Raw genomic sequence first — 72089 nt, forward strand, 5'->3', positions numbered from 1 at the left:
AAGTTGACAGACAAAGGCGAAAGAGTTTGCCTAGGCAGGGTGTAAGCACAGAAGCACAGTTCTTGAGAACAATAGGAGGGACCCCATCAGGCCCATATGCCTTGTTAGTACTGAGGCCAGTGATGGCAGAAAATACATCAGCTGAAGAAATTCTAATGTCAGCCATGAGGAAGTCAGAGGGGGGAAGTGATGGAGGAACAGCACTGGAATCGTCTAAGGTGGAATTGGAGGAGAAAGTCTGTACGAAGAGATATGCATTATCAGTAGAAGAAATAGCTACAGAATCATCACAGTAGAAAACAGGAGGGAAGGATGATGAGGTAAAGATGTTAGAAAGGTTTTTGGCAAGGTGCCAGAAGGAGTGGGAAGAATTCTAGTTGGAGAGTTGAGAGCATTTAGTACGGATGAAATTATTTTTAGCAGAGCGAAGAACAGACTTAGCACGATTCCGGGCAGAAACGTAAAGATGATGTGATTCAGGGGTGGGTTGGCTCCGGTACCTTTTGTAGGCCCTCTCCTTGTTGCGGACAGCATTAGAACAAGCATGATTAAACCAAGGCTTTCTTGCGTTAGTCAAAGGATATGAGAAAGGAATGTATGATTCCACGCCCGAGAGAATAACCTCCGTAATGTGCAAGGCACACTCATATGGCTCACGGCCATGGAAGCAATAATCATTCCAGGGAAAATCAAAGAAGTACTGCCTGAGGGCCTCCCAGTCCGTGGCTCCAAAATGCCACAGACAACGTTTCCATGGAGGGTCCGCAGGCCATACCTGAGTGATAGGACAGGTTAAGGTGATAAGGTTGTGACCGGAGGAGCCCAATGGAGAGAAAAGATTAACAGAGTAAGCAGAAGGATTAGTTGTGAGGAAGAGGTCAAGTATGTTGGAGCTCTCTCCAAGGCAGTCAGGGATACGGGTAGGGTGCTGTACAAGCTACTCTAGGTCATTAAGGATAGAAAAGATGTAGGCTTGTTCACCAGGTGGATCCGTGAAAGGAGAGGTGAGCCAAAGGTGGTGGTGAACATTGAAATCTCCAAGAATGGAGATTTCAGAGAAAGGAGAAATGGACAGAATGTGTTCCATCGTAGAAGTAAGATAGTCGAAGAATTTTTGATAGTCAGTAGAATTAGGGGATAAGTAAACAGCACAGATATATTTAGTCAGAGAATGACAGGAAAGCCGAAGCCAGAGTGTAGAGAATTCAGAAGAATCGAGTTCAGGAACACGAGAGCAAGATAAATCGTTGCGTATATATACACAACAGCCACCTTTGGCTTTGAAATGAGTATAGAGAAAGTAGAAGGTTACAGAAAAGGGTTTGCTTTCAGTTGCCTCAGACAGCTGAGTCTCAGTTAGAAAAAGAATGTGAGGTTTAGAGGAGGAGAGATGGTGCTCAACAGAGCGAAAGTTAGAGGAAAGGCAGCGAATGTTGCAGAAATGAAGAAGTGAGTCAGACAGTGGTTCCAGGCATCTTTACTCGTGACCGGGAGAGGGGCGGATGGTGGGGGCATTTATGGTGATATGATAAACTGCAAATTAACTTGGTGCAACCACAGAAATATCACCTCATACCATTATAGTTTTCTCTGTCTGTCTGTTGCCCGATTTTGCATCCTGAGAGGTTGCCTTGACTGAAGGACATTATAACATAGGTTCCCACTCAGTGTCGACACATACCACAACACAACACTATCTTTGTTACTTCTTCCTCTTCTTCTCTTTCTTAGTTCCTCGTACTCCCTATTTTTTTTTCTTTTTCTTCTATAGGTCGTCCACTTTAACGTTGTGTATGGTGCGGGTGCTAGTCACTAGGAAGTTTCTGGTGAGTAAGTAGAGACTATGTATTGACTTACTCTGCCATTAAGATGTAACAAGCAATAAAATAAGAGTATAAAGATAGTAACAGAAAATATATAGAAAGGATGTAAAGCTGTTGTATTATCTTATTTTATCAAAACGATATAGTAAACAAACATCAAAACAGTAGTATATGTGGAGGTGGTGAGTTGGCTGCATGGAAACTGATACCCTCGGAGTGAAGGCTTTACTGCCCCGCAAGTTTTGTATCCCGTTGTCAGGAAATGTAGAAGCTGACACAATCAGTTAGTCACAGGTGATTATTGCAGTACCGGTGGCCAACATTGCAATTTACAGTGGTACCTTTTAAACTCGTGTTACATCGTCATCATCACCTTCCTTTCAACTAACTTGGAGAAAGAAACACCGATGTGTGACTTAGTGTGTATTGATGTTTTGTCTCATGGCTTCCTCAGCATACAGCTGTATTCTGAGGAAGCCGTGTGGCAAAACGTCAATACACACTAAGTCCCACATCAGTGTTTCTTTCTCCAATTTGTCAACGAACAGTGAATCAACTAACTCTATAGGTACGATTCAGAAAGAGGAAGGAGAAAATATAAAAGCTGGAGATGTCCCAGACTGACTGACCAGTAAGATAACCAACACATTCATTCAATCAATATTCGAAGCCACGATATCCTCCGCTCTGTCCCACAGATCAAACGATCCGCTCAAAAGTTTGCATCATAAGGCAGCGTGGAAAGAGACGATTCCGTCGACCGCCAAGTTGAAGAGGGGATGTAATCAGTGCCATGTGTATCGGAATACATACATCAGCCATCCCTGCCTATCATTCGTTTTTTATCGTGCTTTCTTTTCAATCTTCAGTGAATAACGCCTACCACGATAGCACTACTGCTAAAACAGTCTAGCCCTTTCTGGGCCTAAAGGAAACCCACGTCTATTTTATGCAAGTTAGGAAGAACCTTTAGTAGTGGAAGAGGAGATTGAAGCCTGTATCTAACCCCTCCCGTCCAAAAAATCACTCGTAATCTGAATAAAACTCAGGCGGTAGCATGAAAACAGTAAGGAGTTATAATAAAGGAGATAATAACGATGGTTGTTCATAACACCTCCTTGGATGAATAAATCTCCTGGAGGTTGCAAGGAAATAAATTTAAAATCCGTCATCCTACACACACATGTTCAGCTACCTACCAGGCATGAGGTGGGAGTAATGAAATCCTGACCGCTATAAACTTAAAAAGAACAAAAGCCCGCCCTTCCGTCATTTTCCCCTATTGTTGGTTGAAGAAGGCTGTGATGAAGCTCCATCCAGATTATTTACCTTGCCCTCACTGGCCTCAGCCACTCACCCGAAGAAGAAGTCTCACTTTTTTTTTTTTCTGAAAGGGTTACCATCATCTTTTTTAGTAATAATTCTTAGTACATAAGACACTATTCAGTAGTATGCATTATCGGTGGTTTTTGACACTTTTTATAATATGACTATACATTACAAAACCCCCTAATTCCCCACCACTGAAATCGTCCCTAGGAAAAAAAAAAAACTGGGATACATGATGATGATATCCAAAACAATATTCATCATTCTGATCACCTCACCCACCAGTCACTAGTTCCTTCCCCATCCAGTGACTGGCCCTTTAATTAACCCAATTAGTCCTCTTTTTGACCACCATTACTTTGAATATGCTTCACCCCGACCAGCCCTCTCTCACCTACCAGCTCTTCTGCCCACTATCCCTTCAACTGACTAGTCAATTCCCTGACCAGCCTTTCCACCAAACCAGCCTTTCCACCAAACCAGCCCTTCCACCAACCAGCCCTTCCATCAATCAGCCCTTCCACCAATCAGCCCTTCCACCAACCAGCCCTTCCACCAGTCAGCCCTTCCACCAACCAGCCCTTCCACCAATTAGCCCTTCCACCAACCAGCCCTTTCATCAAACAGCGGTTCCACCAATTAGCCCTTCCACCAATCAGCCCTTCCACCAACCTGTCACAGGGATTTTTGAGAGTATGCAATATTAAAGATTAATATTCAATAATACTTGATACTTTAAAATGTTACTTGAGAACAGGACAATGAACTGACTTGAGAAAATCAAGCAATGATTGGTACTTTATGTCTGCTTACGTAGCCGATTCTCTAAGGATGGAATTTATAAGCTTTCTCAACAGTACACAGCTGAGATTAATTACTCACACGTGCTGTTTATTGGTACTGTTAGCCTCTGGAGAAGGTGACTCCACCCCTGACAATCAATATCTAATGTTATTAATGAAAAGCAGGTTCTTGCCAGTGCATTAACTCGTGGTTGCACAACGGATTTTAAGCTTAATACAAAAGGACTGGCCTAAGTACCAGTTATGAATAATGCAAAGCATTTATGCAAACTAGGAGCTGCAACTAGAATAAGCTTAATGTGGAGAAATAAAACACAAGTTTACATTACATCAAGCTCAAAGAAAAGAACTGAAAATTTATTAATTACAATGAGATAAATTTACGTTACATGAGCCTCAAATGAATTAAAATTAAGGAGAACACACTCACCCGCTCACTCAAAAGCTAAACTCTTAAACCTAGGAAAATACGAAAGAAAAATACTGGTCAGAAAGTGGGCTAAGTGAAATGGACTGGGCATCATTACTGAGGAAGGACGCTGCCACACACTCTAAACCTCTCGCCGGTTCACACTAGGTGGGAATTCAGGAGCTCGCTGGACAACGGCGGCACTGCTCCACACTGGGCCTAATTGAACCTGCTTCCATGACGCTCAAATCCTGACTGCTTTCAAATTGTGAGAGAAAGGTGAGAGCGGGCCGTACTTGCTAACGGCTAAGGAAAAAATTGTGAGCAAAACACGCCCATAATAAATCACTCAGCGGAGGTGCTAATGTCACACACAAGGACGATCACTTATGAAACAGTGAAAAATGTTATGAAAACACTCCCGATCGGGTGAATACATGGCGGTTGACTGAGTGATACTGGGATTCCACTAGAATTCGCGGTTTCCCACCAAAGTTCAATGTTATGAGTCTGTTTAGATATATGATCGCGCCAACTCATGACATTATGCCCCATCAAAATCAAATTTTATTTTTTCCTTCAGTAAAAAAAAAAATTCAATTTACATACATATAAATTCTAACTCAGTCACACAAGATTCACACTGTGGTGTGTGTGTGCTATCCTGCTACAGGAGAAAGTCACAGTCGCCAGTGATCAAAAAAACCTTGTATTTACGTTAATAGAAGCAAGTTTGAGGAAAAAACTCCGTGACGAGGGTGAAAAATCCTGTACTCAGGTCAAACTGAGCGAAAAGTTCGCTACATTTACATTAACAACTAATTGTTATGTAGCGTGATGTATGTAATACATGGTGTAGGTGTGACAGTTGTGGTGTAATTGTACCTACGTGTAAAATCATGTAATACAAATTTATAGTAAATAATGACAACAAGGCAGAAGAGAAGAGGCAGCAGCATGCGTCAGGGATGACCAGCTGATCTGCACGACAATGCTGCACCCACCAGCTGCACCTGCGAAAGGAATCAAGGTGGAGCATCAAAAGTGTCATTTCTCTCTCTCTGCCTAGCAATCAATACTTATGTTATTATTAACCAGGAAACATAGTCTTTGGATTTACAAATCTTTCAAAATCCTTGTAGTTTACTGGTTAATGCTTATTAACCAGGAAACGTGCCAGTTCTTGAACTTAAAAATCTCTGAGAACAGGAAGTTTACTAGTTAACCTAACATTATTAACCACGAAACGTGCCAGTTCATGAATTTACAAATCTCTGAGAATGGGCAGTTTACTAGTTAACCTAACATTATTAACCAGGAAATGTGCAAGTTCTTGAATTTACAAACTTCTTAGAACAAGCAGTTTACTGGTTAACCTAACACTACACTTATGATTAATTACAGGAAGCTGAGAATCCCTACGCAGTCTTGGTCAGGTCACATTTTAACACCCACCGTGGGTGTGAACACTCATGTGGATAATGTGCATTCTCCAGGAATCCTCTGAGAGGTCCACAGCTCGAGACGTTCCACAAGGTAATTCATACACAGCCTCGGACTGACTATGTGGGGTTCTCGAACCTCCCCCTTACTCCCCCTTAACCTACGGTACATATGTATGTACAGGCCCTGGACGTGATGTGTCCTGTGGGACCAATGGGCGAGATGTCAGGTCTGCACCCACTTCACCACTGCCCTGTCTCTCAACTGACTCCGAGATTATGGGTGTGGATTCAAACGGCACAGGAAGGACGTGTCCCTGATTCGTGGTACATTGACACACACTGCAGGAACGCACAAAACTATCTCTCGTCCCATCCCTTGCCAGAAAAAGTCAGCACGGATATGGCCCTGGGTTTTCCTTTTACACATGTGACCTCCTGAGGCTGAACAATGACCCCATTCAAACACTGCTTGGCGGTACTTAGCGGGAACGACAAACTGCAGTCGAACCTCGCCCTGGGGTGTTCGTGATTCACGGTACAGCCTTCCTTGTTTACGAAGGAAATTGGCTTGACCTCCCTGTGAATACTTTATCACTCTACCCTTTTGTTTCTTCCGCACGGCAGCAAGTGTTGGGTCAGAGTGTTGTTCTCGAACAACAACTTGGCTACACATCAGATCTTGCGGCGATTTAATGGTCACCGGGGTGACACAGTTTAGAGCCTCAGCCATGGCTCGTGTTACTGCAGCCGAAGTCTGAGTAGCGTCATCTTCAGTGCAACTGTACTTGGCACCGGGAATATTGCCTATGATAGGGTCAAACAAAGGTTCTGGCATGACAACTGTGAGTGTCGTACCAGTGTAAAATGGAGATGCCACCTGGATACGTGCCTCAGGGAACAATCTCACTGATCCATCAATAAGGTTAGCTTAGATCTGTCGACCTGTGTACTGCTCAGGCCGAACTAGACTCTGCCTGACAGAGCAACCTGAGGAACCATTATCTCTCAGGACCTTCACAGGAATGTCTCCCACAAACCCTGGCTGAACAAGGAAGGCACTGTCACCTGTGGGAGGGCCTGTGGGGGAAGCAGCCAGCCACTGGTGAGGCTGCTGAATAAATGATGTGGCAAACATGGTGCCCTGAGAACTTGATACTTCAGGGGTTGTGCTCACTGTCTTGGGAGACGGAGCATTGGCCTCCTGTGGAGGAGTGTTCACTGTCACTGAGGGACTAGTGAACTGTGAGGAAGTACATGTACTGGTAGGGACGACACCGCCTTGCTGCTGCTGAGGAACGAAGGCTGCGTTCGCCTCCTGCCTCCAATACACTGGGGCTGGTGCTGAAAATGGTTGTCCCTTTGGTCGATTGCGTGGCTGATACTGCTGCTGGTTAGGGTACTTGTCGTATCGCTTCCACTCTGGCTTCTGGGTGTTTTGCCCCTGGTCCTTCTTCTGCAGTTTTAGACCTTGGCCATTATTCTGAGAATGGCCTTGTTGCTGGGGTTCAGTCTGAGATGGTTTCCCAGATTTATCAGCTTTCTTGTTCCAGGTATGCTGCTTGCGAGTTTGGTACCCGTATGCAGTGAAAAATGCATCAGCCTTCTCCACCATTTGGCTGGCATCCCTTACCTGGCAGATCTTACCCTGAGCCGTAAGGTCGGCAGGCCACGACTTTTTTAGCTGCGTGCGCAGCATAAGGTCAATTATCCCCTCATGCGTGGAAGGAGTTTCATTTTTCTCCATCCACTCATCTAAGTAAGCATTAAGCCTGTCAATAAACTGAACGACAGTCTCTTTTTCCTGTAAACACGCCCTCATGAACTGACTCTTAGCGTCGTCAACTGTGAGACCGTACACTTCGACGAGAGTGGCCTTCGTCATCTCATACGTGAGATTGTCTCCACGAATTCGTGGAGAATATTGAGGGCAGGGCCCCCAAACAGGCTAAGAAACTGAAGCCGCTTTGCTGCATCATCCAGCAGGTAAAGCTGAGCCATGTCTTCAAAACGAGCTATGTATGGCTCGATTCGCTTGCCTTCCTTGTATGGAGGAATCTTGATGTGTGGGGTCGCCATAATATGTGCAGGGATAGCGCTCGTGGAGCTTGGGCCAGCTGCACCAGATGTGTCTGAAGCCAAGGAATCTCACTTGAGCTTCAACATTTCAAATTCATGTTTTTCGCGTGCTTCTCGCTCGGCACGTTCGTGTTCTCGTTCTCTCTCTCGTTCCTCACGCTGTTCTCACTCATGTTCTAACTCGTGTTCGCGTTGTTTTCGCTCGTGTTCTAACTCGAGTTCGCATTGTTTTCGCTCGTGTTCGCGTTCTCTCTCGCGTTCCTCACGCTGAATTCGACGCTCTTCACGAGCATCATTCTCACGTTGCTGCTCGTATAAACCGAGAGAGGACGTAATCCTTTACTTCTTTGGGGTCTGTAAGCCCCATATCTTTAGCTTCCTGTACATAGACGCTGGTAGACATGATGCTTAGTCAATCTAAGTGAATTAGAGACTAAGCACTGATTGCTATTTTGCAAAGACAGATGCCAATAATCAAGAATAAAGAATATAGGCACAGGTTAGTGGTGACCAGTTTTATATAGTTAAACTGGTTAAAAAAAGAAAAAAGAAAATTAAACAAACAAGTGACTATGAAAACTATTATGTAAAATTAATAGAACTGAATCAATAATCACCAGTAAGATAGTGCCTATTGACTTTAATGAAAAATACCTAAGTACGAGTGGGTGAGTATTATCTCGTGAATAACTTTAGAGCTAGGATTTAATACCCTGGAATAAGGTCGCCAGATGTCACGGGGTTTTTGAAAATATGTATAATATTAAAGAATAATATTCAATAATACTTGATACTTTAAAATGTTACTTCAGAACAGGACAATGAATTGACTTAAGAAAATCAAGCAATGTTTGATACTTTATGCCGCCTTACTTTGCCGATTCTTTTAGGACGAGAATTTATAAACTTTCTCAACAGTACACAGCATAGATTAATTACTCACACGTACTGTTTATTGGTACTGTTAGCCTCTGGAGAAAGTTACTTCACCCCTGACAATCAATATCTAATGCTATTAATGATAAACAGGTTCTTGCCGGTGCATTAACTCCTGGTTGCACAACAGATTTTAAGCTTAATACAAAAGGACTAGCCTAAGTACCAGTTATGAATAATGCAAAGCATTTATGCAAACTAGGAGCTGCAACTAGAATAAGCTTAATGTGGAGAAATAAAACACAAGTTTACATTACATCAAGCTCAAAGAAAAGAACTGAAAATTTATTAATTACAATGAGATAAATTTACGTTACATGAGTCTCAAATGAATTAAAATTAAGGAGAACACACTCACTCGCTCACTCAAAAGCTAAACTCTTAAGCCTAGGAAAATATGAAAGAAAAATACTGGTCAGAAAGTGGGCTAGGCGAAATAGACTGGGCATCATTTCTGAGGAAGGACGCTGCCACACACTCTAAACCTCTCGCCGGTTCACACTAGGTGGGAATTCAGGAGCTCGCTGGACAACGGCGGCACTGCTCCACACTGGGCCTAATTGAACCTGCTTCCATGACGCTCAAATCCTGACTGCTTTCAAATTGTGAGAGAAAGGCGAGAGCGGGCCGTACTTACTAACGGCTAACGAAAAAATTGTGAGCAAAACACGCCCATATTAAATCACTGAGCTTATGAAACAGTGAAAAATGTTATGAAAACACTCCCGATCGGGTGAATACGTGGCGGTTGACTGAGTGATACTGGGATTCCACTAGAATTCGTGGTTTCCCACCAAAGTTCAATGTTACGAGTTTGTTTAGATATATGATCGTGCCAACTCGTGACACAACCAGCCCTTCCACCAACCAGCTCTTCCACCAACCAGCCCTTCCACCAATCATCCCTTCCACCAATCAACCCTTCCACAAACCAGCCCTTCCACCAACCAGCCCTTCCACCAACAAGCCCTTCCACCACCCAATTAGCCTTTCCACCAACCAGCCCTTCCACTAGCTAGCCCTTTCACCTACTAGCCCACCCACCAACCAGCCCTTCCACCAACCAACCTTTCACCAACCATTCCTCTCCCCGACCAGCTCTAAAACCTAACAATAATCAGTTTTTATTTATCGAGGCAAAGATGCACTTGAGAGATTGGTGATAATTGGGTGAATGCAACATTACTTCACACTGTCTTTATTATTAACTGACAACATATATCTGATGGGGAAATTTGGGACAGTAAATGTTCGGACGTGTTGCATTCAGCAAATAGTCACCAACCCATCAAGTGCATCTTCGCCTCAATAAGAAAAACTGAGTATAGTCTTTACCCTTCTGTTTCTTGCCCTCAGAGAAAACTACACAGCATTACTCGAGGCTTCATCCTTCTGAATGTGGAATATTTACCTCCTACCAGATGATTCTTCACGTCGAAACGATATTATTTACCTTTCATCTGACGATTTTGTACGGATTTTGCCGGACGATATTATTGTTCACCATACGTTGTTATTTAACTTTCACCAGACGACTTCATTAGGAACGCGCGAGCGAAGCGAGTGAGCGGTGTTTAATCTCACTTAAGTTTGGAAATGAGCGACGCGGCCCAATCTGACTGTCACGCTAAGCAGAAACTAATAACGTTACTCCTATGTGAAGTAGAGTTGAAATTCAATCTGCATGTGATACAGGCATTCAATAATTTTTGTTATCAAATAAAAACTCGCCCATAAACGTGCAAGAACCCATTGGAATCTCGAATTCCCCAAGGGAGTGTTCGGTTATAATGGGTGAACACATCAATTACGGAAATAAATTTAAAAGGAATCTCCGACATAACACTGTGTTTTTTGGCATCAACTCTAGCAATTAAATATCGGAGATACCTCCTATGATTTTATATCTGAGGGAAATTTTGATAACATGGCACTTGCTTGCTTGTCTCACACTCACATAGCTCACTCTACTCGTAAATCTTTCAGTATACTGTACGATCTTATTCAACTTTCACCAAACGCTTTATTAATCTTTCTCCATATGACCTAGATCAATTTTCACCGGACGATTTTATTAATTCCACCATATATGCACACTACACATGACGATTTTGTATTTCCATAGCCGATTTTTTCGGCATCACCAGATTTCCCTAGCTTTCACAAAATGATTATAGTTTGTTTTCACCAGACGATTTTACTCAGCTTCCACACAACCATTTTATTCATCTTCCACATACATACACACACACACACTCAATATATATATATATATATATATATATATATATATATATATATATATATATATATATATATATATATATATATATTGTTATGTGTGCCTGATCAAATTGCTTCTATTCTCATATATGATTAAGAGCATTTATTATTCGCTTGTGTTGTTAGCATCATGCTTAGCACTCTTGTGAATAGAGAAGAGTTTTATAAATATTAAAACCATGTAAGAGAAGCTGGCCTGGCTACGAGTTGTCGCTTGTGGAAGTGTTATATCATGAGGTAAAAAATACCACTGGGAGTTTCTGTCACTGACTGATGTGTGACTTTAAGCCTTTCCGGTTTGTAAGTTAATGCGCACATCCATTTCTGTAACTTTCCGCAGAGCTATTGTTGCAGTTAGAGCTACCTTCTCATGTCTGCGCATGTTGGTTTCAACCTTGTTAATGAGTTTTTGTTATGTCTTTCATGCTTCTGAGTGTTTGTATATGAAAGTCTGCTGTCTGTTACCAAGCTGACTTAGTGGTTGAAGTTGGACCGGTGTGTTGGTGTGCTCTGCTCTGGAACATTTTGTATATATATCTGCCACACGTGAGTTAATGTTTATTAATTACGAGTGTCAGCACATGATATGCTCATAAGGTTGTACTTATTGATATTGCAGTTATTAATAGGAACTGCTAATTTACTGTCATTTCACATGTTCTTGCTAATGTCATTTTATTAGTGTCAAGAGTCTGTATCTTTAATTTTATAATTTTTATTGCACCTTCAGTGGTTTTACAACCCAGAGGCTAGTTTCAGTGTTCACTCCCAAATAACACATTTCTGTAGAATAATGGCTACTGGATTATGGGAAAGTGTTTCCAGTCCCCAGAAGCAAAATACTTCTTCAACAGAGATGTAAATATCTGGAACAGACTTACTTTAACCAGCTACACGAAAGATTATTCCCCTCCTGTGTACAAGACACCCCATAATCTTAACGTGCGCATACATAGTGTCACGTCACGTCATTATATATTTTTCATTTTGTTCAGTGCAAATATAGTAATATAAGCACACCCTAGGATCTGCACAAATAGCTCTGAGTTAACGATCACTACTCTTACTCTCGACCTGTGATGAGCTGTGGATCACTGAGGGTCCCTGTTAGTTAAGTGACAACCATCTGGATTTTTCATGTACCATGGGTCACTGCTTCAGGAGGTAACTGGTGTACTTGTCCCACATGGAAGTGTTCTTTGTCTCAGTGGAGTGAACGGAGCTGGGGCCTGATTGAGTGCTGCCTTCCTTGCAAGTACCAGGCAAGGCTGCCTCACCTCACCTGATCATCCACACTCTGCAGTTTCCACACTGTGTCTACAGATGCCCCATTAACTCAACATATCCGTATGTAATGCCATGCCTTATTTATTTATTTTTGTTTATTTACTTATCTGATTACTCATTTTACCCTATTACTGTCTCTTTCAGGTTATTCAAACTGGCAGCTTATATATAACTATCATGAATGTAACTTTTCCCTTTCAGTCTTTCCTATGAAATTTCCATGTCAGTTTTTCAATGCTGCATGGTGGTCCTTCTCACTTTTTCTTGAAAGTTTTGGCTGGAGGGTTTGGAGGTGGGGGAAACTTTGCGTTATATCCTTATCCTTCACCATGTATAATTAGATCTTGTAGTCATAGTCTACTCTGTTACAAGCAGCCTCTAAAGGAACAAATGGTCTGTTGCCGTTTGCTCTCCTTTGTATTACTTTGTTTATATATTTCTTTTTTTTTTTAATGCAAGGAAGAAGAAACCAAAGGCCAGAGGCCTGAAAATTACTCCTTCCAAGGAAAAAACAAAAATATGATAACAGAGAGCCAAATTCAAGATCCTTTCATTTCGAGATGCCTGGACACTGCGTTTGAAAGACTGGAAGTCATAGGCTGTAGGAAAAACAGACAGAGGGAGACAGTTCCAGAAATGACCTGTTGCATACATGAAGGACTGGCAGTAGCAGTTAATTCTTGCATTAGAGAGCTGGACATAAAAGGAATAAGAGTTTGTCGCTAGATGGGTGCTAGGTGGTCGCCGTATTGATGGAGGAATGTAAGCAGACAGTTCGGAGGAGTAGTGACTATTGAAGTAGCGATAGAAAAAAGATAACGATGCTTGAAAAGAGATAAAGATGCAACAGTGCGGCAAAGGGACAAAGGTTTAGGGGAACCAGTAAGGGAGGAGAGTTAATAAGACGAAATGCCTTTGATTCCACCCTGCTGAGAAGACCTGTGTGTGCGGAGCCTCCCCACACATGAGAGTTGTACTCTACACAGGGACAAATAATACCCGTGTATAAAGTCAAATACTGTTGTATATAGGCTAATACTGGGGTATTTCACTCACATATGAGGTTTCCTTTATTAATCCATTTGTGTCTGGCATCCTAAATATTGGATGGAAGTAGGCTTTTCTAAAGTTAATAAAGGAGGAAACCCAGGGGTGGGACCTATGAGCTTGGCGACTATGAGTCAATAGGTATAGAGTGGAAGGTGTAATACCCTTCCTGCACAATCCCTCACACAGGAGTCCTAAGAGTGAAGTCTGACACTCTTCTTTATATTTTCCTTCCCTTCCTCCGTCGTCTCCATCTCCTTGCATCTCTTCCTGCTTCGTCTCAGAATCCCATCATCCCTCCATTCTTCACTTATCCTTTCTTCTCTCCCAGCCTTCTTCATTCCTTACTCTCCCAGCCTTCTTCATTCCCTACTCTCCCCTTCTCTCTACTTTCTTCCCTCTCTGCTGTAGCGTCTTCCCCAATCTCGGGGCTAAATTCACTTATATCCAGTAATGAACACTTGTCGATGACGTAGCCATAGATAGACTTAGAGAGATAGGGAGGTTGGTTGCAACTGTAGATCATCAAAGCACCGCAAGTATAGTCATGAGGCGTCGTTTGGCCCTAACTTACTGCTGTCACCAATATCAATGAATATAGTTTACCGTAGTTTACCATTGCTCACTGCTGCCGCCAACATGGATGAATGTAATTTATTGTAGTTTACTGCTGACACCATTATCAGCAAACATAGTTTATCGTAATTTACTGCTGCCGCCAATATCAATGAATGCAGCCAAGGGATTTGATTAGATGGAGAGATAATAGGTGTATCATAAATTAATGGCTTTCCCTCTATCACAAAAGGAGTGTAACGTGGGCTGTTGCTAGTAAAATGGTGCATCATCGAGTAGAGTGAATAGGCAGTTGTCTCTCTTTTTGACCTTCCCCCTCTGTGTATCACATGCGAGGTGAGTTATAAAGCACTCCTGGGTTACAGAGTTTATTATACACAATTATCTCCAAATGTGATTGACAGCGTGACGGCAAACCTCCTAGCTGACCCTATCTCCTGCCTTCTGCCCTTGATTAAACTCTCCGGCTCTCTGTCTCCATGCCCTCCAAAATCTGAGAATTTATACAGCTCGGTGGGGATGTAGTGTCTGGTAGATTTCCAGGGTTAGTTTCTATAATGTCAGGTAACTGCCTCAGTCTGGTTAACCTGTTTCTATCATGAAATTCTTGTACCGTCTGGACTACAAAAGATTGTTTGAGATACATGTTTTTTTTTTTTTTTTTGCGAGGAAGAAGGAACCAAAGGCCATGAGCCCGCAGTAACAGTTCCCTCCAAGAGAAAAACAAAATACAATAGAGAGCCAAATTCAAGATCCGATCATTTTGAGATGCCTGGACACATTGCGTTTGAAAGACTGGAGATCATAGACAGCAGGAAATACAGACAGAGGGAGACAGTTCCAGAGCTGACCTGTTGCATAAATGAAAGACTGGGAGTAACGGTTAACTCTTGCATTAGAGAGTTGGACAGAAAAGGGATGAGAGTTTGCTGCCAGACGGGTGCTACGCGCCCGTCATAGAGGTGGAGGAATGCACTCAGACAGTTCAGAGGAGCAGTGACCATTAAAGTAGCGATAGAAAAGAGATAAAGATGCAACAGTGCGGCGAAGAGACAGAGGTTGAAGGGAGTCAGTATGAGGAGGAGAGTTAATGAGACGAAAAGCCTTTGACTCCACCCTATTGAGAAGAGCTGTATGTGGGGAGCCTCCCCACACATGAGAGTTGTACTCCACACAGGGGCGGATAAAACCCCTGTATAGAGTCAACAATTGTGCAGGGGTAAAGAAAGAGCAGAGTCGGCTTAGCACACCCAATCTCTTGGAAGCAGATTTTACAAGAGATGTAATATGATCTTTCCAAGATAAGTCCCGAGTAAATGAAACCCCAAGCATGTTCAAGGATGATGCAGGCTTAAGCTGAATTTTATTAAACATTAGTGGGTATACCTGTGGAAGATTTTGTCGGGTTGATAGGTGTAAGAACTGAGTCTTAGATGCATTAAAGACGACCATATTATTTTTACCCCAGTCAGAGATACGAGCCAAGTCAGACATTAGGTGTGCCATAGCCTCATCCCTTGTTTGTTGAAGCAAGTGTTGAGATGGGCGTTGCGGGAACCGAATGGAAAGGTGAAGGGTGGAGTCATCAGCGTATGATTGGATAGGGTTAGATGTACAGCTTAGAAGGTCATTGATGAATAAAAGGAGGAGAGTTGGTGATAGGACAGAGCCCTGAGGAACACCACTGTTGATAGATCTAGGAGAAGAACGATGGCCGTCTACAACAGCGGCTATAGAACGACCAGAAAGGAAGCTAGCGATGAAGGCACAGATAGAAGGATAGAAACCGTAGGAGGGCAGTTTGGAAATTAAAGATTTATGCCAGACTCGATCGAAAGCCTTTGAGATGTCAAGTGCAATGGCAAAGCTTTCGCCAAAGTCCCGAAAGGAGGATGACCAGGAGTCTGAAAGGTAGGTGAGAAGATCGCCAGTGGAGCGTCCCTGACGGAACCCATACTGACGATCGGAAAGAAGGTTGTGATAGGAAAGATGACTTAAATTTTTTCTATTAAGGATTGACTCGAAAACTTTTGAAATACAGGACGTTAAAGCAATTGGACGATAGTTGGAGGGTTGGGAGTGGTCACCTTTCTTTGGGACTGGCTGAATGAGAGCAAACTTCCAGCAAGAAGGAAAGGTACAAGTTGACAGACAAAGGCGAAAGAGTTTGCCTTGGCAGGGTGTAAGCACAGAAGCACAGTTCTTGAGAACAACAGGAGGGACCCCATCAGGCCCATATGCCTTGTTAGTACTGAGGCCAGTGATGGCAGAAAATATATCCAATGAAGAAATTTTAATGTCAGCCATGAGGAAGTCAGAGGGGGGAAGTGATGGAGGAACAGCACCGGAATCGTCTAAGGTGGAGTTGGAGGAGAAAGTCTGTGCGAAGAGATCTGCTTTATCAGTAGAAGAAATAGCTACAGAACCATCAGAGTAGAAAAGAGGAGGGAAGGATGATGAGGTAAAGTTGTTAGAAAGATTTTTGGCAAGGTGCCAGAAGGAGCGGGAAGAATTCGAGTTGGAGAGTTGAGAGCATTTAGTATGGATGAAATTATTTTTAGTAGAGCGAAGAACAGACTTAGCACGATTCCGGGCAGAAACGTAAAGATGACATGATTCAGGGGTGGGTTGGCTCAGGTACCTTTTGTAGGCTGTCTCCTTGTTGCGGACAGCATTAGAACAAGTGTGATTAAACCAAGGCTTTCTTGCGTTAGTCAAAGGATATGAGAAAGGAATGTATGCTTCCATGCCCGAGAGAATAACCTCCGTAATCCGCAAGGCACATTCAGATGGCTCACGGCCATGGAAGCAATAATCATTCCAGGGAAAATCAAAGAAGTACTGCCTGAGGGCCTCCCAGTCCGCGGCTCCAAAATGCCACAGACAACGTTTCCCTGGAGGGTCCACAGGCCGTACCAGAGTGATAGGACAGGTTAAGGTAATAAGGTTGTGATCGGAGGAGCCCAACGGAGAGAAAAGATTAACAGAGTAAGCAGAAGGATTAGTTGTGAGGAAGAGGTCAAGTATGTTGGAGCTCTCTCCAAGGCAGTCAGGGATACGGGTAGGGTGCTGTACAAGCTGCTCTAGGTCATTAAGGATAGAAAAGATGTAGGCTTGTTCACCAGGTGGATCCGTGAAAGGAGAGGTGAGCCAAAGGTGGTGGTGAACATTGAAATCTCCAAGAATGGAGATTTCAGAGAAAGGAGAAATGGACAGAATGTGTTTCATCGTAGAAGTAAGATAGTTGAAGAATTTTTGATAGTCAGTAGAATTAGGGGATAAGTAAACAGCACAGATATATTTAGTCAGAGAATGACAGGAAAGCCGAAGCCAGAGTGTGGAGAATTCAGAAGAATCAAGTTCAGAAACACGAGAGCAAGCTAAGTCGTTGCGTATGTATAGACAACAGCCACCTTTGGCTTTGAAATGAGTATAGAGAAAGTAGGAGGATACAGAAAAGGGTTTGCTGTCAGTTGCCTCAGACAGCTGAGTCTCCATTAGAAAAAGAAGGTGAGGTTTAGAAGAGGAGAGGTGGTGCTCAACAGAGCGAAAATTAGAGGAAAGGCCGCGAATATTGCAGAAATGAAGAAGAAGAGAGTCAGACAGTGGTTCCAGGCACCTCGAGTCGTCACCGGGAGAGGGGCGGACGGTGGGGGCATTTATGGCCCCTTCCCCCTGGGGACTCCGAGGCTAGATTAAAAGACGCCATTTTTGTTGAATTTAGAATAGGAAGTGTAGCGTGTACTGTGCATGTAGTTTGGTGTAGATAGTTAGAGAAATTTGTACTGGAGAGCATGCTGGCCTACTCTCTGTGTAACTGAAACACTGAAAAAGTTCAGCAAAGGGGGATGGTCAGGAACTAGTCCTGAGGGCTGATGAAACGGGAACTCCAGCACTCCCTGTCATCAGCTATCCATCCACCTCGGGAGTACTGCCCTGCTCGACTGGTGCTACAGTCTTGACACTACATCCCCACCGAGCTGTATAAATTGACACTACATCCCCACCGAGCTGTATAAATTGACACTACATCCCCACCGAGCTGTTGTCCCCACCGAGCTATATAAATTCTCAGATTTTGGAGGGCATGGAGACAGAGAGCCGGAGAGTTTAATCAAGGGCAGCTAGGAGGTCAGCTAGGAGGTTTGTGTCAAGACATTCTTGATGGCCTGGGACAACAGGATTGTGGACTGACATTTCTAGTGAGAAGCTGTGTACATCTCCAGCAGACATTACATACTGCACATCGTGATATGAAATATATACTAGTACCTATAATGCCAACACACTTAGTCATTTACCCGAGTATATCAATACCTTCACGGCCGTTCAGTACAGCAGCAAACCTAAGGCACTGACATGCAAAGTTTGCATTGACTCTGCAAGAGCATAAATGACATGCATCATAATACTTTATTTAGACTACAACACCGAGAGCAGACTCTGTGGACATTGCTTAGTACAACATTATGAGTATGCAACACATTTTTTTATTTACCTCCCAAGCATACCTTCTGGCTCCCTGGTATCACTAAGTGGTATCTCTGCGACTCTCCATTACCATGCCGTCTCACACCAGGGATGGTCTTTCCCTCCTAAGCTCGTCTGCTTGCAGCCGTCTTGCTAGCATCCATCTCCCTAGCTTGGAGCTGGATGGGAACCACCTGCCCCTCACATATGGACATGGGAAGGACATTCGAGTCGGACTTGAATCTTGATATAAAACACGAACTTCAACTCGCTCCAATGGAATTAATAATATGGTTAGAGGCATCATAAGGCTAATTTGTACTCTGCTATTATCGCTCGTCGTAAGCTTATTGCTGTTGGCTATCTTTTGTCTCTAAAACAATGATATCTTTGGTTTAGCCAGTCTGGGTGTTGCCGCACCTGCAGTGACTATGCAGTTCAACCCTAGAGAGGCATGCATTGTTGCAACTGCTGCAAATAAATAACAAGTCACATGAGGTAGTGGTGGAATTATTGCCACCTATCGCCATCTGTGACTTTTTTTCCTTCCACAACTCCTTTTTTCGGCCAAGTTTGGCTACTCCCTCTTTGATGGCCTGCCTCCAGCTCACACGATCCTCCACCAATAATTCCTACATCTCAGGGTCAATGTCGCTAGTCACCATGTCATGCTTGCAGACATCTTTGTAGCAGAGGACTGGTCTTCAAACCAGTCTGGTATGTAGGGCCAGCTCACTATTGAGCATATGTTTAGGGATGTGACTATCATCCATCCTGTGTCCATGCTCCAACCATTGCAAGTGACACTGGTTGAGCAAGGCATACATACTTGATATTCCAGCCTTCTTGAGAAGGTCCACGTTGGGGATCCTATCACGCCATGTGACACCAAGGATTTTTCGGAGTCACTGGAGGTGAAAAGTGTTGAGGCAACGTTTTTGCTTTACATATGTTGTCCACGACTCACTTTCATAAAGGAGCATGCTGAGGTCACAGGCTTTGTAAACCTTTACCTTAATGTTTATGGTGAGCTTGTTGTTCTCCCATACCCGCGTTGACAGGCGTGCCATTGTAGCTGCTGCTTTCCTGATGTGCTTGTTAAACACATTGTCAACAGATGCATTGTTGGAGGTTGTGGAGGCTAGGTAAGTGAACTCTTTAACCACTTTCAAGATGTAGTCACCAGTGTGGATGTTTGGGATGGTGCTGGCCTCCTGGAACAGGATTTGCATTTTCTGGAGGCTGTTGGTTAGCCTAATATCTTGGCATGCTAGGTGAAAGCAGTTTATCAACCTTTCCAGAGCCTCTTGGTGCAAGCAACTAGGGCAGTGTCATCAGTGAACAACAGTTCTCTAATCAGGACCCTCATTACTTTGATCTTCGTGTGAAGGAGGACCCTCTTTACTTTGATATTCACATGAAGGCATGCAAGACTGAACAGCTTTTCATCACTCCGCATGTGTATGAAGATGCCATCTTGTGATGTGCTAAAGGTGTATGAAAAAAGTAGAGAAAATACCAAAGAGCACAGGAGCCAGTACACAGCCTTGCTTCACTCTGCTGTTAATTGGGAAGGGTTCTGATGTTGATCCGTCAAACTGGACTGTGTCTCTCATGGCCTTGTCGAATGCTGTTAATAGGCTAAGTACTTTAAGTAGACAGCCCTCCTTTCTGAAGAGTGTCAAGAGGTTCTTGCTGCCTTGGTCAAATAAATGAAGACGATTTTTTAGGGTTGTCTATTCCTTGCATTTTCTTTGCAGCTGGCATAGTGCGAAGATCATGTCAATAGTTAAGTGAGCTCTGAAACAACACAGAGATTCTGGGTAAACACAGTTTGCGAATATCCGCAGTCTTCTCAGTATTACTCTGGTGAAGGCCTTCCCAACGAAGTTGAGAAAATGATATTCCTCGGCTGCCAGTACAGTTCCTACTTTCACCCTTGTTTTCGTGGAGGGTTATGATGTTTGCATCTTGCATGTCTTGAGGTATTGTCCCTTCCTCCCAACACTGCCAGAGTACTTCATGGAGATGAAGGATCAATGTGGTCTTTCCAGTCTTCATGACTTCTGGTGGGATGCTATCCTTCCCTGGAGCCTTGCCATTGGCTAGAGCATCTGTGGTTTTGCAAGTTGCTAGTGGCTGTGTTGGAGGCCACGTCCTCGGGTAAACAGAGTTCCTGATAGTGCCCTGCCCATCTCTCGATTTGTATGCTTCCATCTGTAATGACCTGGCCTGTCCTGGACTTCAACACTACCACTTTGTAGATGCTAGGACCACATGGCTTCCTGATGCCGTCATACATGCTACACACACTGCCGTGATGAACTGAATGTTGGATACTCTGGCATAGTTCAAGCCAGTAGTTATTCGTACATTGCCTAGTAAGTTGCTCCCTGTAGCTCTGAGCCAGTTTGAGTACTGCCAATGTTTTCTTTGTGGGATTCTTCTTGTAGTTAAGCTGGGTGATATGTTTTGCGTCAGTGGTTACTTCCTTTACAGTGATGTTTGCCTCAAACAAATCTGCACTCTTTGTCTCTCTTTTGCTGATGCAGTTTTTAGCAGAATTGTAAATGGTTTTCTGTCCGTGCTCCCATGTTTTTTACTGTGACCTTGGACCCCTTGACCTAGCTTTCCTAACAAGTTCATCTTCTCATACTGCATCACTGACAAATGACTGGTGGAAATCCGTCAATGGATTCAGGAGATATCGTGCCCAGAACAGTGATATGGAAACACGCCTGCACGCACCCAAGCAAACACAGATAGACAGACCAATCAATTAAGGAAGATGAGGAAGCTTACAGAATAAGAGTACGTAGAGGAGGATGAGAAAAAAGAAAATGGATGAGGAGGCGGAGGATGTGAGGAAGGAAAAAGTGAGAGAGAAATGGTGGAGAAGAAGAGAAGGAAGTGGGGTAACAGATGTGTGTGTGTATATAATTATATATATATATATATATATATATATATATATATATATATATATATATGGCAAGAGTGAAAGATGAGTTTTGGCCGAGAGTAGAAGCGTGTACGGATAAGTTTGAGAGGAGTGAGAGAGTGTTTTTGATTGCAGACATGAATGGCAAAGTCGGGAATGTACGAGAGGATGGAGTGGTTGGTCAGTGGGGTGTGCCAGCTGAAGTAGATGGGAATGGTAGTGCTTTGTTGGACATCTGTGCTGGTAAGGGGTTGGCAATAGTTAACACCTACTTTCAGCAAAAGATGATCCACAGGTATACATGGAGGGTTATGAGGAGGATGGATGGTGAACTTGTTGAACGAAAGGCAATGATAGACTATCTGTGTGTGGATGAGCGAATGAGAAGACAAGTGGTGGATGCAAGAGTGTGGAGAGGGTGGGAGAATGGAGTCTCGGACCATCACTTAGTGATGGCCAAGGTTAGGCTGCAAAGAAAATGGTTGAAGAGACGAAGGGGAAGACAGGAGGAAACAGCTCCTGTGAGAAGAATGGAGAAATTGCAAGGGAGTGAGGGAATGGCAGAGTATGAGAGCATAGTGGAAGAAAGACGGGGAAGGTATGAGTTAGAGGAGATGGAAGGGGTGGAACGCGTATGTACGATATTCACGGAAGAGATAGGTGCAGCGTGTGAGGTGGTTTGTGGAGTGAGGAGGAGATGCAGGGGTGTGCAAGGGACAGCATGGTGGAATGATGAGGTGAAACGAGCTGTGGAACAAAAGAAGAAGGCATATAGTGAATGGCTAGCGAGTAGAGGTAGGGGAGAAGATGAGAGAGAGAAGAGAGAGGTATATGTGAGCAAAAGGGAGGTGAAGAATATTGGTGAAGGAGAGTAAGAAGAAAGTGGATAAAGAATCTGGGAGGCATCTGAGTGTGAAATGGAGGGAGAGTAAGAAATTGTTTTGGAAGGAGGTAAAGAAAGTAAGGCAGTGTGAAAGGGTAAATAGTAGGGGAGTGAAAGATAGGAATAATAGATTGTTGGTGGAGAAGAGAGAGAAATTGAGGAGATGGAAGGAGCACTTTGAGAATTTGTTGAATGTAGAGAGTGAGAGCAGTGCGAGTATAAGTGGTTGGGGAATGGCTGGAAGAAGAAGAGATGAGAGGAGGGAGGAAGAGATCAGTAGGGCGGAAATAGTGGAAGCAATGAAGAAGATCAAGATGGAAAAGGCCCCAAGAATTGATGGAGTGTGTGGTGAAATGCTGAGGTATGGGGGTGAGATTGTAGTGGAGTGGATATGGAAGTTATGTAGATTGGCTTGGGAAGAGGGAAGTTGTTCCGGAGGACTGGAAATCAGGTATAATTGTTCCTTTATACAAAGGAAAAGGGGAGAGAGAAGTATGTGGTAACCGTAGGGGTATTTACGTACTTATTTTGACTGGAAAAATACATGGTAGAATACTCATTGATAGGGTTAAGCATATAACAGAGGAGCTAGTTGGAGAAGAACAAGAAGGAAGGGAAAGGGGTGTGTAGATCAAATATTTGTTCTAAGATGTTTAGTGGAGAAGTATCTAGATAAGGAAAGTGTATGCTGCCTTCATGGACAGAATAGATAGACAATGTGTATGGAAGGTATTGAGAATATATGGAGTGGAGGGGAAATTGTTGAGTGTTGTGAGGAGTATGTACGAACGAGCTAGGGCTACGGTGTGAGTGGATGGTGAGCTGAGTGAGTTCTTTGATCTCAGTGTGGGACTGAAACATGGTTGTGTGATGTCTCCATAGCTGTTTAATAATATACATGGATGGGGTTGTAAAGGAGGTGCAAGGTAGGGCAGTGGATGTGGGGCTGGCTTTAATGAATGAGGGTGAGATTTGGAAGATTCCGGTGTTGTTGTTTGCTGATGATACAGTATTGTTGAGTGAAGATGAATGGGAGTTGCAAGGTTTGGTGAAATAATTTGGGACAGTGTGTAGGAGGAGGAAGCTGAAAGTTAATGGAAATAAGAGTAAAGTTATGGTGTCTGAGAGGAATGAAGTCACAGAATGTAAAGTGAAATTGGATGGTGAGGATATGGAGAGTGTAATTGCATTCAAGTACTTGGGTAGTGTGATGAGCAAGGATGGAACCTTGGGGGATGCAGTGCGTGAAAGAGTACAGCAGGGAAGGAAGGTTGTTGGTTCACTGAAAGCAATGATGAGAAATAGGGAGGTGAGCATGGAAGTTAAGAAGTCACTGCATGATATTATTGTGATCCCTACCCTGACGTATGGAAGCGAGGCATGGACCTTGCAAGAGGGGAACATGTCAAAAGTGAGAGCAGTGGAAATGAGCTACTTGAGAGGAGCATGTAGAGTGACATGGAGGGACAGGTTGACGAATGAAGAAGTGAAGGAACGTTGTGGGGTGCATGTGGATGTTGTTGAGAAGATTAGGAGAAAAACACTGAGGTGGTTTGGACATGTGGAGAGAATGGAGAATGAAAGACTGACTATGTGGGTGTATGTTGGTGAGGTGGAGGGAGGGAGAGGGAGGGGAACACCGAGGATGAGGTGGAGGGATGGAGTTGAGAGGTATATGAGGGAGGGGGAGTGAGTTGGGGGGAGGGTAGTCAAATGGTGGGTGACAGAGCGACTTGGAGGCGTTTTGTCTGCGGTCACCCTCTGCGGGATTAGGGCGTGGGGCTACATATATATATATATATATATATATACAGAGAGAGAGAGAGAGAGAGAGAGAGAGATGTAGATCTATATATATATATATATATATATATATATATATATATATATATATATATATATATATATATATATATATATGAGCATAAGCAGAGAAACAGGAAGGAAAAAAGGTAAAAGGGGGACATTAGTATAAGTAAAAAAAAAAAAAAGAGAGAAAACAAATAAAGGAGACTAATTGTCTCCATTGGTGTTACAATACACGCGCATGGAAGAGGCTGCATGACATTTCCGTGGAGTTTAATACATATTTGGAGAGAGAGAGAGAGAGAGAGAGAGAGAGAGAGAGAGAGAGATGTATGTTTAAAGTCTATTATCTGTTACCCCATTTATGGTATGAAGGGATGACTGTATTAAAAAAATAATGGTGGTAGGTACAGTATTTGTGATATTACTTTTGGCAGCTATGGTTATGATGGTGGTGGTAATGGTGATGGTGATGGTGGTGGTGGTGGCAGCTATGATGACGGTGGTGGAGGTACAGTAGCTTTTATGGTGGCAGTGCTAACTGTGATGATGATAGTGGTGGTGGTAACTGTGGTGGTGGCGGTGGGGGAGCTGTGATGATGATGCTGTAGGCATTATGTAGGCACTAGTGTATATCCCATAGCAATGTGCAGGATGTAATGTCTGCTGGAGACATACAGAGCTTTTCACTAGGAATGTCAATCCACATTATATACTCGTATATCCACAATCTTGTTGTCCGAGACCATCATGAATGCTTAACATATGATGTATCTCAAACAATCTCTTTGTAGTCCAGATGACCAAGAATTTCATGATGTATTCAAACACGTGGGGTAACCAGCTCTAGTCGGTTAGTCCACGTGAATGGAAATCTACCAGACACTACATCACACATACAGATCCTATCCAAACTGTATATAACGCCGGAGAGATTCCCTTCAGGTCAGAAGGGGTTAGAGAAGGCCCAAGAACACAATCAGGACGGAGGCAGGAGATAGTCATTAAGGAGGCTTTCCCATCACGCTACGTTAAGCTGTAAATCACAGTTCGATACAACTGTGTACAATAAACTCGGTAACCCAGGAGTTCCTCTCGAACTCACCTCGCTGATACACAGAGGGGGAAAGTGAGAAAGAGAGAGCGAGACCTACCTATCCACTCTAGCCGACGACACACCTTTTTCCTAAGCAGCGGTCGAGCCATATGACGTCTCACAACTTTATTCTGGCAGTGCTTCGACAACGTACAATCAACCTCCTTATCTCGCAACATATCTCTATGGCTACGATCATCTAGAATGCCGGTGTTAGCTGTTACGGTGGTGAGGTAACTGATCATGGTGGTGGTAGATGTGATGATGGTGGTGGTCATGCCTGTTCAGAAACGGTTCTGATTTAGGCAAGTGCTGGCGGCCCTATGCAAACACACACACACACACACACACACACATATATATATATATATATATATATATATATATATATATATATATATATATATATATATATAGAGAGAGAGAAAGAGAGAGAGAGAGAGAGAGAGAAATAAGAGTAAAAGTAGATGATGTATATTCCACTTTCCACTCAGATAACGACGGCATGCCGCAGGGATCAGTTCTGGCACCAACCCTGTTCCTAGTTCATATTAATGATCTCTTATCTATCACCCACAATCCCATCCATCCATATTCGGATGACTCAGCACTTCATTGTTCATTCATACTCAGACACCCATTTACAAAGTCCAATATCTCTAACTCTCAACTCAGTACAGCCATCTCTTTAAATCAAGACTTATCCACGATCAATGAATGGGGACAAAATAACCTTGTCTCATTTAATGCTAGTAAAACTAAATATATACAATTTACTAATAGACAGGTATTGCCAGAATCGTATATTACCTTCAATGCTACAAATATTCCCATTATCAAAAGTACTGAAATTTTCGGCGTCTCGCTTAACAATGCCCTCAGCTAGACCTCTCATATTAGATCACTTGCTAAAACCGCCTCAAAGAAACTTGGATTAATGTACAGAGTCCGTAACCTCTTCACTGATGAGCAGTTAGTTATTATTTATAAGATTCATGTGCGCTCTCAGCTTGAAAACTGCTCACCCTTGTGGAGTGGATGTGGAGAGGTTGCATTAAAACAAGTAGACAAAATTCAGAACAAAGCTGATAGAATTATTAATAACCCTGCTATTACTAATAAACTACCTCCCCTACCAGTACTAAGGAATGTTGCCTCCCTTGTGTTATTTTACAGATATTTCTATAGCAAATGCTAAGACGAAGTTGCGTCCATGGTGCCACCTCTCCAGGCCTTCTCTCGTGCTACACGGGCAGCTGGCAGAGCTCATGACTGGAATGTCACTCAGCCATATTGCAGAACTTTTGCCTATCGGAATTCTTTCATTCCCCAAACTGCATCTCTCTGGAACTTGCTTCCCCAGAGTTGTTTCCCTCCAAACTTCAACCTACTGCTGATCAAGTCTAACTGCTACAGATATTTTATGAACAAAGGACACCAGTAATCTGGTGCATGGATTTGTTTTTATTTTATTCATTTGTTTTTCCTTCCTCTGTTCTGTTATTTAAAAAAAAAAGGAAAAAAAGAAGAAATATATATATATATATATATATATATATATATATATATATATATATATATATATATATATATATATATATATATATATTACCAGACGCCTCAATCCCGTTTGGGGTGGCCACAAACAAATCGCCTCCAAGTCGCCCTGTCCCCCGCCATTTCACTGCCCTGCGCCCAACTCACACCTCGCGCTCTCTCATATACCTCTCCACCCCATCCCTCCATCTCATCCTCGGCCTCCCCCTCCCTCTTCCCCCCTCCACCTCACTCACATACACTCTCTTCGTCAGTCTTTCACCCTCCATCCTCTCCACATGGCCAAACCACCTCAGTGTGTTCCTCATAACGCTTCCTATCACATCCACATCCACACCACAACGCTCCTTTATATCCTCATTCGTCAGCCTGTCTCTCCAAGTGACTCCACAGACTCCTCTTAAATAACTCATTTCCACTGCTCTCACTCTTGACTTGTGTCCTTCCAACAATGACCAAGCTTCACTTCCGTACGTTAGAGTTGGTATCACAATACTGTCATGTAGTAACTTTTTCACTTCCATGCTCACTTCCCTGTTTCTTATCACTGCTTTCAAGGAACCAGCAACCTTTCTTCCCTGCTGTACCCTTTCAAGCACTTCACCCTCCAAACCTCCATCCTTACTCATCACACTACCCAAATACTTAAACGTACTCACATTTTCCAATTCCTCACCATCTAACCTCGCTGTACATTCACTAACTTCACCTTTCTCAAAGACCATCACTTTACTCTTCCCTACATTCACCTTTAGGTTCCGTTTCTTACACACTCTCTCAAACTCATCCACCAAGCCTTGCAGCTCCCCTTCGTCTTCACTCAACAACACAGTATTATCTGCAAACAACAGTACAGAGAGTTTCCAAACACTATCCTCTCTCACCAGGGCCACTCCAGCATCCACTACCATACCATGTACCTCTTTTATTACCCCATCCATGTACAGATTGAACAACCATGGAGACATGACACATCCCTGTTTCAACCCAACTTTCAAGGAGAAAAATTCACTTAGTTCACCATCCACACGCACTATATATATTGTTACATAGCCTATGATTTCATCATCCTTTGTATAATTCTAACGTACAGTATGCTGCATGTTTGATCACGAGCGTGTTCTACCTCACTCCCCCCGTCCTCCCTTATAATAAAGTCGTTCTTTCTGTTGTTCAGAGCAGGATTGTCAACTGTTTGTCCCCATGGCTTCATTTGCGCGTCCTTCTTACAAGTTGTATCAAGCTCTGCCGGACCCTATATAATGAGCTCTGTCTCTGCATTATTGCCACTTAGATCTACTCCTCATTTTGTTCACATCTCTGTCTTCCCCTGTACAGTTGTTATTATTGTGAGTGCTCAGGAAGTCTCCAACCATCTAGCAGCTGTGTAATTTGAGTATAAGTGTTGTTGCATTTTTTCTTGTACTGTGTAACGTAGGGTGTTAATTCTTAGGCCTAGTAAGGTTTTTTGTGATTAATGTAAAGTTTGAATGTCAGCCATTATTAATAATATTTTGTATCTGTAATAGTAAATCTTGCATTCACTGAGTATTATCCGGTATTATCATTTTATCAGGGCTGATTTAGATAAATTTACTCTTGCTAATTTCGTGTTAATAGAGGCTATTGCAGTTAACCATATATTTAACCTGTTTTTTACCATTACATTATCCTTATGAGTCCTGAATGTTTTGTTGTTAGTTTGAGCATTAAACTTTAACTTGTAATTTTACCTAACTCTTTTGTTTTGAACCTGGAACTTTACGGGACAGTAGTGATTTTTAGTATTCTCACTTAAAGTGTACATTATCTTTCTCTGTTCCGTAACATAAATTTGGCGACCTCTTATCAGGATATTCAGGATATTATCATAAGGATATTGCTTGATATTTTGTGACTGTGATTTATTCATGATGTCTACTATTACTACGCTTGATGAAGCCAAAGATTTTTTGTCAAATGAGCAAACAGTGTTGGATGTAGAAAACAGAACAAAGAATGAACTTAAGCTTGTTGCTCAACAATTGGGAATTGCTGTTCGCTCTCATCATTCTAAAGATCAAATTGTTGACATGATTAACGAAAGCTTGTTTAATGTAACTCCTCCAAATGAGCAAACGCAGATTGAATTAGCTAAGTTACAGCTAGCCCTGCAAGAGGCCCGTGCTAAGGAGGCTGAGTTTCACGCACAAGTTGAACTTGCTAGGATTCAGGCAGACCATGAGTATCGCATGAAACAAGGTGGAACTGGATCATCTAGCTCTGATGATTTTGATGTGGCTAAAAATGTTAAACTTGTCCCTCCTTTTAATGAATCTGATTTAACAAAGTATTTTCAGTTGTTTGAGAGGGTAGCTACAGGTTTTAATCGGCCCAAAAAGTATTGGCCAGTATTCCTTCAAACTGTTCTCACCGGTAAAGCTCAAGTAACTTATGCATCTTTGCCTCAGGATCAATCTGATAATTATGATGTAGTTAAGAACTTGATTCTTAAGGCCTATGAGCTTCTTCCTGAAGCCTATAGAGTAAAATTTAGGACAGCTTATAAGCAAGATAAGCAATCCCATGTTGAGTATGCAAAAATCAAAGAAGATCTGTTAGAGCAGCGGTTAAATTCTAAGAATGTGGGTTCTGATTTTGACAAATTTAAGCAGATGATTTTGCTGGAGGACTTCAAAAGGTGAATTAATAAAGATGTAAGCCTATATCTTGATGAGAGAAGAATAGATAATTTGTCTGATGCTGCAGTTTTAGCTGATGAATATGTTCTCACTCACAAGGGATATTCTAAAGAAAGAAGGAAAGCTGAGAGTAAGTACGTTGCCTCTACTCAGAGTACAGGTAACAGGAAAGAGAATAAAGATGATGTTACTCAGGAAGTAAATACCAGCTTCACCTCTAGATTTCAGAAAAGTAAATGTACTTATTGTAGTAAGCTTGGTCATACTACGGAGAAATGTTTCAGGAGACAGCGTGATGTGAACAAAAAGGAGTCTTTAAATATTCAGTCAGTTGGTCTAGTGTCCACCCTTGAGAGTTCTCAGATTTCTTTAACTGAGTTAACTGAACCTGCTTTGAGGGGTAAATTAAATTCTCGTGATGGAGCTCCTCTTTTGAGCAGTAACGTGGGTGACACTCTCAAGAGTTCACGTGCTAATTTCCTGTCTGATGGTTTTGTCAGTCCTCTGGACAGTAATGACAGGAAATCTATCTATCTATCTATTGCCAGACGCCTCAATCCCGTTTGGGGTGGCCACAAACAAAGCGCCTCCAAGTCGCCCTGTCCCCCGCCATTTCACTGCCCTGCTCCCAATTCACACCCCCCTCTCTCATATACCTCTCCACCCCATCCCTCCATCTCATCCTCGGCCTCCCCCTCCCTCTTCCCCCCTCCACCTCACTCACATACACTCTCTTCTTCAGTCTTTCACCCTCCATCCTCTCCACATGGCCAAACAGGAAATCAGTTAAAATATATCGTGACACAGGTGCTTGCCAATCCCTTATGCTGACCAGTGTTCTAGGCTCTAATGTTAATTCCTCTGATGAAACTGTAATCTTACAAGGTGTAGGGAATAATTACTTCTCTGTCCCTCTGTGCAGAGTGAATTTAGAGTCTGGTTTTGTTAATGGTTCCGTTATGGTTGGGTTGGTTGAGACACTCCCAATGTCAGGTGTAACTTTCTTACTTGGAAATGATATTGGTGGAAGTCAAGTGTGTCCAGCTCCTCAGTTGTCTAGTGAGCCAGTGGCTGCAACCCAGGATTGTGATGTCCCTGATGTGTTCCCTGCATGTGCTGTCACTAGGGCTAAGTCTAAAGTTACTGGTGATTTAGAGGATAATGATGATGATGATGTTATCCTAGCTGACACTTTTCTTGCTAATTTGGACCACTCACCAGATGAGGCAGTACCACGTAGTGTTGATAATTTGTCTCGTCAAGAGTTGGTTGAGTTGCAGGTTGCTGACCCTGAGTTGAAAGGTCTAGCTAACTTTGCTTGTAGTGAGGAAGAGTCAGCCGGTGCTTCTACTTGTTATTATATAAAGTCAGGAGTACTTATGAGGAAGTAGAGACCCCCAACAGCATCAGCCGACTGTGAATGGGAGGTTGTACATCAAGTTGTCAGCCCTCGTGTTTGTAGGCAGGATATCATTAGAGTGGCTCATGATTCCAGTTTGGCAGGACACCTTGGAGTGAGGAAGACTGTGGCACGCATTTTGAAACACTTCTACTGCCCAGGTATCTTCAGGGATGTTTCCTGGTATTGTAAGTCTTGTCACACCTGTCAAGTTGTGGGGAAGTGTAATCAGACCGAAAAGGTTGCACCTCTAGTTCCCATTCCTCCTTTTGAGGCGCCATTCACCCGTGTGTTGGTGGATATTGTGGGCCCTCTTCCTAAGACTTCTTCAGGATTTTCTTATGTGTTGACCCTGATTGATATGGCTAGTCGTTATCCTGAAGCCATTTCACTTAGAAATATCTCAGCAAAGAACGTGGTTAAGGAAATGCTAGGGTTCTTCACTAAGTTTGGTCTGCCCAAGGAGGTACAGTCCGACCGGGGAAGAAATTTCATGTCAAATGTTTTCAAGCAGTCTCTGAAAGAGTTGGGCATCACCCAGATCACGTCTCAGCTTACCATCCCCAGACTCACGGAGCGTTGGAGAGATATCATCAAACACTCAAATCGATGCTCAAGAAATACTGTTTGGAACATCAGAAAGACTGGGATAAAGGTCTTCCATTCGTTGTTTGCCGCAAGAGAATCTCCAAATGAATCACTGGGCTTCTCACCTTTTGAACTACTGTTTGGCCATGAAGTAAGAGGACCCCTTAAGCTACTCAAGGAATGCTGGCTGTCGGAGGAAGATGACGTCAACCTGCTGGAGTATGTGATGAAGTTCAAAGAACGGCTGTCCACTGCTTTACAGCTGGTGAAAGAGAATTTAGGAGCTGCTCAGGAGAAGATGAAGACTTGGTATGATAAGAAGTCCAGGTTACGCCACTTTCAGCCAGGAGATCAGGTTTTCATTCTGCTACCGGTGCATGGGCAACCTCTTCAAGTCAAGTTTAGTGGTCCTTATTTCGTGGAGAAGAAACTCAGTGATGTCAATTATGTCATCGCCACACCAGATCGTAGAAAGAACAAGCAACTTTGTCACATCAACATGCTAATGTTATATCACAGGCGGGACGAAAATAATCCAGTCTGCACTGTAGCTGTTCCACCCGAGTCTGCAAGTGAAGCTCTCCCATGCAGTATGAGCCTGAGTGATAGTTTGGGGAAGAATCCTGATATCATGAATGATCTCCAGACTAAGCTTTCTCACCTAGCTTCCGAGAAAAGGCAGGAGTTTTCGGCATTACTGCAGGAGTACCCGCAAGTGTTCCGTGCCACTCCAGGAAGAACCACTGTGTTGATGCATGATGTCGATGTTGGAGACGCAAAGCCAATTAAACTGCCTCCTTACCGTGTGAACCCAGTGAAAGTTCCTCTCATCCAGAAGGAGCTTGGCTACCTGTTGGACCACAAGATGATTGAGCCCTTTCAGAGCGAGTGGAGTTCTCCTGTCACTCTAGTCCCTAAGCAGGTGGGTCACAGCGGCTTTGCATTGACTACAGACGTGTTAATCAGATAACCAAAACAGACACTTACCCTCTCCCTCGCGTGGAAGATTGCATAGACAAGATTGGAAAGGCTAGGTACATAAGTAAGTTTGATTTGTTAAAGGGATACTGGCAAGTACCTATGACTGAACGTGCTAGGGAGATCTCATGATTTGTAACACTAGGAAAGAGTTTTGCATGTTCTGTAATGCCATATGGTATGAAGAATGCACCAGCCACATTTCAGAAGCTCATGAATGTTGTAACAGAGGGTTTGGCAGGGTGTGTTGTTTATATTGATGATGTATTAATCTTCAGGACAACTGGAAAGATCACCTATGCCATGTCAGTAAATTTCTTGAGCGTTTGGTTCAGGCTAATCTTGTAGCTAATTTATCAAAGTGTGAGTTTGGTCAAGCTAAAGTTCAGTACCTCGGGTAAGTAATTGGTGATGGACATGTTGCACCACCAGGAGCTAAGGTTCAGGTTATAAGTGATCTTCCCAGACCTAAAAGTAGGAAAGAGCTACAAAGATTTTTGGGAATGGTAGGTTATTACAGGAGATTTGTTCTTAACTTTTCAATTCTTGTATCACCACTTACAGACCTACTGAAAAAGGGAGTTAAATTTGTCTGGACCGATAACTGTGAATCCTCTTTCAGCAAACTTAAAGCTATCCTATTAAGTCAGCCAGTGCTCGCTACTCCAAATTTTGCTAAGCCTTTTAAGATGGCTGTTGATGCAAGTGACACAGGAGGTGGGGCTGTTTTGCTGCAAGAGGATGATCAGGGTATTGAACACCCTGTATCTTATTACAGTAAGAAGTTCACTCCACCTCAAAAGAACTACTCAACTATTGAGAAAGAGCTTTTGGCCTTTATTTTGGGTTTACAGCATTTTTCATTTTATTTGTGTTCTGGTTTTGACCCCATAGTCATTTATACCGATCATAACCCAATGAAATTCCTTAGTAAGTTTAAAGATAAAAATCAGAGATTGACAAGATGGAGTCTACTTCTTCAGGAGTATTCATTAGACATACAACATGTCAAGGGGAAAGAAAATGTTATTGCACATTGCTTATCTAGACTTTAGACAGATTGTTTTAGAGTAATAAGAAATTTCCCTTGTAAATTTCTTTTTCTTTGTGGGGAGGTGTTACATAGCCTATGATTTCATCATCCTTTGTGTAATTCTAACGTACAGTATGCTGCATGTTTGATCACGAGCGTGTTCTACCTCACTCCCCCCGTCCTCCCTTATAATAAAGTCGTTCTTTCTGTTGTTCAGAGCAGGATTGTCAACTCTTTGTCCCCATGGCTTCATTTGCGCGTCCTTCTTACAAGTTGTATCAAGCTCTGCCGGCCCCTATATAATGAGCTCTGTCTCTGCATTATTGGCACTTAGATCTACTCCTCATTTTGTTCACATCTCTGTCCTCCCCTGTACAGTTGTTATTATTGTGAGTGCTCAGGAAGTCTCCAACCATATAGCAGCTGTGTAATTTGAGTATAAGTGTTGTTGCATTTTTTCTTGAACTGTGTAACGTAGGGTGTTAATTCTTAGGCCTAGTAAAGTTTTTTGTGATTAATGTAAAGTTTGAATGTCAGCCATTATTAATAATATTTCGTATCTGTAATAATATATTTTGCATTCACTGAGTATTATCCGGTATTATCATTTTATCAGGGCTGACTTAGATAAATTTACTCTTGCTAATTTCGTGTTAATAGAGGCTATTGCAGTTAACCATATATTTAACCTGTTTTTTGCCATTACATTATCCTTATGAGTCCTGAATGTTTTGTTGTTAGTTTGAGCATTAAACTTTAACTTGTAATTTTACCTAACTCTTTTGTTTTGAACCTGGAACTTTACGGGACAGTGGTGATTTTTAGTATTCTCACTTAAAGTGTACATTATCTTTCTCTGTTCCGTAACAATATATATATATATATATATATATATATATATATATATATATATATATATATATATATATATATACTGTATCAGAGCTCAGATGAAGAAATTGAAACATTCTATGATGACATCTCCCAGATTATGGAAAAGACCACCTATACTATACTCATGGGAGACTTCAGTGCAAAAGTTGGAAAATAAAAAATTGGAGAAGCATGTATGGGAAAATTTGGAGTGGGAGAAAGGAACGAAAGAGGAGAAATGCTGTTTAACTTTGCAGAAATATTTAACATGAGAAAAATGAACACATTCTTTCACAAAAGAACAGGGAGAAAGTGGACCTGGAGCAGCCCAAATGGAGACACAAAGAATGAAAGAGACTTCATAATATCAAATAAGAATAACACGATCACAAATGTCACAGTTATCAACAAAGTGAATATAGGAAGTGACCATAGAATGGTGGGTTGCACAGGAAGATTCAATTTCAAAAGTGAAAGGAAGAAGATGATTAAAGATAAAAAGATATGCCTAAGAAAAGTCAATGAAAACAAAGCAGCCTTTCAGTTGGAAATAAGAAACAGATTTCAGGCTGTCAGTAATGCTGAATGTGACACTGATAAGCTGATTGACAGACTAACAAAATTGCTAAAAGAATCAGCGGAGGTAGGAGGAAAACCTAATACTACCAAAGCCATGAAATATTCAGAAAAGACACTTGAGCTTATGAAAAAAAGAAAGGAAATGAAAGTATAAACAAAGAAAGATGAAATAGAACGAGCGGAATTAAATAAGCTTATCAACAAAAGACAAAGAGAAGAAAAAAGAAGGAGAAACATGGATCAAATCAAAGAAACAACAAAAAAGGAAAAAGTCTGAAACAGGTCCGAAGTAAAATAGCACTAGGAAAGCAACAAATTACATCACTAAAAGACAAAAACGGTGAAACCATTAAATGCAGAGATAAGATGTTGAAGAGAGCTGAAGAATTTTACAAAGAACTGTATGCATGAAAGACAGTAGTACCAAGAGCTAACTTTTCAGTTGACACAAGTGGAATACCTGAGGTAACACCAGATGAAGTAAATAATTCTCTCAAAAATATGAAAAGATGGAAAGCTCCAGGAGAAGATGGAATAGCAGCAGATTTGGTGTTGGATGCAGGAGTAGAAGTACAAACTAGACTTGCTCACTTATGTACTCAATGTATAAAAGCAAGAAAATTTCCAAAACATGTGTACATCAATACTTATTTTACTTTTAAAAAAAGGTGACTCAAAAGTCCTTAGTAACTATCGACCCATTAGCTTGCTATCAGTCATTTACAAACTCTTCGCTAAAGTCCTTACAAACAGAATAACTACAAAGCTGGAGGAAAACCAGCCTCGTGAACAGGCAGGATTCCGAAGCGGATACTCGACTACTGATCATCTACACACAATGAATCAGCCAACTGAGAAAACTACAGAATATAATAAACTACTGTGCTTAGGTTTTGTTGATTACGAAATGGCTTTCGACTCAGTGGAGCACATAGCAATTATAAATTCATTGCGAGAACAAGGAGTGAATGAGAACATTGTAAAACTGCTCGAAAACGTATGGAAAGAGGGGACTGCTACAGTTAAATTACATAAGGATTCAAAGAAAATCAAGATTGAGATGGGCGTGCGTTAGGGAGACACAATTTCACCAAAGTTATTTACAGCATGCCTAGAAAGTATTTTCAGAAAGCCAGACTGGGAAAACAAAGGAGTGAACATAGATGGAGAAAAACTAAACCATTTAAGATTTGCGGATGAAATTGTCCTAATCTCAGAAACAGCAGAGACATTGCAAGAAATTTTAAATGACCTGAACAGAGAAAGTCTCAAAGTAGGGCTAAAGATGAACCGGAGGAAAACTAATGTTTAATCCTCAAACACCAAAAAGCGTTATCAGAATAAGTGGAGAAATTCTTGAGGAAGTTGAGGAATACAATTACCTGAGACAAATACAAAAATTTACGAAAGACAATGATAGCGAAATAAAAAGACTCATTACACGTGGATGGAAAGCTTTCGGTAAACATAGCGACATTATGAAAAGCAGCTTGCCAGTTTGTATGAAACGAAAAGTATATAACGAATGTATAATTCCAGCTATGACGTATGATGGTTGTGAGACTTGGAAACTGAGAAAATCGATGGAAAATAAACTAATTCGTTCTCAGAAAGCAATGGAAAGGTCAATGTTGGGAATATCTTTAAGAGACAGGAAAATATCAACTTGGGTGAGATAGCAGACTAAAATCAAAGATATCATAAAAGTTATATAAGAGCAGAAATGGAGGTGTGCAGGCCATGTAGCACGAATAAGGGATAATCGATGGAGCAAGAGGTTGAGTGATTAGACACCAAGAGACTGTAAACGTAGCAGAAAAAGGCCAGACAGGAGGTGTAGGGATGAGATAGAGAAATTTGCAGGGAAAACGTGGCAAAGATTGGCTCAGTCAAGGAATTCGTGGAGAAGGCTGGGGAAGGCTTTTCTTCAGCAGTGGACATGTAATGGCTGATGATGATGATGATGATGATATATATATATATATATATATATATATATATATATATATATATATATATATATATATATATATATATATATACTGCCAGACGCCTTTAACCCGTTTTTTTTTCTTTTATGTGAGGAAGAAGGAACCAAGGGCCACGAGCCCGCAAAATTGCTCCTTCCAAGAGAAAAACAAAATACAAGAGAGAGCCAAATTCAAGATCTGATCATATCAAGATGCCTGGACACACTGCGTTTGAAAGACTGGAGGTCAGAGGAAGCAGGAAATACAGACAGAGGGAGACAGTTCCAGAGTAGACCTGTTGCATAAATGAAGGACTGGGAGTAACGGTCAACTCTTGCATTAGAGAGCTGGACAGAAAAGGGATGAGAGTTTGCTGCTATATGGGTGCTATACGCCCGTCATAGAGGTGGAGGAATTCATACAGACAGTTCAGAGGAGCAGTGACGATTGAAGTAGCGATAGAAAAGACATAAAGATGCAACAGTGCGGCGAAGAGACAGAGGTTGAAGGGAGTCGGTAAGAGGAGGTGAATTAATGAGATGAAAAGCCTTTGACTCCAGCTTATTGAGAAGAGCTGTATGTGGGGAGCCTTCCCACACATGAGAGTTGTACGGATGAAACCCCTGTATAGAGTCAACAATTGTGCAGGGGTAAAGAAGGAATGGAGTCAGCTTAGCACACCTAATCTCTTGGAAGCAGATTTTACAAGAGATGTAATATGATCTTTCCAAGATAAGTCCCAAGTAAATGAAACCCCAGGCATGTTCAAGGATGATGCTCGATTAAGCTGAATATTATTAAACATTAGAGGGTATACCTGTGGAAGATTTTGTCAGGTTCATAGGTGTAAAAACTGAGTCTTTGATGCATTAAAAACAACAAGAATATTTTTACCTCAGCCAGAGATATGAGCCAAGTCTGACATTTGGTGTGCCATAGCTTAATCCCTTGTTTGTTGAAGTAACTGCTGAGATGGACGTTGTGGGAACCAAATGGAAAGGTGAAGGGTGGAGTCATCAGCATATGAGTGGATAGGGTTAGATGTACAGCTTAGAAGGTCATTGATGAATAAAAGGAAGAGAGCTGGTGATAGGACAGAGCCCTGAGGAACACCACTGTAAATAGATCTAGGAGTTAACGATGGTCGTCTACAACAGCGGCTATACAACGACCAGAAAGGAAGCTAGAGATGAAGGCACAGATAGAAGGATAGAAACCGTAAGAGGACAGTTTGGAAATTAAAGATTTATGCCTGACTCGATCAAAAGCCTTTCAGATGTCAAGTGCAATGGCAAAGCTTTCGCCAAAGTCCCGAAAGGAGGATGACCAGGAGTCTGAAAGGTAGGTGAGAAGATCGCCAGTGGAGCGATCCTGACGGAACCCATACTGACGATCAGAAAGAAGGTTGTGATAGGAAAGATGCTTTAAATTTTTTTTATTAAGAATAGACTGAAAAACTTTTGAGATACAGGATGTTAAAGCAATTGGACGATAGTTAGAGGGTTGGGAATGGTCACCCTTCTTTGGGACTGGCTGAATGAGAGCAAACTTCCAGCAAGAACGAAAGGTACAAGTTGATTGACAAAGACGAAAGACTTTGCCTAGGCGGGGTGTAAGCACAGTGGCACAGTTCTTGAGAACAACAGGAAGGACTCCATCAGGCCCATATGCCGTATTAGTACTGATGCCTGTGATGGCAGAAAATACATCAGCTGAAGAAATATTAATGTCAGCCATGAGGAAGTCAGAGGGGGGATGTGATGGAGGAACGGCACCGGAATCATCTAAGGTGGAACTGGAGGAGAAAGTCTGAGCGAAGAGATCTGCTTTATCAGTAGAAGAAATAGCTAAAGAGCCATCAGAGTAGAAAAGAGGAGGGAAGGATGATGAGGTAAAGTTGTTAGAAAGGTTTTTGGCAAGGTGCCAGAAGGAGCGGGATGAATTTGAGTTAGAGAATTGAGAGTATTTAGTACGGATGAAATTATTTTTAGTAGAGCAAAGCAGAGACTTAGCACGATTCAGGGCAGAAACGTATAAAAGATGTGATTCAGGAGTGGGTTGGCTCCAGTACCTTTTGTAGGCCCTCTCCTTGTTGCGGATAGCATTAGAACAAGCGTGATTAAACCAAGGCTTTCTTGCATTAGTCAAAGGATATGAGAAAGGAATGTATGCTTCCATGCCCGAGAGAATAATCTCCGTAATGCGAAAGGCACACTCAGATGGCTCCCGGCCATGGAAGCAATAATCATTCCAGGGAAAATAAAAGAAGTACTGCCTGAAGGCCTCCCAATCCGCAGCTCCAAAGTGCCATAGACGACGTTTGTTTGGAGGGTCCGCAGGCCGTACCTGGGTGATAGGACAGGTTAAGGTGATAAGGTTGTGATCGGAGGAGCCCAACGGAGAGAAAAGATTAACAGTGTGAACAGAAGGATTAGTTGTACAGAAGAGGTCAAGTATGTTGGAGCTCTCTCCAAGGCGGTCAGGGATACGGGTAGAGTGCTGTACAAACTGCTCTAGGTCATTAACCTCTTAAGCGCGGGCATGTTTTTGCGCTCCTTGCGCATTCCGCGAGGATATTCGTGCTCCTACTGACTTTTTAAAAATATTTGCCAAAAATCAGTTATAAGTCCTAGGATATTATAATTATAAGTGCTTATGGCACATACCTTCAGGTTTCTCCTAGGATGTTTGTTGAGCCTTCTTCGAGTACCGTAGGAATTGTGGAGACTTCTGAAGTTGGGTAACAAATTCTCCACTTAACACTTCCTGACACCCCGTAATATGATTACCACAGCCTGATATTATCACTAGAAACACTATTCTATGATTTTCAAGTAGTTTGGGATCCATGCACCAAAAAAAAAAAAAACACTGTGAAAGCAATGAAAATTACAAGTGCAAACGAGCTTCCCACTTGTACTCGTTCCCCGCTGGTATTCTGTCATTTATTATTCATAAACACACTCAGTCTTTATATTCCTATTATTTTATTATATATATATATATATATATATATATATATTATTAATCCATGAGTTTCCTTCAGTAATACTGGTTTATTTTCATTTCAGGCCCTTTCTCGTTCAGTAAACTAGCATAGAGGGCAAAGCTTTGACTGTCACTAGTCCAAGTATTTGTACTCATATTCTTATATTAGTAATTATTTACATTTCTATTTTATTTACACTATGTTATACACTGTCACTTCCAGTAAATAAGGGCTCCTTTCCCTTGGAGGCAGGATGAACTTGGGACACTAAAGCACTCGTAGTTTATCACCATTTCCTCCACTGGCTCATCACACGATTCACCAGAAAGATTGTAGTCACTGTCCATCATTATCATGGATAAATTAGCCAGTTCACTCTCCACAGCAGTCATTTAGTTCTTTATCCCTTCCCACACGAGGCTTATAGGGGTAGAGGTCACAGGGCCCTCTAAAAGCAGTGGAAATGGACGGGCGCGAGTGCTACGTGCTTTCATCTCAAGAAACAACACTGAACTAAATGACAAGGCGGATATGGGTCCGCCAAGGGTTGACAACGTCAACGAGGTGACATCTACTAATTTATATGCTCTGAAATGATTGGTAGGAAATTAAGTAGTTACAGGTGAATGTAAATATCACTTAGGCTTCTCCCTTCCTTTCCTATATATATTTTTATTTCGAGAATATATTATACGGCATATATCCAGGGGAAATTACCGGGGAAAATTAGCGAACAAGTGCACATGGGGTGTTGCCAGGTGATAATTTGCCAACTCCAGGTGTATGGCACAATCAGTTACCTGATTTTTTTTTTGGTATATATTATTTTGTATAAGAATAGGGCATAGGGCTTATTGCAATGGATGACATCAGTGGAATATTCCGAGGAAGATTTGCTTAGTGCAGCGCGGCTGGGCAGGCGAGAGGAGAGGATAATGGAGGGGAGGTAGGGAGGAGGGGAGTCAAGAACGGGGATAAATAGCTAAATCGTCAACAATGGATGGGAGTACAGATGACATTAGCAGTGCTGACCATTGTTGGACACTGACAGTACTGATAGATGATACAAGCCACCATTTGAAAACCCGGGAGAATTCAAAATAACACAGAATCACAAAAGTGACACCCAACGGCATGATCCATTATGCCCAAGCATCACGAAAGTGACGCCCCGCTGTTAAGGGGTTAAGGATAGAAAAGGTGTAGGCTTCTTCACCAGGTGGATCAGCGAAAGGAGAGGAGAACCAAAGATGGTGGTGGACATTGAAATCTCCTAGACTGGAGATTTCAGAGAAAGGAGAAATGGATATAATGCATTCCATCGTGGAAGTAAGATAGTCAAAGAATTTTTGATAGTCTGTAGAATTAGGAGATAAGTAAACAGCGCAGTTATATTTAGTCAGAGAATGACAGGAAAGCCGAAGCCAGAATGTAGAGAATTCTGAAGAATCAGGTTCAGGAACATGAGAGAAAGATATGTTGTTGCATATATTCACACAACAGTCACCTTTGGCTTTGAAATGAGTATAGAGAAAGTAGGAGGATACAGAAAAGGGTCTGCTGCCAGTTGCCTCAGACAGCTGAGTCTCAGTTAGAAAAAGAAGGTGAGGTTTAGAGAAGGAGAGGCGGTGCTCAACAGAGCGAAAGGTAGAGGAAAGGCCACAAATGTTGCAGAAATGAAGAAGAAGAGAGTCAGACAGTGGTTCCAGGCACCTCGAGTCGTCATCGGGAGAGGGGCGAAAGGTGTGGGCATTTATGGTCCCCCCCCCCTGGGGACTCCAAGGCCACGTGTTTTGCTGTCACAAGCAAATCACCTCCATGTCCCCTTCTCCTACGTCATTTCACTGCCCTGCTCCCAGCTCACACCCCCCTCTCTCATATATCTCTCCACTCCATCCCTCCATCTCATCCTTGGCTTCCCTATCCTCTCCCTCCTTCCACCTCACAAACATACAGTCTCCTAGTCAGTCTTTCACTCTCCATCCTCTCCACATGGCCAAACCACCTCGGTGTGTTTCTCCTAACGCTTCCTATCACAGCCACACCACAATTCTCATTCACCTCCTCATTTGTCAGTCTGGCTCTCCATGAGACTCCACATGCTCCTCTCAAATAACTCATTTCCGCTGCTTTCGCTCTTGACTTCTGTCCCTCCAACAAGGTCCAAACCGCACTTCATATGTTAAGAGTTAGCATCACAATACTGTCATGTAGTAACTTTTTCATTTCCATGCTCACTTCCCTGCTTCTCATTGCTGCTTTCAAAGAACCAGCAACCTTTCTTCTTTGTTGTACTCTTTCAAGCACTTCACCCTGTAAACCTCCATCCTTACTCATCACACTACCCAAGTACTTAAATGCACTCACATTTTTCATTTCCTCCTTATCCAACCTCACTGTACATTCACATACTTCAATTCTCTCCAAGACCATAACTTTACTCTTTCCTACATTCACCATTATCGTAGATACCGTTTCTTACATACTCTCCCAAACTCATTCACCAAGCCTTGCAGCTCCCCTTCATCTTCACTTAACAACATAGTATCATCTGCAAACATCAGTACAGGGAGATTCCAGACACTGCCTCTCTCATTAGAGCCACTCCACCATCCACTGCCCTACCTTGTATCTCTTTTATAACCCCATCCATATTCAGATTGAACTGCCATGGAGACATGACACATCCCTGCTTCAATCCAACCTTCAAACAGAAAAATTCACTTAGTTCACTGTCCACACGCACTGAAGCCTTAGCACCCTCATACATACTCCTCACTGCATTCAACAACTTCTCATCTACTCCATATATTCTTAATACTTTCCTCAGTCTTTGTCTATCCACCCTGTCATATGCGGTGGCTGAATCGGTAGAGAGGCGGCCTGCAGTCCTGATGGACCCAGGTTCGAATCCCGGCTGGAGCAGGGAACAGTTTAAGGATTTGAATTTCATAAAATCAGACCTTCCTGATCTACCAGATGACCCGCCGACATGTCATAAAAGTACCCCCGCTAATACCAATACACCAGTCCTGTATGAGACAGCCCAAGCATGTATTCAATATGGGCGGTGGGTGTTAGCGCCGAAGTGGTGACATGTAGAGAGGTGTATGGTATGTAGGAGGACTACTGGGTCTTGAGAGCAGGCTGTGAAGCCTATGCCCAGAGTCGGACACATAAAAAAAAAAAATCCATGAAGGCCGCATACAGCTTCTTTCCCTTCACTAGAAACTTTTCCACTATCTAAGTATGAATATCTGATTTACATATCTTCCCTTCCTAAAAATTTGTTCTCCTCCAACTAATTCCTCTGTTATTTCCCTAACTCTGTCAATAAGTGTCCTACCATATACTTTTCCTATTACAATAGAAAGACAGATGCCCCTATGATTACCACATACTTCTTTTCCCCCTTTTCCTTTGTACAGGGGAATAATTATATCTGACGTCCAATCCTCAGGGACTCTACCTTCTTCCCAGGTCAATCTGCACACCTGCCACATCCATTCTACTATCTCTCCCCCATGCTTCAGCATTTCGCCACACACTCCATCAATTCCTCGGGTTCTCTCCATTTTAACATTCTTCATTGCATCCACAACTTCCATCCTATTGATTTCTTTCTCTGCTCTCACATCCCTCCGTCTCCCAGCCATTCCCCAGCCGCTTACATAAGCATTACTTTCATTCTCATGTTCAGCAATTCCTTAAAGTGTTTTCTCCATCTGCTCACTTGATATATATATATATATATATATATATATATATATATATATATATATATATATATATATATATATATATATATATATATATATATATTGTCGAGAGAGAGAGAGAGAGAGAGAGAGAGAGAGAGAGAGAGAGAGAGAGAAAGAGAGAGAGAGAGAGAGATACAGTATATATTCACCTGAAAGCCATTAGTTCCCATAATTATATCTTATAGCCATAAATAACTTAAAGTACCCATACACCTCAGTCCCATTTTTGTAGTTTCTAATGGACGAATAATATTGCAATTGTGATACGTTCTTATTATATGCATACAGTCCTTGGCCACATAAGCCCCAGCCCCCAGAACCACAAGTACTTACAGTGTTTACTATCGTCTTACAAAAACAATATTCGGTAGTAACGTATCGGTACCCCTTATAGGTATTACTGGTAGCTTTGAGGACTGCGAAGCACCTTGTCATTGGTGATTTATTTTACATGTTACACATTGTTGTTCTTCTACTTGCTGTTCATATAATTTACTTTTATCTTTTTCTCGTTGACATAGGAAACTTCGTAGGACCTTTTCATTTCCAATTTCTTTGCAATATTATACCTTAATATTGCAGTGCATGTTATTAATATCCGTATGTCAAGACAGACCCAACATCAAAACTATATGAAGGAATAATAAGGTTTAATGTGCAAAATAATTCTCTGGTAATGAGAAGTTCCGGGATCTCCAAATCCAATGATATTACTGCTCACAATGGATGCGGTTTACACCAGTAACATCTGTCTCATTATAGCTATACACCTTAATACGGGAAGGGGAAGTCGCAGACTATTCGCCTCCGTGTCTTTCTGTCCTCAATCAGCAAACTGCCCTCACTACCCCTGTCAGGACTCTAACATATCATAACACAATACATAATACAGTAGCTAGTAACGTATTTTGTAATATAAAGGTTAGATGAAAGTCATGCCTAGGGCTAAAGGAAATGACGTTTGCATATTCCCAGTTAGGAATTCTACACACAGCAAGGTGTGACACCTTATCGGAAACTCCCCAGGCTAGGGAAGGTTCCACACAACAGTGCCCTACACGTGACACAACCAGTCATATGCAGGGGAAATGGGAGAGGCAGGGCAGAAAGGGGTTAGGAGAGAATAGAGACGGCGAGGAGCATTGGGGTTAGCCAGTAGCTCTCACCTCATTACGCTCTTGTGAGGTTCACTATACTCAATAGTACTCCTGAGATATTCCTTTTGAAGAAAATAAACTGCAATCAAACCCCAGCCTCATCTTTATCTTTCCCATGCCATCTACGACTAGTACAACAAACATTCTATCCTTTTGTAAAATCCCTATAAATCAACACACTGTTACAGTAGCTCGGTGATGACTACGATATATTATATCTTCAATTACTATACCCCTCATACCGTTCTTACTCACATACTTCATCCAATACCTAGATCACAAAAACATACCACACGATGTTAACATCCCTTACTTGGAAGTAAATCAGGAAAAAGTAATACTGTATTGAACCTCGTATACCAAAAGATATATACCAGTGAGTCTAATGTCTGACAGCAGAACCAGCAGAGAGAGAGAGAGAGAGAGAGAGAGAGAGGATAGTGTGCTAGGAATTGGTGGTAGAGAACCTCCACGTCACCCAAAATAAGGACAGTAAAACACCTGTTCATCGCGCTGTGCCTCTGACGCCTTCCTTTTGTGGCATGGCGTGAAGGGAGTGGCAAAGCTATATACGTACTGAAAATTCCTGCTTGGCGTGCACCAGGACAAATGTGGATTCGTTAATGACGCCGTCAACTGCTTAATGAAAGTAGATTGTAATACCTGGAGGCATTGGTCATCCTCAAGATAAATAAAATAATCAGGCCGTTGTCAGAAAAAAAAAAAAGTGCTATCACATGATGCCACAGTTGGTAAAAGTATGAAATTTTGTTACTTAGGTTAAATTATTATTATATTTACTAACTTTTACTCAAGTTAAATTTTAAAAATCGCGATGCATTTATACTTCAATGAATATAAAAAAGTATCTTGTTCAAAAGTATTCAAGTACTGAAAGTAAGAAGTAACCACTTTCACTGACATAATTATGTATAATGATTACAGTACACCCACGCCCGATGTGTGTGTGTGTGTGTGTGTGTGTGTGTGTGTGTGTGTGTGTGTGTGTGTGTGTGTGTGTGTGTGTGTGTGTGTGTGTGTGTGTGTGTTAACAATAGAGGTCATTTTTAAAGCCAAAACTGGTGATAGGATTGAGGGATAGTCAAGGAGTAGATCAGTTGTTTACTAGATTAGGTCAAATGTCAAGGCCACAATCCCAGGTCAAAATTTGACCAAGCAAAGTCAGATTTAACAGTTTTTATCTGATTTACCTCAAACTTGGAGGAAGGATTGCTGGTAAGGCAAAAAAGAAACGACTAGAGTTTTAAAAGAATCAGTAAGCAGGCAAGGTCACAGGGCACGGTCAAGTTTCTATTTGTGTATTATGGATTTAACATTTCCTAGTCAGTCTTTCCTATGAAATCCCCATGTCAATTTTTTCACGCTGCATGGTGGTCCTTCTCACATTTTGCTGCCAGTTTTAACTGGAGGATTTAAAGGTGGGAGGAGTTGATGTACAATCCTTATCCTTTAGCATGTAGATTTAGATCTTGTCATAGTCTACTCTGTAACAAGCAGCCTCGAAAGGATCATAAGGTCTGCTGCTGTTTGCCTTCCTTTGTATTCCTTTGCCCCTCCTTCTCCCCCTCCTCTTCCTCCTCTTCTTATCATGCAGGCCAACAACATCTACAATCACCATCTCATTCCCATCTCTTTTCAACTTCTAGAATTTCTGTTCAAACTGCATGCGCCTTCTCCTCCTCCTCCCCCTCCCCCTTCCCCTCTTCTTCTTCTTCTTCTTCTTCTTCTCCTCCTCCTCCTCCTTCTCCTCCTCCTCCTCCTTCTCCTCCTCCTCCTCCTTCTCCTCCTCCTCCTCTTTCTTCTTCTTCTTCTTCTTCTTCTGCTTCTGCTTCTTCTTCTCCTTCTTCATCTTCAATCTCTTCGCCTCCTCCTCCTCATCATCATCATTCTCTTCTTCCGCGCCTCCTCCACGTCCTCCTCCTCCTCCTCCTCCTTGTGTTCTAATTCTTCCTCCTCTTTCTTACTTCATCTTCTCATTTATTCTTCATCTCCTTCTCCTCCTTCTAACTCTTTTCCTCCCTCTCCTCATCGTTTGCTTAAACTTCTTACACTTGTTCTTCTCTTTACTCTCTTATTTTTCCCCCTCTACTTCTTCTTTCTTGCTTCTGCCCCCTTCCCCCCCCCCCTCTCTCTCTCTGCTGGACGCACGCCAGTGCTAGTGATTCCTTTCACTGCACGCAAAGGTTTCCTTTGACGTAAGCCACAAACTTTGCCCGTAATGTTTAAATGAGAGTGGCGCCACGTGATGGGGAAAAAAAATGCAGCTCCTCAATATTAAGCCATCCCTTCTCCCCCTCCGCCCCCAAAAAGAATGTGTGTGAGTTTTACGTCATTTTATTTCCAGCTATGAAACTAGAGGATATTACTTGTATGTATTATGTATTAATCCTTGCCTGTCTCTTTATTTGTTTACGATGTCAAAAAAGATGTTATCGTATTTCTGTGACATGAGGTGGACAGGTGGAGGGTGGGTCAAGGAATAGGTGCCTAGATTTTGAGGTGGATCCGCATGCGGGAATAAATCATATTTTATTTGGCGTCGGCGGAGTTATGCCATCTCTGTGATTCTGTAACAGGGCAGACTAAGACCGTAGAATCAATCCCCCCCCCCCAAGTCAGACGGAGTTTGGTTTATAAATCATTAACTGTATTGTCATTCCTAGAGGTAGGCGCTTTTTGAGTTCTTTCTAGTTTGGGGAAGTTTTCAGCTGGATGAAAGAGAGAGAGAGAGAGAGAGAGAGAGAGAGAGAGATGAAGGACTAGGACCAATATTGTTGAAGGTCAATGTTGTTGTTGATGTTCTTGTTGATATTGTTGCAACCCCAGGATCATCAAGTAGTGAACTCTGTGAACTGTAGGACATTAATCAGTCGCTCTAGACGTCTTTTGTTGAGGTTATGTTGAATGATTGTCTGTGTTGTGTTATGGTGCAGGCGATGAGTACATGTGATGTGGTTTTGTGTGTGTTGGGGATGGGATCCAATGCATTGAGGAAAAACCGATTGTTTTTTCTAACAAGGAAGAAGGAACCAAAGCCCAGAAACCCACAAGATTGTTCCCTCTAAGAAAACAATAACAAGATAACAGAGAGATAAAATCAAGATCCGTTCATTTCCAACTACCTGGACACACTATCTTTAAAGGCCTGGACGTCAAAGGCAGTAGGGAATACAGACAAAGGAAGGTAGTTTTAGAGTTGACGTGTTGCATAAATGAAGGATTTGGAATCACGATTAACTCTTGCTTTAGAGAGATGGGCGGAAAAGGGATAAGAGTTTGCTGCTAGGTGGTTGCTACGTGCCTGCTGTTGTGGTGGCGGGAAGCAAGCAAACCGTCCAGAGAAGCAGTGATCACTGAAGCAGCGACAGAAAAGAGATAAAGATGCAAAAGTGCTGTGAAGCGACAGAGGTTGAAGTTTTGCGGTAAGAGGAGGAGAGTTAATGAGACAAAAAGCCTTTGAGTCCACCTTGTTGAGAAGAGTTCTGTGTGGAGAATCTCCCCATGCATGAGAGATGTACTCTACACACGAGTGAATAAAACCCCTTAAAGTCAGCAATCGTTGAGGAGTAAATAAGGCACTGAGTCGGCTTAGTACACTTAGTCTCTTGGAAGTAGATTTTACAAGAGAGGTAATACGATCTTTCAAAGATAATTCCCAAGAACCTTAGTATGTTCAAAGATGATGCAAAATTGTGTTGGATATTGTAAAAAAATTGAGAATACTCCTGCGAAATATTCTGACAAGATGAAAGACGTAAGAATTGACTTTTTGATGCATTAAAAGCAAGATTACTTTTATCCCATTCAGAAACATGAGCCAAGTCAAGCATTAAGTGTGCCTCAGCCTCATCCCTTGTTTGTTGAAGTAACCGCAGAGATGGACATTGCGAGAAACGAATGGAAAGGTGTAGGGAAGTGTCATCAGCGAATGAGTGGATGGGGATAGATATACAGCTCTTGTCATTGATGAATAGAAGAACGAGAGTTGGTGATTATGACAGAGCTGGTACTGACACCTGTAGGAGAATGGTGGTCAATATATATATATATATATATATATATATATATATATATATATATATATATATATATATATATATATATATATATATATATATATAACAGCAGCTACAGAACGACAAAAAAGGAAGCTAGAGATGAGGGCACAAATAGAAGGACAGAAACCGTAAGAGGACAGTATATGAACTAAATATTAATATCAGACTCGATCGAAAGCCTTTGAGATCTCAAGCGCAATGGCTAGCTTTCACCAAAGTCCTGAAAGGAGGGCGATCATGATAGGAAGGTGAGAATATCGTCTGTAGAACATCCTTTGTGGTACCCATACTGATGATCGGAAAGAAGGTTGTGAAAGGAAAGATGCTTTCATTTTCTTTAAAGAATGGACTCAAATACTTAGAAATACTAGATTTTAAAGTAATTACACGATAATTAGAGAGCTGGGAATGTTCACCTATCTTTGGGACAGGCTGAATGCTACCAAACTTCCAGCAAGAACGAAAGGTACAAGTTGACTGACAAAGCCAAGAGTTTACTTACTCAGGGTGTAAGAACAGAAGCAAAGTTTCTGAGGGTAACAGGAGGGACCCTGTCAGGCCCATGTGCCTTGTTAGGACTGAGCCAGTGATGGCAGAAAAATCATTTGAATAAATTTTAATATCAGATATGAGGAAGTTCGAGGGAGGAAGTGTTGTAGGAACAGTTGCAGAACAGTCTAAGGTGAAATTGGAGGAGAAAGTCTGAGCAATGAATTCCCCTATGTTGGCAGAAGAAAAGCTATAGAGCCATAAGGGTGAAAAGAGGAGGGAAGGATGATAGGGTAAAGTTATTGGAAAGGCATTTGCCAAGGTGTCAGAATGAGAGAGAAGAATTTGAGGCAGAGAGTTAAGAGCAATTATTATGAATGAAATTATTTTTCTTGCACAGCAGTGAACAGACTTAGCACATTTCCGGGTAGAAACATAAACAAGATGAGATTCAAGGATGGCTTGGCTCTGGTGCCTTTTGTCGGCCTTCTCCTTGTTGTGGACAACATTATTACAAGCGTGATTAAACCAAGCATTTTTTTTTTTTTTTTTTTTTTGCATTACTCACTTGATTAGGGAAAGGAATGTATGCTTCCCTACCAGAAAGAATAACGCCCATAATGGACAAGATATACTCAAATGGCTCACAGCAATGGAAGCAATAATCATGCCTGGGAAAATCAAAGAACCACTGCCAGAGGGCCTCCCAATCAGTAGTTCTAAAGTGCCACAGCCATCACATCTTAGGAGGGTCCACAGGCCTTACTGAAGCAACAGGACAGGTTAAGATGAAAAGGTTGTGATTAGAGGAGCTCAACAGAGAGAAAGATCAGCAGAGTAGGCAGAATGATTACTTGCAGGGAAAAGGTCAAATATGTTGAAACTCTCTCCAAAATGGTCAGGGATAAGGGTAGGATGGTGTACAAGCTGCTGCGGGACATTAAGGATAAAAATGATGTAGGCTTCTTCACCAGGTGGATCGGTGAAAGGAGAGGAGAGCCAAAGATGGTGGTGGACATTGAAATCACCTATAAGGGAGATTTTAAACAGTGAAAAAAGTGATAGGTTGTGTTCCATTTTACTGTAGAAGTAAGACAGTCAAAGAATTTATCACAGTCAGCAGAAACAGGGGATAAGTACACAACACAGAAATGATTAGCAAGAGATCGGCAGAACAGCCAACGCCAGAGAGTAGTGAATTCAGAAGATTATAGTTCAGAAACGCAAGAGCAATATATGTTCTTGCATATGGTCATGAACACTAATAAAGGGGAAAGATATGTTGTTGTGTACAGTCATTAACACTAACAAAAGGACAAGGTAGTCTGCCATTAGAGAGTTAATTGCATGTGCCACCCCAGAGCTGCCCCTCCTTACCCCCACCAAAACACTGATTTGTTAGGCGGATGGATATGGGATCTAAAACGTTACCCACTCTCGCTCTTTGTCACATGTAATGTTACTTTTTTTCCCCTACTATTAGGTGCATTATTATGTGCACAGATCCATCTTCAGTTCCATGAAAAGTAATTATAATGAAACTTTAGCACATTTCAATTGAATAACCCCACAGTGTAGAGTTTGGTTTCCAGATATTTATCCAGTATCTTATAAACAGTACAATAAAATCCAAGTAGCAGTAAAAAGTAACGTGATTACTCGCCATACGACTGTAAGTCCCTCTTCAGCCTTGTCGTCTGAGAAGTTCAGTAGTAGACTGTAGCACCAATCAAGCAGGAAGGCGGGAGGCAGTGGCTCAATCGGTAGAGAGGTGGCCTGCAGTCCTACTGGACCCAGGTTCAAATCCCGGCTGGGCAGGGGACAGTTTAAGGATTTGAATTTCGGGAAATCAGACTGTACTGATCTACCACAAGACCCGCCGACATGTCGTAAAAATACCCCCTCTAATACCTGTACACCAGTCCTATATCAGACAGCCTTGGGGCATGTATTCAATATGGACGGTGGGTGTTAGCGCCGAAATGGTGACATGTTGATGTGTATGGTATGTAGGAGGACTACTGGGCCTTGAGAGCAGACTGTGAAGTCTATGCCCAGAGTCGGACACAAAAAAAAAAAAAAAAAAAAAAGGAAGGTACTCCCAAGGTCGATGGAAAGCTGATGACAGGGAAAGCTGGGGTTCCTATTTCATTAGTGCCCAGGACTAGCTCTTGACCACCCCCCTTCGCTGAACCTTTTCAGTGTTTCAGTAACATAGAGAGTAGGCCAGCATGCATGCTCTCCAATACAAGTTCCACTAATTGTCAACACTAAACTACATGCACTTTACACACTTCACTTCCTATTCAAAATTTTACACCAAAAATTGCATCAACAAACTAAGGCTCAGAGTCCACAATGGGAGGGACCATCAAAGCCCCCACCATCCACCCCTTTCCCGGTGATGACCCAGCGAGATGCCTGTGTAAGGGAAACAGAACTTCCGTCCTGAGCAGAGAATGGAAAAGGAGAAAATGAAGCATGGAGAGAGAGGCAGAGTGATGGCCCCCAGGATTAACTCCACCAAACTGTCATTATGGTATTAAGACACCCCAGACTAACCCACCTAAGCCGCATCTGACAGCTCTCCTGACTTTGTTCAGAACGCCTGTTCTCTTCTGGGGCCCGACATAACTCCTCGTTCCCCTTTGACCGCAAATGCTGGAACCCAGGAGCTCGTGGTGGAAAAGGGCATGATGCAGCACACTAAATCCTCCGTAATCGCTGGACTTCACTAGTAGCCGATGCTGGCACCACCGGAGAACTCCTACTCATGTTGCTTGGGACAAAGCTGGACTGAATAAAATGGCGCAGAGAGCAGGCTTTCCACACACTCCTTTCCCACCATACTTGGTTTACACACACGCAGAGTCACGTCTTGGTGAAGCTTTTTTACACTCTTTTTCTACACCCTTGTATACACTTAACTCACATCCTTACAGTCCACACTACAAGTAGCCTTCACACGACTTCAACTACCTGTAATGACTCTCACCCCAGTAAAGAAATGCCGTCCTGCCCTCGTCTCTGATCTGCAAATGTGAGTACACTACTGCCCTACCAGTGTCTGGAATTTTAGCTTAGTTATTCATGTGTTAAGGTGTCCTGTGTTCAATCAAATTCGTTCAAGTAATGTTCCTCCCTTTTATTAGCTCATTGATTGTATGATATGGGACAGCTGCGCATTCTCCTTCGATAATTTGCATTTTGAACTTGTCTTCCCCCTTTTTGCTCTTGTGTGTAAGGTAGATTTAAGAATATATTTTTGTACAGATATTAACTATTGTGCTTTTTGCTTCGACCCCCATACCGTGTTACTGATTCTTTTTTAATCCACCGTACCTTGTGCATGTGACAAAATTGGCAACCTCACCAGGATCCATTTCATATCCACGCCAACATTGGCACACCTCTCCCAAGATTCCTTTACTATTCAGTGGACGCAAATCTCGGGTGAATCAAGATATTCGCCCTGCGATCTATCTGGGGAGTTAGCAGAAATTAAAGGCACATGCATATCTGTTCAGCTTCTGTGGAAATCTCAGTTACTCCTCCATAATCCATAGCAATGGCCCTATCCGGCGACGCTGATGTCTAGGATTCCTAGACTCAACCCTTCCCCCTCAGTAATTTTTAAGTTGAACAAACATGAACTCAAGCTACTTGTCCAGCATCTAAATGTGCTTCATTCCCCTCATACGAATAAGACAGAACTCTTCAATCTTGTGCTGCAAACAGTGCTTGGAGATGACGAACCATCCAAGGATCCTTCCCCCAGTTGTGACAATTCAGCCATGGACACTCATGAAGAATCCACTGCCCGAGAACAACCCAATAATAATCACAGTACTAGTCCTGATTCTCGTCACAGTGTTTCCTTGGAGTTAGCCCGGTTATGGTTAAGCGAGCCAGAATAAAACACTCAACTTAGGCAAAAGGAGATGGAGTATAAGCTAAGATTTAGAGAAGTTGAAAGCTCGTCCAGACAACGCACTAGAGTAATCTTTGATTTGCGTCACAACATTGAGCTGGTTCTCAAGTCTAATGAACACGATGTCACTGTTTTGTGATGTTTGACAAGACAGCGGGAAGTCTCGGGTAGCCCAAAGAATTTTGGGTATAATTGCTGCAGAATGTACTGACTGGTAAAGATCAGGAGGTATTTGCTGTACTGTCTGTAGAACAGCGCTCAAACTACAAGGAGGTAAAGAACTGTATCTTGAGAACCTATGAATTAATCCCAGAAGCCAACCGCATCAAGTTCAGGACCACTCATAAGACAAGAGACCGCTCTCATTTGGAGCATGCCCATAATTGGTAGCCAATTACCGTTCAATTATTTACTTCTATAACCACATTATTAGTTACAGTGAGTCGGAGGAGTAGATGGATTGGTTGGATGGGTGGGCAGGGCTTGTGAGTGGGTGAGTAGTGGGAAAATAGGTCCATGGTAGGAATAGGTTCATGGAGAATATAACCCTGGGGAAATGGGCCAAGGATAAAATGGGAACCCGAGGATGCTGTCCCACAAGGAGTGTCCATCCAAGGTCCCAGGAATGCACGATCACTGGGTTTTACCCAGGCAATGCCACACACGGTCGCATGGCACTGTAATAGGTTTGTCACCTTCGGGCGTAATAAATTAATCAAATCAAATCAATCAGGCAATGCCGGGCGACCTATCTTGTCACCAACCAAAATCTCAATCTCTCCACCATCGCTCTCCACGAAAACGAAACAATCACCTACACAGCCAACAACACAATCAGCAACACAGTCATCTTTACAATCACCAACAAAATCGCCAAAAAAAACATTCACCTACACAATCGCCAACACAATCAGCAACACACGTCACCAACATAAAAACCAAATAAAATCACAAACAATTGCCAAAACAAAACAATCGCCAACACAATCACCAACACAATCACTAACATAATCGCCAACATAGTCACTAACACAATCACCATCACCAACACAGCCACCACCACAAAATACAATCACCAACACAGTCACCAAAAGAAAACACATTCACTCATACAATCGTCAAAACAAAACAGAACCATCAACACAATCACCAAACTCTGCACCAGCGCTTGTAAACAGAATGGAATTTTTATGACTGGCCGTGAATCGTGGTATGTGATGGCCAAACACACACACACACACACACACACACACACACACACACACACACACACACACACACACACACACACACACACACACACACACACACACGGGCCGTCCGAAACATTCACAGACATAAAGTCAATATATTCTTATCATTTATGTTTTCCTACTTATATTCACACACACACACACACACACACACACACACACACACACACACACACACACACACACACACACACACACAACTATTAAATAAGAATTGTGTCCCACCTGTGAAATACTACAGACTTTTTTTAGTTTATGTCAAGACAAGTGATATTGTGTCTTTAACAGCCATCTGATTAAACTTTTAATTGCCAGGTGGAATGCAGACCCCCAATTACTGAAGGTCAATTACGGAACACCTGTAGACATTAGATATGGTTAGCCTGTATCCCATATTACAGAATGCGGCACCCACACAGGACAGCCAAAGACGTTTCATCTTTACCATGTATTTCAATAATAATCGAATATTGAATTTAACAGGGACTAAACAGAATGGATTAGAGATTTAATAGAAAATGGATTGTATGGGGATTAAATATGAAGGGATTATACAGGGACTAACTGACGATGGATAACCTACTGGTATGGATTAAACAGAGGACTGGCTAAATAGGCATTATATACAGAATTAATGAAAAAGGGATTGATTCTAAGATGAAATATATATGGGGATTATATAGAGAACGGCTTAAATGGGTGCTGAATACATGATGGATTAAACAGGGATTAAATAAAGGATGGATTAAACAGAGATTAAACAGAATGGATTATATAAGGATGACACACCATGGATTAAAGAGGTTGTGTCATGTCCCCATGGTTGTTCAATATTTATATGGATGGGGTGATGAAAGAAGTAAAAACACGAGTAATGGAGAGAGGGATGGCGTTTGTAATGAATGGTGATAGATGGAATATCTCAAATTTGTTGTATGCTGATGATGCAGTGCTGCTTGCAAGTACCGTACACGAACTTGGTAGGCTAGTGCAGAGTTTTGCTGATGTCTGTGAGCGTCGTGCCTTGAGAGTAAATGTAGAGAAGAGTAAAGTGGTGGTTACTGAGAGAGAAGGTGATTCCCAGTGTGATGTCACAGTGAATGGAGGGAGACTGGAATTTGTGAGAGAGTTCAAATACTTGGGTACTGTGATAGAAAAGAGAGGAAAATGTGCAAAAGAATTTGAAAGTAGAATGACAAGGAAGAAAAGTGGCTGGTGTAATGAAGGCCTTGATAAGAAGCCGAGGCTTGAGTGTTGCAGCTGCACGAGGCGTACGTGAGGGAGTGTTAGTGCCAACTCTAACATATGGGTGTGAGACTATGGTGTGGCATGAAAATGAAAAGTCAAGAGTACGAGCAGTGGAGATGGGACTGCTAAGGAATGTATGTGGAGTACAGAGGGTGGATAGAATACGAAATAATGTGATTCGTGAAAGATGTGGAGTGAGGAAGTCGGTGGACACCAGAATCGAAGAGAGTGTCCTGAGATGGTATGGTCATGTGGAAAGACTGGATAACAATAGAGTGGTCAAAAAAGGATACCTGAGCGAATTTGAAGGAGGAAGGAGGCGAGGCAGGCCAAGGAGAAGGTGGAGAGATATGGTGGATGAGTGTGTGAGGAAGAGAGGTTTGGAAGTCGGTGAGGCTAGGGAACTGACAGGAGATCGAGCTGCCTGGATGAATTTTGTGAGGAGAGGTGGATGATCAGGGACTTTGGCACCCCTTGTGAGCATGACAGTGTCCGGATTGACTCAATCGGATACGTTTGTGTGAAGCTGCAGAGTGTGGTGGATGTTTTTTGGCGTATCCGGTGGAGCCAGGATTCCGGGGGCTTGAATGATGAGTAAATGGAACTGTGGCCTATTTGGATTGGGCAAGATTGTGCTATCTGGACGTGCTACTCCTCACCCTGCCCTTGGGTGGGAAAGGAGGTCCGGATGATGATGATGATGATGATGATGATGATGATGATGATGATGATGATAAATAAAGGATGGATTAAATAGGAATTAAACAGAATGGATTATATAAAGATGACACAAAATGGATTAAAGAGGGATTAAATGGAATTTAAACAGAGAATGAATGAATTACCATTGATATCTTCCCTTAAGCAAAAAAATCCAACTTTTTTTTTTTTAACCTTACTTTCGCTCAGATTTTCGTTCTTTTCCAGCATACTTCACGTACCTCATTGGCAGCAAAACACAATGCTACGGCTTGGCATCCTTTCCACAGCACATCTTTGTGACTGGCACCATACTCAGTGCTAATCATTTGCTACAGCTCAGCAGCCAAGATCTACTCGTATGTATATACCTAGGCTGCTTCCCACAAAGAAAGGGAGGTAGCTGAGACAGGACGACACACTGCCCATTTACTCATCCATTCAAACACATTCATTCGCATCTTAGCCCCAAAGGGGAGAAGGGACAGATCCTCACTGCATCACACCGCACAAGGGTCAACTGCGCATTGCAATCAGTGACATCCGCAGCACGGCCCGACAGCGGAGCTGGTTTACCCCTGCCACATCATAATAGGCCCATCCCCTTACCCACACCTGACCTGACTAGCTGATCAGACCAAATGCGGGAGAATATCCCCTCAGGGCTGCGTCATCATTTATTCATTCACAATTTCCAGAGGACTGGAAATCAGGTATAACTGTTCCTCTGTACAAAGGAAAAGGGGAGAGAGAAGTATGTGGTAACCATAGGGGTATTTGCCTTCTTAGTGTGACTGGTAAAATATATGGTAGAATACTCATTGATAGGGTTAGGCATATGACAGAGGAGCTAGTTGGAGAAGAACAAGGGGGATTTAGGAAGGGAAAAGGGTGTGTAGATCAGATATTTGTTCTAAGATGTTTAGTGGAGAAGTATCTAGAGAAGGGAAGGAAAGTGTATGCTGCCTTCATGGACTTGGAGAAAGCTTATGACAGAATAGATAGGCAAGGTATGTGAAAGGTATTAAGAATATATGGAGTGGACGGGAAATTGTTGAGTGCTGTGAAGAGTATGTATGAGGGAGCTAGGGCTACGGTGCGAGTGGATGGTGAGCTGAGTGAGTTCTTTGATCTCAATGTGGGACTGAAACAGGGGTGTGTGATGTCTCCATGGCTGTTTAATATATATATGGATGGGGTTGTAAAGGAGGTGCAAGGTAGGGCAGTGGATGTGGGGGTGGCCCTAATGAATGAGGGTGAGATTTGGAAGCTTCCGGTGTTGCTGTTTGCTGATGATACAGTATTGTTGAGTGAAGATGAATGGGAGTTGCAAGGTCTGGTGAATGAATTTGGGACAGTGTGTAGGAGGAGGAAGCTGAAAGTTAATGTAAACAAAAGTAAAGTTATGGTGTTTGAGAGGAATGAAGTCACAGAGTGTGCAGTGAGGTTGGATGGTGAGGATATGGAGAATGTGAGTGCATTCAAGTACTTGGGTAGTGTGATGAGTAAGGATGGAACTTTGGGGGATGAAGTACGTGAAAGGGTACAGCAGGGAAGAAAGGTTGTTGGTACACTGAAAGCAGTGATGAGAAACAGGGAGGTGAGTATGGAAGTTAAGAAGTCACTGCATGATGGTATTGTGATCCCTACCCTGACGTATGGAAGCGAGGCGTGGACCTTGCAAGAGGGGAACAAGTCAAGAGTGAGAGCAGTGGAAATGAGTTACTTGAGAGGAGCATGTCGAGTGACGTGGAGGGACAGGTTGACGAATGAAGAAGTGAAGGAACGTTGTGGGGTAGATGTGAATGTGGTTGAAAAGATTAGGAGAAATACACTGAGGTGGTTTGGACATGTGGAGAGAATGGAGAATGAAAGACTGACCAAGAGGGTGTATGTAGGTGAGGTGGAGGGGGGGGAGAGGGAGGGGAAGACCGAGGATGAGGTGGAGGGATGGAGTTGAGAGGTATATGAGGGAGGGGGGGGTGAGTTGGGGGGAGGGGAGTCAAATGGTGGGTGACAGAGTGACTTGGAGGCGTTTTGTCTGCGGCCACCCTTTGCGGGATTAGGGCGTCGGGCTATAGATATAGATAGACAATTTCTCTCCATTTATTTCTGTCACGCACAGCCACTCTTCCTTGCTCAACAGACATCCCTCTCGCATCCAGCGCTCTCTTCACACTGTCCATCCATCTAATTCGTGGTCTCCCTCTCAGCCTTACACCTCTCACATCAGATCTAGTTATCTTTTTTTCACCAATCGCTCATTATCCATTCTTTCCATATGCCCAAACCATTGCAACACCCACAGCTCAACTCTACCAGCCATTTCCCGAACAACTCCAGTTCTCCTTCGCACTTCATCATTTCTCACTTCATCCATTCATGTCATTCCACACATACTCCTCAGACGCCTCATCTCCATTACATTCAAACTTTTCCTCTCTACTACACCCATATTCCATGTTTCAGCCCCATATAACGCAGTCGGTACCACAACACCCTCATACAGCCTTCTCTTTACATCCATTCTAAGCAAACGACATCTAAACACTTTTTTTCATTCCTCCCAGCACCTTTCCTGCTGCATTCATTCTAAACTTCACTTCTGCATCTATTCTTCCATCCACAGCAACATGTGATCCTAAATATTTAAAACACTCTACCTCCTCAAGCAACTCACCACTCAAAACTATATTCATCCCCCTGCCGTCTACCAACCTCGTACACTTCGTCACTTTGCTCTTATTCTCATTTACTTTCAATTTCCTCCATTCACACACCCTTCCAAACTCCTCTACCAACTCTCTCAATCTCTCCTCTGAATCAGCCACCAGTGCCGTATCATCTGCAAACAGCAGCTGCTTCAGATTCCACTCTCCACCATCAAGATTCATCAGACTCAGACGTCCACCTAAAACTCTTGCATTCACCTCCCTTACAACACCATCCATATAAATATTAAACAACCAAGGCGACATCATACATCTCTGTTGCAGCCCCACTATCACGGGAAACCAATCACTCACAGCATTCCCCACTCTTACACACACTTTTCTATTTACATAAAAACTTTTCACCCCTTTTAGTAACGTACCATCAAGTCCATACAATCTTAAAACAGTCCAGAAAGCCTCCCTATCAATTCTATCATACGCTTTCTCTAAATCCATGAATGCCCAAAACAGATCCTTGCCTTTCGCTAAATACTTTTCACACACTTGTCTCAAAGCGAACACCTGATCCACGCATCCCCTCCCTCTCCTAAAGACATACTGCTCATCACCAATCACTCGCTCTGTACCCTCTCTCTCATAATTAACACTCTACCATACACCTTACCTACAACACTAAACAGACTTATACCCCTAAAGCTAGAACATTCATACTTATCATCCTTGCCTTTATACAACGGGACCACACAAACACTTGCTCAGTCAATTGGCACAATACCTCTCACAAAGCACACATTCAACAGTCTTACTAACCAGTCAACAATAGTCACTCCATCACCCTTCAGGCATTCCAGAGCATACCCATCCATACCTGCAGCTTTCCCTGTTTTCATCTCCTTTACTGCCTTCTCCACTTCCTCCTTCGTGATCAAAGAATCATTCAACTCTCCCAACACATTTATTCCTTGCACCCTTCCATCCGCCACAGTCTCAGCCACCCTTTCCTCCTCTACATTTAACAATCTCTTAAAATACTCTGCCCATCTCTTCCTTACTGCATCCATCTCATTTAACATCCTTCCATCCTCTGCTTTTACTCGTTCTTCCTTCCCAGACTCTCCCTTTCGCACCGTTTTCACCTCCTTCCAGAACATTTTCTTATTCTATTGAATATTCTCGGTCAGTCGCCTATCCCTCTTCTCATCTGCTGCCACTTTAGCAACACTACAGCCCTTCTCGCCCTATTCCTCTTTTCCTTATACCTCTCATATGACACCTCATCCTTCCTCTGCAGCCACACTTCATATGCACGTCTCTTCTCAGCCACACCCATACTTACTTCCTTGCACCACCATTCACTTCCTTTTCTTACACCACCACCCACACGTCTTACGCCACACACCTCTTCTGCATGTCCCACCACAGCACTCTTAAACAGCTACCATTCCTCCTCCACACTGCCATTTTCCTGATCTTTCACTGTATTCCACTCATCTTTCAATTTCTCCTCATACTCTATCTTTTTCTCTCTTTTATCCAACTCACTCACTTTCAAAACCTCCCTCCCACACCTAACCCTCCTAGCTCTCACCCATCTCTTACCTACTCTCAACTTTCCCTCCACCAGGTAGTGGTCAGACATACCTCCACCCTCCCCTCTCAGAACTCTCACATCCAACAATCTTCCTATTACATTCATAGACACAACCACATAGTCCAGCAATGTTTTATCCACAACCATTCCATCCTCCTGTCTCACCCATGTATACTTATAAATATCTTTCTTCTCAAACAGCATATTTCCAATCACCATCTCTCTCTCAACACACATCCCTATCATTCGTTCCCCATTTTCATTTCTTCCAGGCACACCATGCATACCAACTACACCTTCAACTGCTACATTTCCCACTCTAGCATTCAGATCTCCCATCATTACCACATTCACATTCGCTCCAAAATTCTGCAGACACTCATCAACATCATTCCAGAAAGACTCCCTCTCTTCTTCATCCCTTTCACTACCAGGCCCATATGCACTCACAAAGACCTACAACTCACGTTCAAATTTCGCTTTGACCCACATCAGTCTCGATGACACTTCGTTCCATTCAATCACACCCTGCCGTACTTCCGGACTCACTAACAAGGCCACACCTTCTCTTGCCCTTCCTCTATCAACACCTGACAATCTTCCATTCACACTTCCAAACATAGACTCACCTTTCCCTTTCATCTTCGTTTCACTCAAAGCTAACACATCCAACTTTCTTCTCACAAACATTCTTCCAATCTCCTCCCTTTTAGCCTCAATCGTACTACATCCACGCATATTCATAGACCCAATCTTCAGGATACGGGGATAACTCAGTCCCCCATCCCTTTCTCTGGCCTGTCTCTTTTTAGGAACTAAAAAACAGAGGAGGGGGTCCCTAGTCCCCTCACCCCGCCCCTTTTAGTCGCCTTTTACGACACCCAGGGAATACGGTGGCAGTATTCTTCCTAACACAACCTGGCCACAGAGTAGTAGTACCACCCCATAGTGCGGCCAGATTGTGTCCCCCCCGCCACAGGGGGAAGTGAAGAAAATTTAGTTGCGAAAATTTAGAAAATAATAAAAAGTGAAACAGAAATAATTGTATTAACATTAAGAAAAATTATAATAAAAAATAACAACAATAATGATAATTGTAATAATAATAATAATAATGATAATAATAATAATAATAATAATGATAATAACCATCATCATCATCATTATCATCATCGTACCCCGTGAATGCAGTCCCCAACGGATTTCACTGGTCTACAAAATTTAAAGTTTCATGGTTCTATTATATTTTGAGGTGATTCTAAGCAACAGGAATTTTTAAATTTCGAGTATGATATCCAATTCTCGCTAGCACATCCAGTTTTCGGAAACCAGTATACAATAGGAAAATCTGCCCATACGTGGGAAAATCCGATCAGACTCCTATCATAAAGATAGATATCCCTTAACCCGCGGCGTCCCGTCGACGTTCTTTAACATCCCCATGTCTTGTCACTGCCAATCCCGTCGACGTACTTTAACGCGCTGCAATTGCAAGGTCCATAATTTTCACAATTTTCAAAATTCGCGCGAGATTTTCTATTCACCCACCTACCCAAGCCTCCCCTACCTGCCACCAGGCGGGCAGCCTCCCAGACCCCGCGTGACCCGCACGCGCCCTTGTCTCGGTCACTCACCTGTTAGCAGTGACCCAGGTCAGACATGGCGCGTAAAGGTCTCTCTGAGGATGAGATACACTCTGCCCTGGATGCCTTCACTGGAGATAGTGATTCTCCACTTGATGACGATGTGGAGGATCATGATTATGTGCAACCTGAGGAGGAAATAACAAGCTGTGATGAGGAGGTCCCTTCGCCGTGGAAAAAGCGGTATGTTACGTATCGTAAGGCGAGTGAAGGCCATGCACGGACCTCTCTCCATCCCCTAGAGAGAGATTCTGATGAGGACGAGGATGAGGACGAGGACGGCGGCTTAGGACGTGATGTTGCCTCGTGGTTGGGGAAGGAGAAAATCTCACCTCGAGGATCAGAAGGTGGGGCGAGAAGGCAAATCAGGTATGGCCCTTGTGTTTTGTCTGGGGAAGGCGAAAGTGGTGTGGCGGGAGTGCGGGGTGAAAGGGAAAGTGGTGTGGCAAGAGTGCGGGGTGAAAGGGAAAGTGGTGTGGCGGGAGTGAGCGGTGAAAGGGAAAGTGGTGTGAGGGAGGCAGCACGAGCACGTGGTGTACATGGGCATAGAGGAGACGAGGTGGAGCCACTCCCCAGCACGTCTTTCGCCCCTCAATATTCCCAAACTTCCTCCCCACAGCCCCAGGATGTGGGGAAAGGAAGGAAAGGGAAGGGAAAGGGTAAAGGAAAAGGGAGAGGGAAGAGAAGTGCGAGTGATGAAGGGCGCCACTCTCCACCTCCCCAACCTCCCCCACCACCCTCACCTCCCGACCCTGACGAAGGCGACGATGGGGACGAGGCTGGAGACAGTAGTGTCTCGTGGAACTGGGAAGATGGGAGTAATTTTACTCCCATCATTCACCCTTTCACTGAGGAGTGGCGGTCTGGTTGCACAGCTCCAGGTGTGCATGCGGGCTCCACTAGGGTGGATTTCTTCCACCTGTTCTTTGGGGAGGCGTTTGTGGGCTGCATATTGGAGCAGACAAACCTCTTTTCAAGAACACAGCGCCATGAAACTGAACGTCTGGGTACAACTAGCAGGCACTCCCAGCAATATGACTATCCTGTTACAATTTCTGAGAATATGTTCTTATTTTTTGCCCTGGTTCTCTTGATGGGTGTTACTAGGAAAAATCAAATACCGGCACACTGGACCAATGACCCAATGACCATCACACCTTTCTTTGGAAAGGTCATGAGTCGTAATAGATTTCAGCAGATTCTCGGCCGCCTCCACTTTTTTGATGCAGAAGATCCAGCTAATGCAAATAACACTGAAAAATGAGGAGAATTAGGCTTGTATTTGATCACCTATAGGAAATGTTCCGCTCCTCGTTTTATCCTTACAGAGACCTCGTCATAGACGAGAGTCTTGTGTTGTGGAAAGGCAATTTTTCCTTTCACCAGTACATACCCAGCAAGAGACACCGTTTTGGGTTCAAGATCTTTGTTATGTGTGACTGAAAGACTGGTTACGTGCAAGACATAGTCTTGTACACGGGCGCACAGACAGACATAACAGAAGATCATAGTATTGAACTCTCAGGGGCCGTGGTGAAGACAATGATAGAGGAGTACCTTCATCGTGGTCATGTGTTGTACCTGGGCAACTGGTACACTAGCCCTCTTCTCGCTCAGTTCCTCCACCAACACGACACCGGAGTCTGTGGTACAGTAAAGAGAAACCGTCGCCATATGGTCAAGATAGGGAGGAAACTTGACAAGAACGAGGTGGTTTTCTTGAAGGCAAATAACATCCTTGCCACCCTGTGGAACTACAACAAGGAAGTTTGCCTCCTATCGACTGTACACAGCCCCCTGATGCACCGCACAGACTCCATTGATCACCGTAGCGAGAGGAGACACCACGTCTGGAAACCTGAGTCTGTACTTGACTATAATCTCAACATGAGGCAAGTGGATCAGTCAGACTCCATGATTTCCAGTGTGGACTGTGCCAGGACCACGATGAAGTGGTACAAAAAGCTCTTTTTCCACTTGCTCAACATCACGGTCCTCAACGCACACTACCTTCACGCCATGACAACGGGAATCTCTGAGACCTTCGAGGGGTTTGTGAGGGAGCTGTCACGTGAAATTATCGCCAGGTACGCACAGGACAGGCCCACACACCGCACACGCACCCCCATGGCTGCCCAGACTCCCCTACGCCACGCAGGACGCCACTACCCAAGCACAATCCCTTCCCAACCAAACCGTCATAAACCCCAGTGCCGCTGCCATGTATGCAAGCACTCGACAGTAAGACAGCCACTCAGAGAAAAGACTCAAGGTACGAGTGTGCAGAGTGAAATGTTGCGTTGTGCTTTCAGCCCTGTTTCAAAGAGTATCATAACTTCCTACACTACTGAAACTGTGTGGGATGGCGATATGACGCTCAGTATAATGGTAAGGCCAGTCAGTATGTGATAAGTTTTATATAAAGTTGAAACGGGTGTAATGTTAGCAGGAAAGTAAAGTATAAGTTGAGAAATAGTGTAAGTTGAAAGAAGTGATATAAAAACTACACCCACTGTGTAAATCTGCGAAAATATAATGCTCAGTATAACAGTCTGGTCTGTAAATATGTGATAGCAATGATATAAAGTGGAAACGGGTGTAATGTTAGCAGGAAAGTAATGTATAAGTTGAAAAATGGTGTAAGTCATAACAATTGATATCACGAGTACACCCACTGTGTAAATCTGCGATAATATTACGCTCAGTAGAACAGTCTGGTCTGTAACTATGTGATAGCAATGATATAAAGTGGAAAAGGGTGTAATGTTAGTGGGAAAGTAATTTATAAGTTGAATAATAATGTTAGCTGAAACAAATGATATCACGATAACACTCACTGTGTAAATATGCGATAATATGATGCTCAGTAGAATAGTAAGGTCTCCAATTATGTGATAGCAATTATATAAAGTGGAAACATGTGTAATGTTAGTGGAGAAGTATTATATAAGTACAAAAGTAGGTTGTAAGTTGAAAAAATAGTCATAGCGACTTCACCCGCTGTGTTATTATGCGCTATTATTACACTAAATATTATCGTAAGGCCTGAAACTATCTCAAAACAGTTCTCTAAAGTGGAAAAGTGTATAATGTTATTAGGAAAGTATTATGTAGGTTGAAAAAACACAATGCGAGTTGAAACAACAGTCACAGTGAGTTCACTCACTACGTAAATATGCGCTAACATTACGTTAAATGTTATCAAAAGGTCTGTGAATACATAAAAACAGTTCTATAAAATGTAAAATGGTATAATGTTATTGAAGATGTTTTATGTAAGTAGAAAAAATGATATGTATGATGAATCAGCAATGTTAGCGATTCATCAGTGAACAGTTTGGCCGATTTTGCTCGGTTCGCCCGATGGAACAATGCTTATTTCACCTCTATTTTTGTATAAAATCCAATTTACTCTTGTATCACATGTTTTTTTGTTTGTAATAAATACATATCTACTTTTATTGATTTCCCAGACTTATAATACCATACAAAACGTGAGAGCCACAGACCACCTCCACAGAACACGGTACCAGGTGTAATGAAGGTATACCTGTTTAGGCCACTTATGGACCCCGGTGAACACTTTCTTGGTGATTGACCATTGTTTCTGACCAAAAGCGAAAGTTTGAGCAAAAAAAATTTGGGTCCAAAAATGGTCGGGATTGGGGGGTACCAGTGGTGAAAAAGTGGTCGGGACGGGGCAGGTTAAAAAGACACACTTCAGCTAATTCTTGTGGTGGTTATAAGCTAATTCTTGTGGTGGTTATATCAGTTTCAGTTAAGTACCTGTATCACAAAATATTTAGCAGCTCAAATTAAATCAGTTATAGCCAACAGTCGGGTAAAATTTTCCCTCGATCAATGTTTTTTTTTTTTTTTTTTTTAAGCCAATAATGCATGCATAGGTAATACCATATTTGCCATTATTCTATTTCATATTCTCTTTACTGTTATAAAGTGCCTTGATAACAGGGAACGCTGTACCTGTTTGAATGCATCAGATACTTTCTGCAACATCTGCAGGCTCTTTACCCCTGAAAGCCTGACAAAACCAATTAAAAAGAACGTTACAGCTGCCTACAAACATTACTTCAAATTAATCTGCTGGTCATCAAGACAAGAAGTGCCCACCCCACATATCATGCAAGCCCTGTGTAAACCACATGAATGAATGGATGCGTGGTAAACGGCCATTAGATGTGGCTTTCCCCATACCAATGTTTTGGCGCGAATCAAAGGATCTCTATACTGACTGCTGCTTTTGCCTCACTAGCACCAAAAAGTATTCAGTGAAAACCCGATCAAGATCAAGTATCTTAATGTATCTTCTGCTCTTAGGCCAGTACTCCATGGTCCTGAGCTTCCAGTTCCAAATATAATACCACAAGTGAATCAGAATCTAGTGAGGAGGATAGTTGCATGGATGCCGACTTTCAAGAAGATTTAGAGAGAAAGGAGCTGCACCTCATCAGTCAGGTAAAGATGCATGACCTTGTAAGGAACCTTTACCTTCCCAGTGAAAAAAGTGAACTCCTTGGATCTCGACACAAGCAGTGGAACCTGCTACAAGATGGAATTTGTACCACCATCTTGTTAGACATGAAGAGCTCTCAATGTACTTCAGGAAGGACAACATGCTTTCTTACTGTCATGATTGTTGATTCTGAAAAGAATACTTGTACACTGAAGGCAGCCCTTCTCCATAATGGAAATGAGCTTTCTTCTGTTCCAGTTGTGCATGCTCATGGAATAAATGAAAGTTATGAAACTATAAGTACTTTGTTGACTACTACTGGCTACAAAACATATCAGTGGAACAGTTGTGGGGACCTGAAGGTGATCTGCTTGCTCATAGGACTAAAACAAGATTACACAACGAACATGTGTTTTCTTTGTTCATGGGACAGCAGAGTAGATGCTAAACGTTACACATTAAGTATTACACACTAAAGGGATGGCCAGTGCTAACGAAAATATGACTGCAAGGTTCAACTGTCATCACAAACCTCTTGTTGACCTTGAAAAGGTATTCTTGCCTGCTCTTCAATTGACACTTAGTTTGATGAAGAACTTTGAGAAGGCCAAGGATCAAGATGGTTCTAGCTTCCACTACTTGCTAACGAAGTTCCAAGGCATTGTATCTCAGGTAAAAAAAACAAAAAAGGCAGGTGTTTTCAGTGGTTCTCAATTCGGCTTATACTCAGTGAGCAGGCTTTTGTAAAGGACCTATCTGAGCTGGAAAGGGCTGCTTGGGGAGAGCTTCGTGCTTCTTACCAAGAATTTCCATGGAAATGTTCGAGCACCGAATTATGATGAGCTTGTGGACAAGATGTTGAGAGTTACAATCCACTCAGTGCTCGATGTCACTCAGGATACATTTCTACGATTCTCATTTGAACTTCTTTCCATTTAATCTTGGCAAAGTCAGTGATAAACATGACGAAAGGTTTCACCAGGAAATGGCCTTAATGGAGAGCCGATATCAAGACCGATTGAAGCCAAACATGATGGGAGACTTTTGTTGAGCTTAGCGTGAAAGTAATTGCTCATACAAACGCAAAAGCAAAGTGAAGAAGCACTTCTAATGTGCATAGATTATGTAAGAATTTTGTGTATACAGTATATCAGTTTGTGCTTAGTATGTGATATAAATAAGAACTTCAAGTTTAATGTTATTATTGTGACAATGTATAGACTTATTGACACATATAACGAATTTGCACGCTTCATGGAATTCTTTCAGTCATTATGTACTGAGTCAAGGTTACTTGATAGCCAAATTTTGGGGTCAGATTAGAGATCTGGGATACTATGTTAGAAATAATTGAGAATAAATCAAAACCATTTTCACTGCTGACCAGTGTTATTAGACTTTCGACACCTCTTGAATGCTGATCCCAGTGCATTACGACCCGCTTTTGACACCTCCTGTATCTGATTTCCAGCGTATTATTAGCGACTTTTGATATCTCCTGAATGAAAAAAGGAATATTGTTTACACCTCTGTATGGAATTCGCAGTCAATTATGAGTGACTTCTGACACCCCCTGTAGGAGATGCTGAGAATCTTGACATCCCCTGTTTGCGATTCCCAGGGTAATATGAGTGACCTTTCACACCGCCTGTCTGAAAATATAAATAAATAAATAAATAAATATAGGCATAAATTTTGACACTCAAACCTGGGGTTGTTGGAAGAAACTGTGACAAGAGAATAATGATTAGTGTTTTAAATAATGAATGTAAATATTGTGAGCAACGCTTGACACCTTCTGTATGTGAAAATAGTGGAAGAAGTTTTGACCCCCCCCCCTAAGAAAGACTAAGGGTATTATGTTGAGGTCAAAGTCAGGTGCATCAAAGAAGGAGTGACAGACCAAGATTTTTTTTTTTTTTTGGACAATGAATGACAAATTTAAGATTTTTGTCACCCTCTGTGTAAAATAAGAGGAGACATTTTTGATGCCTTGTGTGAAAATCAGTGAAAGGTGAAATGACTGAATGAAAATTGTAAAAATAATTACACTATTTACGCTCTCTCTCTCTCTCTCTCTCTCTCTCTCTCTCTCTCTCTCTCTCCTATACCCCTAATTTCCTACCCCCATCTGTATATTATTCTCATTTTCTTCCTTCCTCCTTCTCTCCTTTCGTTCTCCCCTTTCTCTCTGTTTCTCCACGGTTCCCGCTGTTCTTTCCCCTCTCTCACCCACAATTCCCTTCCCTCTATTTCCCCTCTCCACCCACCCCACCTCTCCTCTCTTCTCTTCCCCACTCTCTTTTAATCCTTTCTCCTTCCCCTTACGTCAGTTCTCTTTCTCTCTCCCTTCCTCTCTCTCTCTCTCTCTCTCTCTCTCTCTCTCTCTCTCTCTCTCTCTCTCTCTCTCCTTGTTATTTTCATGTTTTCTCCCCGTTTTATATGCCTTCTTTTTTACTGTAATACCATTGTTTTTTTTTTTACTGCCCAACACGCACATAGATATACAAATGCTAAAATAGTTGGTAAAGACGTGTGTGTTTAACTTTAATGTATTCCATTATTTTCTATCACATAATAGTTATCTCTTGATACCCTGAAGAGAATTATTATCACACATACACACACACACACACACACACACACACACACACACACACACACACACATATCTCACACACACACACACACACACACACACACACACACACACACACACACACACACACACACACACACACACACATATCTCACACACACACACATATCTCACACACACACACACACACACACACACACACACACACACTCCCCAAACCCTCCGATCTTTCATTGTTATTTGAATACTGGGAAAAAAATGTCAGAAAATAAAATAGAAACATATATGGAATAAAACTGAGAACCACGACCCACGAACCAAAACTCTGGGGGACACAACGGACATAAAGTCAAAAGAACACGATAAGGTAAAAAAAATAAAAAAAAAGGTAAGGGAAAAGGAAAAAAAGAAACGAAAATAATACAGTGAAAAAGAAGGCATCAAAACGGTGACAAAACATGAGAATAACAAGGAAAGAGAGAGAGAGAGAGAGAGAGAGAGAAGTGTTAGATGGGGCAGAGGGGACTTGGGAATAAAACGATGTAGGGAAGCAGCCAAGAAGAAGGGGAAAAAGTGAGAGAAAGGAGTGGCAAGGGACGGGAAGGATCAGCAGGGAAGGAGAAGGAGTGGCAGGGGAGGGGAATAGTGGCAGGGGAGGGGAGAGACAGACAGACAGACAGACAGACAGACAGACAGACATAGAGAGGTGTTAGATGGGGCAGAGGGGACTTGGGAAAAAAACGATGTAGGGAAGCAGCCAAGAAGAAGGAGGAAAAAGTGAGAGAAAGGAGTGGCAAGGGACGGGAAGGATCAGCAGGGAAGGGGAAGGAGTGGCAGGGGAGGGGAATAGTGGCAGGGGAGGGGAATAGTGGCAGGGGAGGGGAATAGTGGCAGGGGAGGGGAATAGTGGCAGGGGAGGGGAATAGTGGCAGGGGAGGAGAATAGTCGCAGGGCAGGGGAATAGTGGCAGGGGAGGGGAATTAGTGGCAAGGGAAAGGAATTCGTGGCAAGGGAGGGGAAGGAGTGTCAGGGATGGGAAGGAGCTGCAGTGGAGGGAAATCTGTGGCAGGGAAGAGGTAGGAGTGGCGAGGGAGGGGAAGGAGTGGCAGGGGAGGGAGGAAGGAGCGACAGGGGAGGGAAATATGTGGCAGGGGAGAAGAGGGAGTGGCAGGGAGGGAGGAGTGGCAGGGATGGGGAAGGAGTGGGAGGGAAGGGGAAGGTGTGAGAGATATGATGTAAGGGAGGAAGGAGAGGGCTGTGAAGGGAATGAAATTGTGGAGGGAAGAATTGTAAGGATGAGAGTGAAAGAAAATGATGAAAGGGGGGGAAGGGAGGTAGAGGGGAGGGGAAGGGGTGCTTGGGGTGAGAGCGGGAGAGGGGAAAGGAGGAATAAGGGGTGGAGAAAGATGAAAGGGAGGGGAAGGTAGATGAAATGTGATTAGGAGGACGAGAAGGAAGACGAGCAAAAGGAGATGAAAAAGGAGACAAACGAAAAAGAGGAAAAAAGAAGAAAAACAAAGAAATAGAGGAAGACAGAGGAAAAAAAGAAAGACAAAGAAGAACAAGCAAGAAAAAAAAGGAAGAGGAAAAGAAAAAAGAAAAACAAAAAAGAAGAAAAACTGGAAAAATGAAAAAGATGAAGAAAGAAGGAGAAAGACGAAGCCGAAGAAGAAGAAGAAAAAGGAGAAAAAGATAGAGGGAAAAGAAATAAGGAAGAAGAAGAAGAAGAAGAAAAGAAGAAGAAGAAGAAAAGAAGCAGAAGAATATGAAGAAGACGAAGAAGAAGAAAGAATGAAAAAGAAAGAAGAAAAAAGAAGGTATAAAAAGAAAAAAGAAAAGAAAAAGAATAATGAAGAAAAAGAAGAAAGAAGAAGGAAAAGACAGAAGAATGAAGAAAATGAAGAAACTAGAAGAAGGGGAATTGAAGAAGGAAAAAGAAAGAATAAAGAAGAAGTAAGAAGAAAGATGAAGGAGAAAGAAGAAGAAGAAAGAAGATGAAGAACAAAAAAGAAAGAAGAAGAAAAACAAAGAAGAAGAAAGAAGAAAAAGGAAGTAAGAAGAACGAAGAAGGAAGAAGAAAGAAAAAAAGAAAGAAGAAAGAAGAAAAAAGAAGGAAGAAGAAGAAGAAGAAAAGAAGGAAGAAAAAGAGAAGGAAGAAGAAGAAGAAGAAGAAAGGGAAGCAGAAGAAGAAGAAGAAGAAGAAGAGAAGGAAGCAGAAGAGGAAGAAGATGAAGAAGAGAAGGAAGAAGAAGAAGAGGAAGAGGAGGAGGAGGAGGAGGAATATGATGGTGATACTGATGAGGGAGAAAGAGGAGGAAGAGGAGGAAAAGGTGAACGGAAGAGAAGGAGGGTTATGAAGCGGAAGGTTGGAGGGAAGAAGAGGAGAAATAAGAGAGAAAGAAGAGGAGGGGAGTATATAAACTAATTAAAAATAGTAGAGAAAAGAAGAAAAAACGAAACTAGTAGCATGGAAAAAGAGATTTTTCGAAAATAGAAAAAAGAAACAAGAAGCGGTGCCAAGGCACATCCAACCTGTCCCCGGCAAAGATGTCACATATCATATTCGCAGTAAATCGGATGAAAATTTACGAGTTTATGGTCATTTGAAATTTTAGGCCCGACCCACCTGACGT

The sequence above is a fragment of the Coenobita brevimanus genome, chromosome 19 (genome assembly GCF_032717465.1).
Source record: "Coenobita brevimanus isolate Jiangsu-jjx chromosome 19, ASM3271746v2, whole genome shotgun sequence".
Lineage (NCBI taxonomy): Eukaryota > Metazoa > Arthropoda > Malacostraca > Decapoda > Coenobitidae > Coenobita > Coenobita brevimanus.